The sequence below is a fragment of the Miscanthus floridulus genome, chromosome 6 (assembly GCF_019320115.1).
Source record: "Miscanthus floridulus cultivar M001 chromosome 6, ASM1932011v1, whole genome shotgun sequence".
Classification (NCBI taxonomy): Eukaryota; Viridiplantae; Streptophyta; class Magnoliopsida; order Poales; family Poaceae; genus Miscanthus; species Miscanthus floridulus.
In genome coordinates this window covers 127,543,719-127,615,807 of record NC_089585.1, presented here as the reverse complement: position 1 = coordinate 127,615,807, position 72,089 = coordinate 127,543,719, and the positions used below count along the sequence as shown (strand labels likewise).

Here is a 72,089-nt window from a genome sequence, read left to right as displayed (position 1 = left end):
CCTGATGGTGTGGCCCATGTCCATCGCTGTGGGTACCTAGGGGTATATCCCACATAGTAGCTGAGGACATTAGAGAGGGTGTCATAATCTCATTGCAGTATGCAGATGATACCATCCTCTTTTCTATGATTTAAGAAGGTGTGGGGGTATGACCCCCGATACCCACAGGGCTATACATGGGCCAAGCCGCTGGGGGAGGCCCAACCCACAAGACTGCGTATGAGTCACGCCACTAGTGGAGGCCCAGCTTACAAGACGACGCCACGTGAAGCACGGCATAGGTCAGCGTGCCTCGAAGGACTGCGTGAAGATCCTCTGTGATCTTGAAAACTTACTCAGATATGCTAGATCCCGTAATATTTGTAACTTCCTATCTTGTAAATCGATCAGGATAGAAATAACCAATCTATAACCCTACCCCCGGGCCATATAAGGCGGGTAGGGACACCCTCGTTTTCATCTGATCATACGCAATACAACCCACCGAAAGATACATGACGTAGGGTATTACCCCAAGTCGGCGGCCTGAACATGCCTAATCATTGTCTCTTGCATTCTATGTCACCGTCTGGTTCCCTCTCGCGCACCTCCACTGATTCATCTACTACCGTGGGCATACCCCTCAGTAGACTTCTGGCCATATCTAGTCGACAATGGCACGCCAGGTAGGAGGTGTGTGTGCTGAATTCATGGCAAGCCAGATGGTCACCTTTTTAAGCTCCATGGCCCTTCCCGAGCTGGGCCAGATCTTCACAGTCAGATCCATGACCTGGGTCATCGGCCCCGACGACAATGGGGAGATCATGGAGGTGGTGTAGGATCACCCTACTCCGATCACGCCTACACCTACAACGACATCTCTAATCCTAGTGCCCTACCGCTAGGTTAGGAGATCTATCAGCAATGATGACCTGATTGCATCCATCGATTGGGTCACGAACCATTTAACGGAATGTCAGTTCCTCATGGATTCGGTCTTAGATAAATCTAGAGCGAGTGATGATTTTCCTGCACTCCAAGATCACCAAGCCACTGCAACCGAGCGACCTACTTGGCCACACTGTTCGAGGCGGCCAGATTCTGATATGGTGATCACAGCCACCCTAGAGGAGCATACGATGCGGCGTCGATCACTTCCCGCTACTAGTCTACCTTTGGCCAACTACGAGGCCCCAATGGAGGACCCACCAAAGCCCTATCCCTTCGGGTTGGAGGGTGCGTGATCTGCGTACTAGAATGCCATCCACAACCTCTTCGTCGACCATGTCACCGACCTCTACATGATCGACCTGACTGACTCCGGTCAGCCCACGCTCATGGTCAACATGGTGGCTATTCGCCAGCTCTCGGATGATTCCCTTCTTCCGACCGAATCTCTCCACAATGTTCTGAACGAGAGCCCCGATGATTATTCTAAGGGCATGACCAAGACCGTATCAAACTACCCTACTTTCCCTCTGGGGTTTGGGGGCATGATTTTCCATGTCAGCCACGACAACATCACCAAAGATAGCGAAACCGCTGAAGAGCGCGAAGCTCGTCTAGTGAAGAACGCCGATCGCCAACGTCGCCGAGATGCAGAAGCAGCCCAAGGGGCCGATGAGGATGGTTGTGGCCAGCCCCACCATCAACACAATCTAGAAGAGGCATTTAACATGGTGGGCAACCAGCCAGTCTACTAGACTCCAAGCACCAATCTAGTCATCACTTTCAACAAGATCGACAAAATCCCTCACATTCCAGAGGTCAAGAAGGTCCAAGCACACATCATAGCGGCGCAAGTCCAAGTCAATGAGTTTTGGAACAATGCCCCATCTTATTCCACTGCGTCAGCTCAAAGCCGCCGCTCCCGCCACGATGAAGGAGGCAAGCATCATGGTGCCGAGGGTCCCTGACCTTAGGCTAGAGGTCCCTACCTTTATAGAGGATCCAAAGGCAACTATGAAGCTCATTCATGCCATGACGACTGCCCTCCATGACCCTAGGGAGGTCAGGGCGGCAACCGCAACTAGGAGGTCAATCAACCCCTCCCTCGTGACCTTCGTGACCACATCAACGTCGGTGCAGATGTCCGTGACTACATCAAAAATAGTAGGTCCGCACGCTACGAGGTAGAGATGGAGCATCACTGGCAATTCAACGCCAAACATGGGATTTGCTGCCCGTCAAGCACCACTCCCTACCGGCGCATCAGGACTTTGGCCCTTCACAGAAAGGCTCCAAGCCATCTGGCGGCCTATGGGTTTCATGGTTATCGGTGTTAACACCTATGACGAAAAGGCCAACCCCACTCAGTGGCTAACTCTATATGAGATCACCGTGAAAGCCATGGGCAGAGACAAAAGACATCATGGTGAACTATCTTCCTGTCATGCTTAACCAGTCTACAAACAACTGACTCCTCAGCCTATGGGAGAACTCCATCTGATCTTGGGATGACATCAAGAAAGTCTTCACCGATAATTACATGGCTACGCGTGAGTAGCTCAGCACCAAGTATGACTTAGAGAAGCTTCATTAGTCCTCTAGGGAGTCCCTGCGTGACTTCATCAGGCGCTTCTCAGAGACAAGAAATTTCCTTCCCAACATCACTGACACCGAGGCCATCGCCACTTTCACCAAAGGGCTCTAGCACGAGCAGCTCCATGGCAAGTTGTACCGCAAGGGGCCCACAACCATCGGTGAACTGATACAAATAGCAAATGGATACATCGACGTCGAAGAAGCCGAATGGGCTGCCCGCTTCGCTCACCACCAGTGCTACGATGAGGACCATCGTGAAGACATGTGCTACGATGATCACATCCACCGCCATGACGATCAAGACCACCATGATGACCGGGACCACCGCCAAGATGACCACGAGCCCTGGCGTGATGACTGCCTGGATACCTTGAGAGCCAGACAAGGCCGTCGTCGCCAGCCTAATAACTCCATCAACACCATCAATGCCCATGCCAAGCGCACCTACGATGCTGACTTTGGCAAGCTACTGGACGGCCCATGCCCTATCCACAAGGATGCCAAGCACACCATGCGAGAGTGTAGAGGCCTGAAGATAGTGCTCGGTGGCAAATCATCGAAGAAGCCATGGCATGACGATGATGAGACCAAAGATGGTCTAGGCAGAGAACGAGGCAAGAACAAGGGCCCCACATACCAGGACCCCACCAAGACCGTCGCCACCATCTTTGTGGGAGAGCTATCTCTGAAGACAAGCAGGAGAAGAAGCTTGTATCTCAACGTGTCATGTTGGTCGCTACATATGACAACCCTATCACTGAAACCAAGTAACTCGACTGGTCGGAGCACCCGATCACCTTCTCTAGGCCCGATCAGTGGTTGGACATCCCATACTCAGGGTGTTTTCTACTCATCCTAGATCCCATAATCAAGGACGTGCACTTCCATAAGGTCCTCATCGAAGGAGGAGCGCCCTCAACATCCTCTTCGCCAAATCTTTGGAGGAGTTAGTGCTCAAGAAGAAAGACCTCACCCCCATGGACTCTTTGTTTAGGGGAATCATTCCTGGGAAGGCGTCCCTACACTTGGGATAGATTACACTGTCGGTACAGATTAGCACCACCAAGCACTTCCACGCCGATTATGTCAACTTCCTCATCGTCGATTTCAACATGGCATACCATGCCATCCTCGACCGACTAGCTCTTTGCCAAGATCATGGCCATGCTGCACTATACGTACCTGGTGCTAAAGATGCCGACAAAGTAGGGGGTCCTCTCCCTGCACGCCAACCTTGACGTCACCTACAACTATGAGAAGGAAAGCTTCACGCTTGCCGAGGTAGCTGACATCTCCATCCGCATGTAGGACTGCTCACGACTTCACAGCAGATCTCTCTAGAGGACCTAGAGATCCCAACCATGGAGGCCACTCGAGCATCAACCAAGTCCAAGGAGGTAAAGGAAGTGGCCCTCATCCCTGGCGACCAGTCTAAGACTGCTCGAATCGGGGCCAGCCTCAAACCTAAATAGGAAGACACGCTCATTAGCTTCCTAAGGGAGCATGTCGATGTGTTCGCGTGGAAACCTACGGACATGCCCAGCGTGCCTCGGGAGCTGATCGAGCAATCCTTAAACATCTCGGCTACCGCCAAGCCGATCAAGCAGAACCTTCGACGATTCACGTAGGACAAAAAGGAGGCCATTAGGGTAGAAATAACCTGGCTCTTAGCTACCGGTTTTATTAAAGAGGTGTATCATCCGGAGTGGTTAGCCAACCCAGTTCTTGTAAGAAAAAAGAATAAAGAATGGAGAATGTACATTGATTACACCGATCTCAACAAACACTACCCTAAAAGACCCCTTTGGCCTACCTTGCATTGATGAAGTCATAGATTCTATAGCCGGTTGTGAGCTCCTGTGCTTTTTAGATTGCTACTCTGATTATCATCAGATCACGCTAAAGGAAGAAGACCAGATCAAGACGTCATTCTTTAGACCCTTCGATGCCTACTGCTACATGACCATATCCTTCGGGCTCAAGAACGTGGGTGCGACTTATCAAAGAGCCATCCAGCTTTGCCTCAAGGACCAAATTAGGAAGAATGTTAAGGCTTACGTTGATGATGTGGTAGTTAAGTCTAAGACTATTGACACCCTCATCGCTGACCTCACCGAAGTTTTTAAAGCCCTGAAGGTATACCGAAGGAAGCTGAATCCCACTAACACCCCATTTGGATGTAGATATTGGGCCTCTGGATTTGGTATTGGTATTGTGAACCTACCAATTCCACTGTTTGGATGGCTAAGAATTTGGAATTGGAATTCCAACCGAATACCAATTGGTATTGGCTATACCTACGCCTCATCATCTCCAATACCGAGCCTGTGGCCTTCGTATTGTGCGGCATTCAGAAACACCCCGACGCACGGAAACCCCCGACGCCCCCACTACGCCCCCAATGTGCGAACCACAGAGGCCCCCGACTCCTTCCCCGGCGCCCGCCGACGCAATGGGGCCAGACGCAGAGGGCGCCCCCGCTGCGCCGCTACTTCCCTGGTGCCCCGACACACGCAACCCTAATGCTAGCTACCCCGATGTGCAGGTTGCTCCCCAATGCCTCGCTTCTTCCCCGACGTTGGCGCAATCCTTCTTCTCCATGGCTAGCACTGCCTCTTCTAGTCCATGGCCGGCTGGGCCCTTCTTCTCCATGGCTGGCGTGCCCCTTCTTCTCCATGGCTGGCGTGCCTCTTCTTCTCCTTGCCGTGGCCCACCAAGATCTGCCCCCCATGGTCGGGTTGAGCTCCCCCATGGTCGCGGCTATCGAGATCTGACTGTCTGGCTGGGATCGAGCTCCCCCATGGCCATGGCTGCTGAGCCCAAGATCTGCCCACCATGGCCGTGGTCGAGCTCGCTCTACCGTGGCCTGCTGTGGTGGCCGCTGCCAACCTCTGTCCACCATGGCTAGTATCAAGCTACCCAGTGTTTCAATTACATGCTTTTGCATCCAAATAGGAAATAGATTTGAGCTACATGCTAGGATTCCAAAACCCAATTCAATGGTCATCCAAACAATAATATTTGAATTGTGGCCATTTCAATACCATGGTTGCTTTGGTATTGAACCCAATTCAATTCTAGCCCCTCCAATATCTACATCCAAATGGACCCTAAGTGTATTTTCGACATTCCATCCGGTATCCTACTAGGCAACATCGTCAGTCGCCGTGGCATCAAAGCCAACCTAGAGAAGATAGCAATGGTGACCAACATGAAGCCACCGACCCACGTCAAGGACGTCTAGAAGATAACAGGGTGCATGGCGGCTTTAAGTCGTTTCATATCCCATCTAGGCAAAAAGGGAGTCCCCTTCTTCAAGCTACTCAAGGCTCAAGAGAAATTTGTCTGGTCGGAGGATGCTGACAAGGCATTCACCGAGCTCAAGCCATTCCTCACCACACCTTTGATCATGACCGCCCCCTAAAAGGATGAAACCCTGCTAATCTACATCGCAGCGACCAACCGAGTAGTCAGCACCACCATTGTTGTTGAACGAGAAGAGGCTAGACACACATACAAAGTCCAACGCCTAGTCTACTTCATTAGCGAGGTCCTAAATGAGTCTAAGACTCGCTACCCCTAGGTCTAGAAGCTGTTGTACGCCATCCTAATCACATCCTAAAAGCTCCGTCACTACTTTGATGCCTACCACATAGCGGTAGTCACTGAGTACCCACTCAGTGACATCCTCCACAACAAGGAATCTAGTAGCTACATCATTAAATGGGCGGTCAAGCTTGGCACCTATACTATCGACTTCAGGCCTCGCCACACGATCAAGTCATAGGCGCTCGCCGACTTCATCGCCGAGTGGACGGATATGCAGACTCATGTCTAGGTCAACCACCCCGAGCAACGGACCATGTACTTCGATGGGTCTGTCAACCTTGACGGTGCTGGGGTAGGCATATATTTCATCTCACCATTGGGCGATAAGCTTCGCTACGTCCTCCACCTACACTTTTGAGCATCCAATAATACCGCTGAATACGAGGCAGCACTTCATGGTCTCCGTATAGCTATTGAGCTTAGCATTAAATGCCTCTAGGTGTACGATGACTCCGCACTCATGATCAATCAACTCAACAAAGATTGGAATTGCACCAATGAGAAGATGGACGCTTCCTGCGCCGCGATAAGAAAGTTAGAAGACAAATTCTATGGCGTCAAATACCACCATGTAGTCTGGGCCAATAATCAAGCAGCCGATGAGCTGTCAAAGATAGAATCAACCCGGGCTAAAGTTCCAACTGGAGTGTTCATCCAGGACCTTGTGGCCCCTTCCATCAAGTAGGAACAAGAAAGCGTTGAACAAAAACCACCTATCGAGCAGATAGTCACAGCGGTCCCTAGGCCGAGCAGTGATTGGAGGGAATCTTTCATCAAATACCTCACCACTACAGACGTCTCGGCTGACAACACAAAGAGAGAATGCCTTACCCACCATAGTAAGCATTACGTCCTAGTTAAAGGAAAGTTGTACCACAAAAACACCAAAGAGGAGCTACTCCAAAAGTGCGTCTCCATGGAAGAAGGTGAGAAGATACTCAAGGAGATCCATGCTGGCACCAGTGGCAACCATGCAACCTCTAGAACACTAGTTGGAAAGGCTTTCCAAGCTAGTTTCTATTGGCCCTCAGCCATAGCTGATGCTGAAGCACTCGTTTGTCGATGTGAGAACTACCAGTTTTTTACTAAACAAATCCACATCCTAGCTTAGGCCTTGCAAACGATTCCTGCATCATGGCCCTTTGTATGCTAGGGACTGGATATGATCGGGCCCTTCAAGCCTACACTAGGAGGTTTCCACTAGGTCAATGTCTGCATCAACAAATTCTCCAAGTGGATCGAATACAAACCCCTAGTCCAGGCTACAGTGAAGAAGGCAGCTGAGCTGCTTGATGACATCATTCACCGGTTTGGCCTACCAAATAGCATCATCACCAACCTGGGATCCACGTTCATTGGTATGACTTTTGGGACTTCTACGATGAAAGACGCATCTCAGTCAAGTATGTCTTCGTGGCACACCCAAGGGCCAATGGCCAAGTCAAGCACACCAGCGGTATGATCTTGGACACGTTGAAGAAGCGGCTCTACGAGAAGGAACAGAAACACCCAGGCAAATGGCTCAAGGAACTACTAGTTGTGGTTTAGGGACTAAGGACCTATCCTAGTCATAACACTAGCGTCTTCCCATACTTCATGGTTTTTGGCTCTGAGGCCGTATTGCCTGCTGCCGTCGCCTTCCAAGCACCCAGGGTGGAGAATTACAACGAGGAGAACTCTAACGAAGCTCAGCTCGTTGAAGTAAATAGCTTAGAAGAGGAATGTCTGGTCACTTATGTTCGGACGACAAAATACCTCGATGGCTTATGAAGATACTACAACCATAATGTCAATGATCGATTCTTTGTGGTCAGAGACTTAGTACTCCGTAGGAAACAGATGACAAACAAGATGCACAAGCTCTCCTCACCTTGGGAGGGCCCCTTCATCGTCAAGGCAGTCACCCGACTAGGGTCCTACACACTATGCAACATGGATGAAAGAGATATCCCAAACTCTTGGCACATCGATCTGCTTATACATTTTTACCCTTGAAGCGTTCATTTCAAAGATATGTACCTTTCATATTTGAGTATTCAATAAAGTTTTTTACCCTGATGTTTCTCCATATTGCTTTCTCCATGCTTTTCCCCTAAGCAATTCTAATTCTGTGTACAACAACTTAAAGATGACACGCCAACTACGCCTAAGGCAAATACCCAAACAAACACGTTGACACTCGGATGCCTCTAGAGACAACCCTGTCTCCGACTTCTCTCTGCATGTGCATGAGCATCCGCCCTCTGCATCAAGGGTGGTCGGCAGCGGTTCCTTAGCAACGCCCTATTCTTCCCCCACACACATGGCTCCTACGCTCTGCGTTACAGTTAACAGGCTAGCTAGGACTAGGGACTCAACTATACACCACTAATCGGATGGTTTATATAAAATATAAACACAAACATACCATAACAACAAGCATTTAACAAAAGTTGCTAAGCACTTTTATACAATGATTCAACATGAGTTTTCTCTAATCTACGAAGCACTGCTCCCCCTTTCACTAAACAGGTTGACTTCACTGGCTAATTTCTTCCCTGGTTCTTTGGCTTTGTCCTCCAGTTTGGTGATCTTGGCTGCATTCATCCCCCGAGCATAGCTGGTCACCACCCGCTCGAGATCTATCGAGGGGTAGTGTGACTGTAGCATGGCTAGCGCGTGGATGACGTCTCCATGGGTAGCGCTGCATGTGAACTCCTTGAAGTCCATCCACGTCGTCTGGCAACGGTTGATGATTGACTGATGTGGCAAGTCACCAGGCAGCCGTGATGATCCCTTGGGTGGCGCAAAGCCGACGCAGTCAAGCATGGGTTTGATTCTCACAATTACTATCTCTAGCTTGTCATCCTAAGCCTTTACCTACACACCTAGCACCTAGAATTATGCGTGCACCTAGTACTAGTATTCTGTAATACACCAACATCGATAGACTAAACACGCTCCTATTAACGACAAGAACCAAGATAAAGAAAGGTGCACTTACGTTCAAGATCTGTGATGGCATTCTCATTCTTTTCCTCTGTTGCCTCCTTCCCTACAATGTGCCACCCGACGTTCTCGTGGGAAAGGCCGAGCTCCTTCTCCAGTGTTGTACGTCACAGTTAGATATCTTAAAACGTTGAACACCAACAATGCAGACCCAAAGTCATACCTTTCTACTGGTCACCACAATGGTCGAGCCGTTCACTCAGTGAAAGGTTCTCTGCCTCCAGTAGTTGCTTGTCCTTCTCCAGTGCCAGCACCTTCACCTCCAAGTCCTCCTTACAATGGCGCTCTTGGGTGAAGCGCACCTAGAGGTCGGTTACGGACGCCTAGAGCTCTTTGTTCTTGTAACACCCTCGATGTTACACCCTAAACAAATTACTAAACCATGTCATGAGCATCATATTTATGTAATAATGCACGTGATAGAAGGTGTTGATAAATTTCTTGTAGCCTAAAATGACCAATAAAAATGTTAAATGGAAATTTATTCAATAACTCATGTTATGTCAAGTAGGGTGGAAAACCAATTTTTATTGAGCAAAAATACTATAGAAAAATAAAGTTATGATACTTAAATAAAGTTTGAAGTACAAACTTTATAGATGACAATACAACTTTTGCTATAGAAAAATAATATGACTAGCTAGTATTTCTAAAGGCTTAGAAATGGAACTTGAAATCAAATTCAGCTCAAGACTTGGAAGAATTTTAAGTTTGAAAACGATGTGACAATGCCATGTTGGTGAATTAATTTTAGAAAATTTAGCTAAAGGTCAGTGCTATGTTTTTGTTGCTTATGGCAGTTTGATGTACCCTCTTTAGCATATGAAGGCGGTTTAGCTCAAACTTCATTAGTTTAGTTTGTATCAACATTTTAGAATTCATGCACGACATAGCCTCGGGATGTTTGGCGCCATGCGCGTGATCACCGCGCGGCCACCCCACGCCGTGCACATGGCCACGTCCTATGTGGCCACCCCGTGCTGCCACGTTGGGTCAGTCGAGCCCGTCTAGGCTTGGCCGAGGTCGGCTGCAGCGAGCTGCTGGCCCCGCACCCTGCTACCCTGCCTCGTGCTACCGCCATCGGTGCCACCTATGGCCATGCTGTGCTGCCATCGCCTTGCCGTTGCATCCACACCTCCCCTGCGGCTCTACACCGCTGTCCGCCCTGCTTGTCACCCTACCACTACTGCGCGCGCTTGGCGTATGCGTGGTATCGGCACATGCCCGTACCCGATGTCGTCTCACCCATATAGGCGCGACAGCCGCTAGTGTCATGTCGGTCGCGGACGCGTGCACGCCTTGTCCATAGTGCATGCGCGTATGTGTCCTGATCACGCCGCTCATGTCCCACCATGCCGAGCATGAGCCAAGCGCTGACTGCCTCTCTCTCTGCCACCATGATCGACTGACCCCGCTCGCCCAATTCGGCATGGTTAGATCACCTCAACTTAATTTGACTCGTCCCTGGCTTCTCCATTAAGCCACCTGACCCTTGACCGCACCCAGCCTTGAAGCGAGCACGGCCAAGCTCTAATTTGGAGTTTTTCCTGTCGCTGTACCGATAAGGCTGAGCTCGGCCATTGCCGTGGGCAGTCCTCCATGTGTCCACCTGACCCAATCCAAGTGCACCGCTAGCTTCACTTCCACCTCTACGTCGCCCTGCGCTCCTTAGCCATACCTCTACCGCCTCCCCATCATCGTTGACGCGACCATGCCACTGCGGTGCGCCACCACATGGCTCGGCCGCACATGGACAGCCCTCCTCCATCGTCCTCTGCTCTAACTACCACCTCAGCCTGGTCCGTGGTAGCCTCTTGATGCTCGCACGCTAACCAATTAGGTCTATAGCTGCCCTAGCTCGGTGGAACAGTGGCACTAAGGTCACGGATGGCCACATGCAGCTATAACCTTCCCTAGCAAGTCATGACACCCCGCACCATCGCTTAGCATAGCCGCTCGGGTTGGAGATGGTGACTGACATGTTAGGAGGGTCAGCGTAGGTCCCAGGTGGCCGACGCGGCCACGCTGTGTCACCGCCCGCTGCATCGTTGTGCGCTGAGTCACTGGGGGTGCGCGCGAGGGAATTCCAGAAAAGCCAAAGGGTTAAGTGAGAAGGTTTGAGAGAGGGGGGGGGGAATAGCGTTAGGACTTAGTTATAATCGGAAGAAGTGCGAGGTCTATTTTGCAAAAGTGCCAGCACGCGGGATTCCTTGCCGCAGGCCATCTCGCACGTGGGCCGACATCGTGTGGGCCGCGCGGGAGATTCACTTTTCCTTTTTTCTAAGGAATTAGAAATAGTTTTCTAATTTAATTTCTGAGCTGATCTTTCGTAATTAATATAAAATCATGTAGGTGTCTAAAAATTATGAAACAAATTTTGTTAGGATCCTAAAATTGTGATCTATGTGTTGGTGTACTTAGTTCATACTTATATGTGTTGATGTTAGGAGTTATTAAATCGTTTGAGAATGCTTAAAATTATTAAGTTAATTATTGTAGGATTTTTTGTGGTAAATTGGTGATAGTTTTGGTCCTCAAATTTTTATGGTAGCTTCATTATATTATTATGTGCTCACTGTAATTTTTGTAGCCTTAGAATATATTAAGCATTAGGGTAGTTAAATGCTCTTTATTTCAATATATATTAAATCACTAGTAGAAATAAAGATATATCCTTAATTTGCCAAGCAAAGGGTTTGTTAGTTAAACCCAACACTTTGCTTGATGAAGATGATAGTTAGCTTAGTATCTTAGTCATTAGAGCTAGCTTAGTAGCTTGATGTGCGTATTCTTATTTTAAGAGTTGATGTTGCCTAAATGCTAAATGGTTGCATCATCATCGCATGCATGTAGCGAACGAGTTGGTGGAGATAGTGACCACAGACGATCGTGAGTTGGAGGAGATTGTTGAGGAATACAAGGAGGAGGTCCTCATGAGGGAGGAGGTCCCAGAGCCACCACCAATTGATTCAGCTGACACCACACCTGCCCAAGGTAAGCCCTGGTGTATAACTCTTATTTTTTATAATCACTATATGTATATATGTGATGTGCATTTACGTTACCGAAATTTTATGGAAACCACATGCATAGATATATTTGTCCTATGAGTCTTACTAGTGTAGGTTCGAGTAGCTGCTATATTTAGGTTTTTGGTAGCGCGAGTAACCTGCCGTTCTCCTTCAGCACCAGGGCCATTTCTTCCAACTGTCGTCGACGCTGTTCAGACACTTTGATTACATTCTGCAAAAGTACAAGGGTCAAGCACCGCGTCTAATGAAGGAACGAAACACAAGATTTTCTGTGGCCTACCTTGATCCGACCAATCATCGCCGACAGGTCGGCCTTCAGCCTCTTTGTCTTCACGCTCGCCTCCCCCTCCTCCAGCATTTCAAACTCGTCTTCACGTTGGATAACTGTAAGGATGAGCTAGGGGACTGAGCGAGCTCCCGCTCAATTTCTTCGATCTCTTCAGTAGCTGTCCGAGGAGGTGATCTCCTCAGTTGCCACAACATTCTTACGGGGTGTTCAAGCCCCACCTCTGTTGTTGACCACGTTACGGATGTCACTGGCTCAGCAACCGCGGGTGGGTTCTGCGTCGCGTCGCTCAACGCGCCCCTATGGTCTCCACTCCCGCTCGGGTGGCATTTCTAGACACCATTGTTGTAGTCCACGCTTCCTTAGTGCCTGGGTTGCCTTCATCATGTGCCCCACCACTAGGAAAGGTCGGCCTAGTGGTTGGCGGCTCCTTGACGATAGGAGCAGTTGGCACTGAAGCCGCTGGCCCCTCCTCGACGAGAATGCTTGGGTCACTCCCTGTTCCCTCTAGCGGTGCGGTAGGAACTTCTTGTTCCGACGCCTGTTGCCTACCATCGATGGCCGATGGTTGCAGATCTTTAGTTGCCTCTGCGCTACCACAAAGAAACAACTCATCAAAATCAAGACTATGTACTGATGAAATACCGCAAATGATGAAGGACCTTACAATTGGGACTCCCGTCGTGCGGTCCTAAACCGGCATGCCCTTCCCGAGCCCCTAACCCGTGGTAGAGCCACCTAGCACGTTTGCCGTCTTCGAGCTTCCCATCTCTACTGCCGCCGGTGTCGCCACTCAGATAGGCTCAGGGATCATGGCTGGAATCCCCCGCGTCGTCTCGGGGACTCACCTGTCAGCCCCGATCACCACCGTCGTGGTCCTCCGAGCTCTCTTAGGGACTGCTGCTGCTACCTCCTAGGCTCACCGCCTCTCCCGTGTCACTGCCCTAGCTGGGGCCGTCGGTGGAGGCCTCGCCGCGCTCGGAGGTGCCGGAGCCGCCGGCTCATCTTCAGAAGAAGTGTTTGACAGAACCATCTGTCGCCTCTGGGGCTGATTCGAGGCCCTGATGTTCACCGGGCCCTCCTCACCTCGAGAGGGCCTAGCTGCTTTTCTCCGCTTCGCGGATGGCTCCTCTTAGCCGGTCGCTTCTCGCAAAGCTTTTCACGGACATACTCCATCCGTGTGTCATTACCTCTAGCTTCTTGGCTCTCTGAGCCCTCCTCGTCCGCATCAGTGCTCGGCTAATGCTGGGGACTGCTCAGCTGGGCGTCCATAGCCCTTGGCCACTCCTCTGACGGGATTGCTGAAAAGTAAACCGCCTGGTCCTATCCATAAATCTTCAACAACACAAATGAATACATTGCAAAGTGAGGACAATCAAGCAAACCACCGCAGAAAAGGCTCTCACCGCTAGACTATGGTGCGACAGACTATGGCCACCAACCAATAGATCACAATACATCAACCAAAGATGCCCTTAATACAAAAAACATAGAGGTATATGCGCATTGATGAGGTACCTATGCTTAAGAGAATGTTGGGTTGGCTCCTACCTAGAGCCACCTCGGTCAAACAACACCCCTAAGTGTTCAATTTTGGATGCTTGAGGCCAAGATAATTTGTTTGCTATGACTCAAACTAAACAAGTCCAAAATATGTTTCACCTTACACTCTTTTTGCTTGTAACTTTCTACTCATTTAGTCGGTTGCAAATCATCCCTTGGTTGATTGTGGTTTCATCTTGAAACAAGCTACCTCTTGTTAGCCTACTATACTATGTGATTAAGACCACATTTACATACATAGTATTCTAGAGTCTAGAAAACATTAGTAATTTTAAAATCTATGGGGTATTTGGTTGCAATATGTCTTGTAGTATATTTTGAACTGTAGAAACTCTATTCAAACATCTACATTTTGCTAACCATAGTTAATTGCTCTAGCAGTTTATTGGGCCATTCATAGTGGAAGGATTTTTATTTTTTGTTATAAGGTTGACATATAAAAAAAGGTATTTAAGTGGTGGAGGAAACAACCCCATACAATGCATATGTATAATTCTTTTTTTAGGGGCAACACGGGCTGTTTGGTTAAAATCTTAGAATAAAAAATATCGAGCCTATAATAAGTCTGCTGCATGCAATGTGTTTAGTAGAAATCATGATTTCTTGCGAGCTTTGGCCGTAGAAAAATATTTATTAGTTCTGTCCAGGAAGATGCGTAAGGAGATTTATGTACAATTAATACACTTACCTACTCCCTCTATTATCAGCCGCTGTGGCTGCTGCTGCCGTCCTACTGAAACACAAAGCGCTATAGCAAATAGGATATGTCAGCCACAACGTTGTTGCGTTGCTTTTGCTACGTATCTAAAAATACATAGCAAAAACTATATATCTAGATACATAACAACTATATACATAGAAAACTAAATTATCTTATAATTTCAAACGAAAATAGTATTTTCCTAGGCACCAATCCTAATCAAACAAATGAGTCTCAATCGGCAACTTGCAAGCGATGTTATTTCACAGGCTGTTACATCCAAACATGTTTATGTACGCAAGGTGCAAAACTACATTAAAAACAGTATACACGTGGTTTCATGTTTTTTTTTTAATTTTGTGTATCATTCTTTTGCCACACCATAAAACACACACATGATATTTTACTAATAATAAATATTTTAAAAACGTCTCTAAGAGTCTATTTTAAACTTAATCTTTAAATCATCAAGCCATTTGACTAAAATTCGGTCTTTATATTTTTCCATCCTCTAACAGTTTTTCTACTTTGTATGTACTCTACAGAGTCAATCCCGCTCTTAATCTTTTGCTAGCCAGAAAATCCAGAATAGAGAATGATTATAATATTTGAAGATCTAATTGAAAAACAGTTAAATAACATTTTCACTAAAATTTCTATTCTTAAAACAAGGAAAGATACAAAGAGCTTTTGGAGTTACCGTAAAAGCAACTCTAGGTACCCCTTAATATCTTTTCTTATTCATAAAAATAGAGATGTTGGTAAAAAAAATCTCCCATCCATCTATTCCAAATTGCTCACCCTAAAGATGAAGAACGAGATTTATTCTCTAAAGTGCAAATAAAATATAGAAAAGTTCTTGAATGCTGTAAAGATATAGAGAATGATTTTTGTTTAAATAACTTTTTAAATAACAATTTAGACACTGAGTTTGAAAGTCTCTTCTAGACGGGTGGAAGTGGAATGAAACTTGAGAAACTATAATATCGAGAGAGATCTGAACAGACTCGCTAATGCGCGTGTGAACTGTTGTTTCGCACGCCCATGTACCAAACAAAATACGTACTCCTTCCCCACCGCTGGATTTTCAAATCGAATCGCTCAATCTCTCCTTCCGCACCGCCTCCACCTCCGTCCCCGCTCCCCACCTCACGCCGCTCCGGCCTCCCCTCCAAAACCCTAGAGATCAGCTGTACTGCCGGAGCTTCCAGAATCCCAGGGGGTGAGAACAAGGCGGCGAGATGATTCTCCGGACTCCACCACAGCGGAAGCGCCGCGCGGGCTCTAGCGCCGGCGACGACGCCGATCTCGCTCTTCTCAAATCCGTGGGCGGCGCGAGCGCGACCGGCCGTAGTCCGGTCTCCGATCGCCGCCTGGTTCTCTACGACCGCCCCGCCGCCCTCGTGCCTGCCGACGCCCCCGGGGAGCCGTTCGACGACATGGTATGCACGTACCACTGCCGCCAGATGGTGAGATCGCTTCGACCCTTCCTCGTACTCCTGTGGTTTTTTAGCTCGTTTAAGCATTTCGTTACAGGGATTGGGAGCTGCCTAGTACTTTTGAAACATGTCATTGATGTCGGTTTTGGTCACGCGCGTCAGAATCGAAGCTATTTAAACCATTTTCAGTTTACGCATGATTAGTTGTTTGGATCAAGGAGATCCTCAAATGAAGACAATTGCTTTGATATTGTAAAACTAACTGTGTGTGCCGTTGTGATATGCATATTGACGTTTTTTTTTGGCATGTGTGCATTTCTGAATTCCGAAAAGGTGAAATCAGAGTTCATGGTGGCACTGGACACTGCAGAGAAGCAAGTTCAGGAGTATCAAACAAAACTTGTTGCATTGGAGGAGCAATTATCTAAGAGTGGTATGTTTGGTCTACCATGATTTCTTATGCATACTGTGTGAATAGGGTTGATTCAGTTAAGTTTTAATTAGCTATATGAATTACGACTGTCATTTCAAGATATGTCAAACACGACCACCCTCAAAGTTATATCTACAACATGTTCTTTACGTCTACTAGGAGGTAGGAAACTAGGAAAAATAAGTAGTATTGATGTTGCCTTTTGTTCTAAGCAACCTGAATTCAGATGTTAGTATTATTTTGCTAGAAGTGGAATTGACAAACTACAATTTATTGCTGTAGAGGATGAAAGGATGCAATTCCTGGATAAACTTAACTATGTGGAGCAAGAATTAGCAGCAACCAAAGGGCGGGAGAGTGCATTACAGGAACGGCTACTAAAGGAGTTGAGTGAATATCAGGAGCGGTATCGTGGTCAAGTAATGAAAATAAATGAACTTGAGGTTATCTTCTTACCCTTTGTCATATTCTTTTTTTGGGAGAAATCCCCTTTTGACACATGATCTGCATCTTTTCATGTGTTGTATCCCTATGTTTCTTGCAAGGAACTTCAGTGCAGGAGTGCCTTGACTGCCTCGTGTCTACCATATTTACTATTGCATGATATGTAACACTGAAATTGCTCTGGGCTGATACAACGAGTATCATGCTTCATGTTTGCTAGGGTGTTGTTTCTTGTCAGTGCATTTTGTCCCTTTCTTGGGGTGGAGGGAGCATAAAACATGTGTTTTTATTATGATATATGCCATGGTGGTAATCCTATGTTAGATCTATGAATTAGTGTTTATGGCCATTTTTAAACTACAATGTGGCATATATTTGTTTTATCAGTAGACATGAATAGTGCCATGCTTCATGGTAATGTAGGCACAACTCAATAAAGAGATTGGTTCTAGGATCAGTGCAGAATCATCAGTATCATCCGCGAAGGAATTGATCAAAGACTTGGAAGGGAATTTGCATCGATTATCTGAAAGTTCAGAAAGGGAGAAGAAAACCCTTAAGAAGGAACTTTCATATGTGAAAGAAGACCTATCCTTATCTGCTTCCAAAAATAATGCTGAGGTTTGTATGGTTAAACTGTTGCAATATCTATTTTGTGGTTGCCTGTTGACTTAACTATTTTAAACCTTTGGGATTTGGGATAGCTTGAGAAAACAAAACTCAGAGCAGAAAACTATGAGAGTGAGGCGAAGTTGTTGAACGAGCAGTTGACCAACTTGAAAAAGCAACTTGACGAGGTCAGTAGTCAGTATCGATCTGATTTACATGATTATATTGTCTATACTGTTTCCAGTTCTTGTCCTTCTGAAAATGGAGCCCCTAACAAAAATATCCACACTTGTATCTATTGGTTCTTCATTTGGTTCCACAGTCACACACTGACACTAATTTATATTTTATATGGTCTTGATCAGTGTCTCCATGAGAAGAATGAAATGGAGCTCAAGCTATTGAACTCTAGTGCTTTGCTTAATCAACATGTCTCAACGGATGACCAGAAGTTGATCAAGCTCTTGCAAGAGGAGCTCCGGAATTATGTAAGCATTTCACAAATTTGATGTCTCCTTGATGGTTGATGGTCGCCATGTAGATGCTTGATGTAAATTTATTTCATGTAGTTTGTCTTGTGACATTCTTCTTTTATATATACGGCTAGGAAATCCAGTTATTTCTGGCCAGAATAAAAGTTCTCAGTTTAACATTGTTATCCAACATGTATACCTTCTCGATGATATAGTTTAGTTCAAGGGACTCTCTAAGCTGCGGGGCATTCCAGTTATGTTACCTATATCTTGGAAGTTCTAATATTGATACAATGTGGTTGATTGGATAGTTTCTTCTTGAAGCAAACTCTGCTACTTTTGAGTGTAGGTACACATACAAATTACAAATACAATACTCCCACATAGCTATCTTGTTTTTTCTCCTATCTATAATTTCCTGTTTTTCCATTCAACACAACATGTAAAATTGTAAATGCAGTACTGTCACAAGGGAAAACAGATGTGGCTAGTTAGATCACCCAATGTCAAAGTCAACAGCAGATGTTCTCAAAGTTTTGGTACAGAAATCAGAAATAAGAAAAAAACTGAGCAAGTGCATAACTACATTTATCAAGGCACCCTTTTACTATGCGGTGCATTTAGTTACACGATGCTGTATCGGTTTTGCATGATGAAGTGCGACTCTCTTTTATTTTGTTATAGATCCCTGCATCCCTTAATTTGAGACATGTCTGTTCTTTCAGTAACAACCTGCTATGCAGTTTCCTAAAACCAATAATACTGTTCAAGGACCTGCTAGGCATTTTCTGAAATTACACTGTTAATCCATATGATTATATCTTTTTATGTAGGAAAAAGAAGTGCATGAAGCTAAAAGGTTGAAGTCTTCCCACACGAATATTGAGTTGCTGAAAGAAAAGCTATTGGAGGAGCAGGGGCGCAGGGAAAGAGCAGAGCTTGAATTATCAAAACTGCAGGAAATTGATGCCAAAGCACATAAGCTGGAGCTTGAATTAGCATCTTGTACAGCACTGCTCAGCAACATACCTGATGTGTCTTCTTATGCTGACATACCTCAAAAGATCGCAGATCTGCAAAAGTGTGCATACTCAATTTTTCTTTGATATTTCATTGCAATTTACACAATCCAGCATATTATGTTCTTATGATGCAATCATGCAAAACTGCCAGTACATATTGCAACTTATAAAACATGATATATAGGTTTGTTTTGCATGAAAGGTCATTATTTTAGTTTGTTGCTCATCTTTTCTTCATATGAAATTTATGTGGTCATCTGAATGATTGACAGGCAAGCATTGACAAATTTGAGCAAAGTTGGTGAGGTAACATCAAGGTTGAAAGAATTAGAGGTTGCACTAGAATTTGCTGATCTCAGCAAGCAACGTGCAGAAGGTGAAGCCACTCTTGCTAAAGAGAGGGCTGAAAGTGCTACTAGAGAGGTCAAGCGGCTTGAGCTTATGGTACCGTCTACCTGCTACACTAGTAATTTTCTATTTTCTATTTTTTACACTAGTAATTTTCTATTTTCTATTTTTTATCCCTATGTACACTACCTGTGTAGATTCATATACAGTTTTAAAATCCATATATTCATGTGCTGTATATGCTTAGACTTCTGTTCATTCTTGCCTGATTCTTGCGGTCAGCTTGCTGCAATCAGTGAAGAAAGAGATAAGCTGAGAAAGGAACATTCTACGGAGTCGGATCAGTCTGGGATGGAAAAAACAATAAGAGAGCTGGAGAGCATTATACACGAGCTGAAAGAACTGATTAGTCACAAGGACACTGAACTCAATACAATGAATGAAAGATTAAGCCTTGAAACAAGGAAAGTGAAGTCTTTGGAGAGAGAGGGAGATCAGCTACGCTCTCAGGTGGCCTTACTAGAGTCCAAGGTAAGGACACCCGAGATCACCTGTTAAATTGTTTCCTTGATAATCCTACTCTGTTATTTGGAAGAGTTGTAGAAAAAAAGGTCAGCCTCATATGCCCCAATATAATTCTTGAAATATGTTTTTGTTGGATATACTGCTGAAATCTCTTAGATGTCACAAAGTTAGATTAATTGGTGCTAGGCAGGTTAACAAAAATGTTCGTGTCCGCAATATTTTCTTTAAATGGGAGACATTAGGTTGTCTCTCTACAGTACTACGTTATGACAAAGTCTTTCTGCTTGCTTCCTTGCTCATGCACACACTCGTTCCACTATGCCAGTCTTCCTTTTTTTTTCTGAAGAAACCTATGTCAGTCTTCATGACCAATTAAAAATAAGGAAGTCAACATGATTGTCGTCTTGTCGCACAACCGCGTTACAACAGAATCTTCTGCTGGTTGCCTGACTCAAGCACATATTTGTTACGCCATGCCAATTGTAATGTGGTTATACATATAGCAGTACAACAACAACAACAACAAAGCTTTTAAGTCCCAAACAAGTTGGGGTAGGCTAGAGTTGAAACCCAGTAGAAGTAATCAAGGTTCAGGCACGTGAATAACTGTTTTCCAAGCACTCCTATCTAAGGCTAAGTCTTTGGGTATATTCCATCCTTTCAAGTCTCTTTTTATTGCCTCTACCTAAGTCAACTTCGGTCTTCCTCTGCCTCTCTTCACGTTACTATCCTGGCTTAGGATTCCACTACGCATCGGTGCCTCTGGAGGTCTTCGTTGGACATGTCCAAACCATCTCAACCGGTGTTGGATAAGCTTTTTCTTCAATTGGTGCTACCCCTAATCTATCACGTATATCATCGTTCTGAACTCAATCCCTTCTCGTATGACCGTAAATCCAACGCAACATACGCATTTCCGCGACACTTATCTGTTGAACATGTCGTCTTTTCGTAGACCAATATTCTGCACCATACAACATAGCAGGTCTAATCGTCGTCCTATAAAATTTACCTTTTAGCTTCTGTGGTACCCTTTTGTCACATAGGACACCAGATGCTTGGCGCCACTTCATCCACCCTGCTTTGATTCTATGGCTAACATCTTTATCAATATCCCCGTCTCTCTGTAGCATTGATCCTAAATATCGAAATGTATCCTTCCTAGGCACTACCTGACCTTCCAAACTAATACCTTCCTCCTCCCGAGTAGTAGTGCCGAAGTCACATCTCATATACTCAGTTTTAGTTCTACTGAGTCTAAAACCTTTGGACTCCAAAGTCCCCCGCCATAACTTCAGTTTCTGATTCACTTCTGTCCGGCTTTCATCAACTAGCACTACATCATCCGCGAAAAGCATACACCAAGGGGACATTGTATGTCCCTTGTGACCTCATCCATCACTAAGGCAAACAGATAAGGGCTCAAAGCTGACCTTTGATGTAGTCCTATCCTAATCGGGAAGTCATCCGTGTCTCCATCACTTGTTCGAACACTAGTCACAACATTGTTATACATGTCCTTAATGAGCCCGACGTACTTCGTTGGGACTTTATGTTTGTCCAAAGCCCACCACATAGCATTCCTTGGTATTTTATCATAAGCCTTCTCCAAGTCAATAAAAATCATGTGTAGGTCCTTCTTCTTCTCCATATACCGCTCCATAACTTGTCTTATTAAGAAAATGGCTTCCATGGTTGATCTTCCGGGCATGAAACCAAATTGGTTCATAGAGACCCACGTTATTGCTCTCAAGCGATGCTCGATAACTCTCTCCCATAACTTCATAGTATGGCTCATCAACTTAATTCCCCGGTAATTAGTACAACTTTGAATATCCCCTTTATTCTTGTAGATCGGTACCAATATACTTCTCCACTCGTCAGGCATCTTGTTCGATCGAAAAATATGGTTGAACAACTTGGTTAGCCATACTATATCTATGTCCCTGAGGTATCTATACACCTCGATTGGGATACCATCTGGTCCCATCGTCTTACCTCATTTCATCCTTTTCAACGTCTCTCTGACCTCGAATTCTTGGATTCTCCGCACAAAGCGCCTATCGGTGTCATCCAGCTGAAAGATTGTGTCCGTATTCTCACCATTGAACAATTTGTCAAAATACTCTTGCCATCGATGTCGGATTTCATCATCCTTCACCAAGAGATGCTTCTTTTCATCCTTAATGCACTTAACTTGGTTGAAGTTCCTTGTCTTTCTCTCACGAACCCTAGCCATCCTATAAATGTCCTTCTCTCATTTCTTCGTACTCAAATGTTGGTAAAGGTCCTCGTACGCTATATCCTTTGCCACACTTACAGCTCGCTTTGCAGTCTTCTTTGCCACCTTGTACTTCTCTATGTTGTCCACACTTCTGTCATGATACAAGCGTCTATAGCATTCTTTCTTCTCCTTAATAGCTCTTTGGACTTCCTCGTTCCACCACCAAGTATCTTTAGCCTCGCCTCCACTTTCTTTGGTTACTCAACACACCTCTGAGGCCACCTTTCGAATGTTGGTTGCCATCTTCTCCCACATGTTGTTTATGTCCTCTTCTTTCTTCCAAGAGCCCTCTTTGATAACCCTTTTTCTGAATACCTCTGACGTCTCCCCTTTCAGTTTCCACCACTTTGTTCTTTCAATCTTTAGCTTGTTTATCCCTACGGGCACACATCTGAAAACGAAAGTCTGCCACCAAAAGCTTATGTTGAGAAACAACACACTCCCCTGGTATCACCTTGCAACCCAAGCATGCTCGTTTGTCCTTTCTTCTTGCGAGGACAAAGTCAATCTGTTTAGAATGTTGTCCGCTATTGAAGGTCACTAGATGAGATTCTCTCTTTCTAAAGAAAGTGTTGGCTATCATCAGGTCAAAAGCTACCGCGAAGTCCAGAACTTCCTCCCCCTCCTGATTCCTACTACCATACCCAAAACCTCCATGAACCGCCTCGAAACCTGCGCTTGTAGTACCTACATGCCCATTAAGATCTCCTATAAAAAACTTCTCACTACTAGGTACAGCTCTAATCAGGCCATCTAAGTCTTCCTAGAACTGTCTCTTAGCACTCTCGTTGAGGCCTACTTGGGGGGTATACGCACTAATTACGTTCAAGACCATATCACCAACGACAAGCTTGACTAAGATAATCCTATCTCCTTGCCTTCTCACTCCCACCACACCATTCTTGAGGCTCTTATCAATCAAAACTCCTACTCCATTTCTTTTTTCGACTGTCCCTGTGTACCAAAGCTTGAAACTTGTATTGTCCACCTCCTTCGCCTTTTGACCCTTCCATTTAGTCTCTTGAACGCATAATATATTTACACGCCTCCTAGTCGCGGTATCAACTAATTCTCTTAACTTACATGTAAGCGACCCTACATTCCAACTACCTAAACGGATCCTAGTTGGTTCGACTAGCTTCCTTACCCTTCGCACCCGTCGACTATTCTTGACTTTCGCTCTTTGCACATTTAGGGCAGGTTCTTATTTGCCAATCTCTTATTGGTGTAGATTTACCAGTTTCAGTGGAGTATCCATGCTTTATTCCTGCTGGTACAATGACTCAGTGAGCATGTCCCATCCTCTTGTCATATCGTTAGCATCCCTGAACCACTAGGTATAGGAACTTCTGCTATAATTCCCAGGCCTATGAGCTGAAGCATAAAAAACTAAGGGTGGTTGTGCTGTTCTGCTTCCAATGAAACTTTGGTGGATGGTTTTATGCTGAAGATGTCTGTTTTGTTGATGTCTGATGGTTATCCTTTGTCTACTGGCGTTGTCTTGTGAAACTTAGCACATGTATAAATCCTGCGTCTTTAAAATACAGTTAGTTGAGTGCGCAGCTATTGATATGTACTCTGTGAGTTCTACTAATTTAACTTGCAACATTTCTCCTGTGTGCCATGCTTCTGCTAGCTTCAAAGTTCTTGTCATATTTGACAGTTAGGTCATGGAGATTACTCTGCCTCTAGCACAAAAGTACTGCGCATGGTAAATACTCTTGGAGTCGACAATGAAGCCAAGCAGACAATAGAAGCACTGCAAGCTGAACTAAAGAAAACAAAAGAGAGGCTGCAGGCAGTTGAGGAACTGAAAGGACAAGCTGGTATGCAGTCACATCTCACATTATTTGTACTGTTCATGATCCTATGGATTTCTATTTTAATTTATTGTCGTATGATAAAACTTGTTTACTGCTTCTGCTTACTCTAGTCTACAATGTATTTGCTAAGTGGTTTGTGTTTGGAGTAGTTGCTTAGTATAACAAAAGTTACAAGATAATCTGTATTTAAATGGAGTAAACTGTCTTTGGATAGCTTGTACCTTTTATGTTCAATTCCTTGTTATTTTTCTTTGAGTGCACTTATAAATGGAACATACTTATAAATGGAACATTGACATGCAGATGCTGGAACTGTGGTAGACACTAATATTGCTGAAAAGTTGGCACAGCTTAAGAATCAAATTGCGACACTTGAAAAACGTGAAGAAAGGTGTGCAGCCTATTATTTCTCCTCTAGAATCTGTTATACATTTTGTTTGTTATACCATTGTACTTTGTTCAAAACAGATACAAGGCGGTGTTTGCGGAGAGGATCTCGGTCTTCCGGAAAGCCTGCTGCTCCCTTTTCGGTTACAAGGTAATGATAATGTAACACACACCATATGAGGGCAGCTTTTTGCTAAACAACCCCCAACCCCTTCTCTCTCCATTTAACTGTTTTAGCCACCTGTAGAAATTCTGTATGCATTTTTCTTGGATGCAATCAATTGAAATACGACTAGCAGGATCTTGAAACGTAGCTGTAGATCCTGTTGTTCAATGTTGAGTTTAACAGAGTTATGTGTTGAGCAATTTAATGCCCAACAGCAGGACTCAAGCTAAAAAGCAATATGCACCTTGTTACTGGAGGTCAATAGAGTCCATCTTTATATTTTATTGTAATGATAATCTTCAGCTTGTCTTTTGGAGGCAAAATTTCGAGGTTCGCATATGTGATGTCCATTTCAGTAAACATCATGTATTCATGTACATTTTTTCCTCTGTTACTATATTTTGTTGAATTTTTCTTCTTGCATGCTTCTAACTCTATCCAGCTATTCAACATAAATGATAACTTTGCATAACCTTTCTTGTTTCATGGTTTTAGATAGTGATGAATGATCAGCAGCAGTCAAATGGGATCCCTGTAACACGCTTTATTCTGCAGTCGGTTTATGCCCAAAGCGATGATGAAAAGCTTGAGTTTGACTATGAATCAGGAAGCACTAATATCGTGGTAAGACTATCACACTGTTGAAATGGTATTTCATATATTTTATTGGAACATCATTTGATGTTACTGATATATACAGGTCAACGACTACATGTCCCAACACGAAATTGCTCAGCAGGTATTAAGCTGGTTAATTTCATTTTACTAGCAAGTAGCAAGCACTCATGCATCCTAGCTGTTTGAAGTCCCCAGTCTCCACCTTAAAACTATGCATTTGTTTTCTTTGGAACTTGATTCCTGAGCTCGTATGTGTTTAAATTGCAAACCGATATATGACATGTTCAAGGTTCTGAAGCTCTGATACTTGAATCAGGCTGAACATACTAATCTACGTGATTAGATAAAATCACATTTGCTATTGAGGGTTGCACTTGTGTTGATTGTCTAGTTGGTCTGTTGACCATAGGAAGTCAACTGTTTGTAACAGTGGAGTTCCCCATTAGTAGTTTTTCCATTAATAAATTCTTTTGTTATGGATCTGACCTAACCTCTGTACACTTATGGTTGGCATTGTTAGAACAGTTAACTCCAAGACGGTTTTAAATTTGTATCGAATTGTAAGTGGAATTTACTGCCTCAGAAGATCTAACCATACTTTTCAGGTCGACATCTTCATAAGGAGGATGAACTCCATACCAGCCTTCACTGCCAACCTGACAATGGAGTCTTTCAACAAAAGAAGTATATGCTGAAGACATGAAACTAGTGTCAGGGCACATTTCTGGATGTTTCTATGTTTACAATGGTCCTCCATTGATGAAAAGAGTATATATGAGTACTCACATGGATGGGTGAAAACTGCTTCTACTAATTGAAGTTGAGGCTGGAGCTTTGGTTCTGATCACAAACGGATCCTTTTTCTTGTCGTAACAAGGCGTACATGAGTATCACGGGCATGGCGACATAATGTTGAAGCTTGCGGCTTGTCTGAAGTGTAGCTACCAGCTAACTAGGAATACTTTACTTGATTCGCGCCAATCATGACTAATGTTATTCCTCTGAGAGAATGAGAGTTTTGCTTCAGATGGGCTTCACGGATGGCTGAAATCCCGCCATACGTTACCATATTTGTACATGTTATTACAACTTACAGTTACATGTACGTCAACCACTTGCAGCTGAATCAAGTGCAACTGCTTCAGTGAAACTTCATGCCGGAAATCAGTAAACTGCCTTCAGCTGGCTTTACTTGTATAGGCACCCAACGACAAAAGTTGGGAGACCCCTCAGAACTGAACGATCTATCTCCAGTTCCCCACCACAACTGAAAAGAGGCACGCGTTCCCTCCCATTTCCCCGTCCTTTTCCGGCCAGGCCAGCTCATGATTGGTCCATCAGGCCTGAGATCGACGGTTCTCGTGCTCCCGAGCTGCGGCTCGGCTACGACTACGAGCCTCACACGGTCGGCGTGAGAGTTGGGGACGCCTCACACGAAACGGCTCCCCGAACCGAACCCTCCCGCGGTGCAGGCGGCCCGGGCAGATAGCAGGCGTGTTGCTCGCGCCTCGGCACATAAATCGTCTCCGACCTCCAGGTGCCCGGACCATACACGGCCAACCTGGTGCGTCGCGCTCCTAGTCGTACGGGCTCTTGGGCAGAGAGAAGTTGCATAGCCAGTAGCTCCTGCTCCAGCAGCTGCGCGCGAGCAATGATGGTATGTGTATGTGCATTCAGACGATGTCAGCTCGTCATGCATGTCGATGAGTCTCTGAGATTTCTTCCTGCTATCTGCAATGAACGAAGTGACACTGTTTCCGTGCCTTTGGTGTAGGCACTGACGGAGCGGCAGCCGCAGCTGGAGAAGAAGCCGCCACGGGGGAGGGCGCCGCTGTCGGGGAAGGCCGTCGCGGCGCTGTGCGTGACGAGCTTCGTTGTGGGGCTGCTGCTCAGCGGCAATGTGTCGCTGATGTCGGCCTCGGCGTCGGTGTCCTCGAGCAGGGACAGTGCCGAGAACGAGAAGAGCAGTCGCGTTTCCGGCTGCGACAACAAGCGTGTAAGTCTGCTAATTAGAACCCGCTTTTTTCTGCTGGTACCTAGTGATATATACTAGTAGAATTTTGTCACTGGCTCACTGAGCCTTGCACCGTTACTGCGCGTACTCGTTGGCAACTTGGCATGCATCCTTGCATCTGATCGAACTCTGAATATCTGGCCAGAAACTCGGAGAGAACCACCCCAAGGATCTCCTGAACGAGGTGTCGAGGACTCATCAAGCGATCCAGTAAGCATCCCGCCTCGAATGTCGAATCGAACACTGCAGCTGCTGACTAACTTGTCAGCAGACAGCACATGCGTGCATTGCATGCGTTTTGTCTTCGAAATCACATTCTTCCACGGTGTACGCTACGGCGAGGTCATGGACTCACGCGTCGTACGTGGTGCGCTGCTGAACTTCTTCAAGGTCCCTGGACAAGGCGGTGTCCACCCTGGAGATGGAGATGGCCGTCGAGCGCGCGAGGAGAGGCGGCGGCGGCGGCGGTGCCGTGGCATCCGGCAGCAGGACTCCCCAGAAGGCCTTCGTCGTGGTGGGCATCAACACGGCCTTCACCAGCAAGAAGCGGCGCGACTCGCTCCGCGACACCTGGGTCCCCAGAGGTACACACCCACACATGGACCGTGCCAACAAGCCATGCATTCATGTGCGCGCATAACACAACACGGGACGGCGGCGGGTGCAGGGGATAAGCTGAGGAAGCTGGAGCAGGAGAAGGGGATCGTGATCCGGTTCGTGATCGGGCACAGCGGCACGCCGGGCGGCGGCGCGCTGGACCGCGCCCTGGACGCGGAGGAGGCCGAGACCAGGGACTTCCTGCGGCTGGACCACTCGGAGGGCTACCACGAGCTGTCGTCCAAGACCAGGACCTACTTCACCACCGCCGTCGCCACCTGGGACGCCGACTTCTACGTCAAGGTCGACGACGACATCCACCTCAACCTCGGTACGTGCGTGCTGCCATTCATTGCAATTTGCAGCGAGTCGTGTCAAGTCGTTACGTACAGGGTAGTAGTGGTGCTGGTGCTCCTCCGTAAGTCTCAAATCTCAAGGATTTCATTTCTAACTGCAGGGATGCTGTCGAGCAGGCTGGCGAAACACAGAACGCGGCCGAGGGTGTACGTCGGCTGCATGAAGTCCGGGCCTGTCCTGTCACAGAAGTGAGCAAAAATCTCCCGACCTATTATATAAGAACACAGGAGCAAGAACATTTTTGGTTCTGTCGAGTGAGACCTGTATATGTTTGTATATGTGTTGCAGAGGAGTGAAGTACCACGAGCCAGAGTACTGGAAGTTTGGTGACGAGGGCAACAAGTATTTCCGCCACGCCACCGGCCAAATCTACGCCATCTCCAAGGATCTCGCCGCCTACATCTCCATCAACCAGTTATTTCCTGACGGCCATATATACATCTTGCACTGTGTCATGTGTGGCCGCGTTCCTCTGTGACTGACGACGTACGTGTGTCGTTTCCAGGCCGATCCTGCACAGGTTCGCGAACGAGGACGTCTCGCTGGGCGCGTGGCTGATCGGGCTCGAGGTCGAGCACGTCGACGACCGGAGCATGTGCTGCGCGACGCCTCCAGGTACAGCACCACCTCGCTCCTCTCCTGAATAATTCACCTGCACCTAGTGCTCGGCTCAGCTGTAACGGCGAGCCTGCTGCGCCTCTGTGCTGTGCAGACTGCGAGTGGAAGAAGCGAGCCGGGAACGTGTGCGTGGCGTCCTTCGACTGGTCGTGCAGCGGCGTCTGCAAGTCGGTGGACAGGATGCGGCACATCCACAAGGCGTGCGGCGAAGGCGAAGGGGCCGTCTGGAACGCCGCCACATGAGATCGGCCATCTCACCGGAACCGTTGTTGTATGTGGAGCTTCACTTGGCGTCTGATTTCTGGAAATGCGAAGGCGAGAAAGAAGAGCTTGAGCCACTGTTTGGCATGAACATTCCGCATGGCGAATATGGTCGTTTCACTTGAGACGTCATGCTGTGATCCACGTAAAAGCGCGTGGATGAATGCGATTGTACAAACAGAGGGGAAATGGTACTTGATTGATCAACTGCAGTAAAGCTGCTTACTAATCATGATTTTATTTTGGCCCTTTCTGATCCAACAATATTGCACTGTGGCCCATGGATATGCTAAAACTGTACTAGTACTCCTTTGTCCCCCCCCCCCCCCCCCCCCCCCCCCCCCCCCCCCCCCACACCCCCCACCACCTCAAAAAAAAAAGGCCCCATTCGGCTTGCTGAATCTTGGCTGAAACTGGTTGAAAAACACTGTTCTTGCTGAATTGTTGTGAGAAAAAAACAATGTTCCAGCTGAAAAAACAAGCCGAATATGGGGTAAGCCGAACGGGGCCAAAGTCTCATTTTTCGAGGAGTTAGTCAACTTTAAAACTAACTAGACTCATAAAAAATTGTATTAACATTGTATCTCCTTATAGGTTTGCTATGAAATTGCATGACTAATCTAGTATTACTTATTTCGTATCATCAAAAAAAAAACTTGGACTGTGGGGGTAGCATGCGCCAACCCCCCCACCCAACAACATTTCGCATTAAGGTAGAGAACTCTTCGTCCAGTCCGAGAAAACCTCCGAACCTCGTACCCCGCCCGCACACTATCAACAACATTATTATTTCTTATATATACATTTGAGATTAGTTGACTACTCAAAAACAGTCCTTTTGCATAGAGGGAGTATAAATACCCATGCTCATAAAAATAAAATGCTCACTTACACGTGCATACTCATCCTAACCCATGATTTTTTTGAGAGAGAATGGTAGATTAACAAAGTCACAATAAATACGTCATTGTTAATGTACATGTTACAAAAAAAAAAAGAGTAAATAATAAAACAGGATATTCTGTTTCATAATTCTGAAATAGAGTTCTTTTTTTAGTATTACTCCTCATTAGGATGTATATATTAATCATCCGATTTTAATTAGGTTCTAATCTATGCTCCATTTTTTATAATTGGTCGAAGTCCAACCCTTAGCTTTGCTACTTGACTCGGAACACCGGTTCGGAGTTCACCAGAATACGACGACATGCTGAGTTACCTATCACTAAAAAAATTAACAAAAAAATTGTGAGCATGTATGCTCAAGCAGACTATTGATTTGACCATTGTAACTAACAACCGATCAAAGATGGGAGCTGCCTGTAACATAATTTGCCTGGTTGTTAATCAAATTTTTAGTTATTTTTTTATAATCCTAATACACCATATAAAAAAACAAGCATAGAATTATGTGCGATAGAATAATGTAATGAATTGATTTATTTCCTTAAAACGATATAATAAATTGGATTTTCATCATTAGGCTTGTAAACTTATATCAAGAAAAATGTTTATCTTGCTGTTTAAAAGTGACCTAGCCAGTAGCGGTGTCAAGCAAACTAAGCAGTTGGTTAAACTCCTCGTTTACGAAAATATCTCATGGAATTTATGTCCAAGAGCATCTCCAAGAGTCTTTCTAAACTTTTCCAAGCTTCTCGCGGTATGACTGGTCAGAGCAGTGAGCTCCGGGACTCTCTCGTCCGACCTGAGTTCGAAGCCCGGCACCTTCTTATTTCAAAGGCATAGGGGTTCTTCTCCTATGATTTGGTTTTTTCACCCTCCAAATCATCATTTGGAGAGTCATTTGTATAAAAATCGTTTTCTATATCTTTTCACTCTCCAACAGTTTTCTATGTCTTGTTTGTACTCTCGAGAGTCATTCTCGCTTTCTATCTTTCACTGGTGAGAAATTTGGAATATGAGATGACTATATTTAGATAATCAATTAAAGAAGCTTCTGGAGGGTATCTTTTTCACCAAAATCTCTATTCATAACAATTAGGCATGATATAGAGAGTCTTTTGGAAATACTCTAACCTTTGACAAAACAAGTGTTGGGGGCAAGCCCCACTTATGGGCACCCTGTGGGGTTCATTTTGCCGATCTAGACGCGTAGGGCAATTGCGAAAGGGGTCTCGCGGAGGCGAAACAAGGGACGCTAAAGTCTGGCAGTGCCGGCCCGCCGCCGCGCCCATCTTTTTGCTTGAGCGAAATGTTAGGAACGACGAGGCAGGGGGAGAAGGGGATCGTGTCTTCACTGACCATCTCGGTGAGGCGAAATGAAGGGGCGCCAGCCGCGGTCCGTTAGCACCTTTTCGCTATTGCGAGGAGGGGGGCGCTGGGCCGACCTGGCGAGGCCGGGGCGCATAGCCGGGAATAAACTATTCGCTTAGGCGAATAGGTGGTGATGTTTCATCAGTTCTTTGTTTCAGGTTTCGTCTCTGGCGAGCCAGTCACCTTCATGTGGCCGATAGCTCCTGCCCGCCTAGAACCCGCTTGGTCGGTTAGGAGGGCGACAGGAGGCGAAGTTGGTCGATGCCCCTCAGATCGGCGGTACCTGGGGAAGGCAGGGACTCTGGATGGCGAACCAGCCCACGACAGTAGGGAATATTCCCCGAATACGGGGTAGTTGTATGGGCATTCTCGTCCAGTGAAAATCTTCCAAGGGTGTATAAATAGCCCCTCCCTAGAGGGTGTAAAGAGAGAGGAACAAGTGCAATAAAATCTCGATTCTTGTATTCACACGAGTCTTGATTCCGCCACCTTTCGTATTTGATTTCGCTTGAGTGGCAACCAGTGTTCGAAGGCCTAGGCCTAGAACAACATTGGCGCCCACCGTGGTTGTTGCTCGAGCTTATCATGGCACCAAAGAAGTAGAAGACGGATAAAGCAGGAACATCCGCGGCTGCAACCATGGCGGCGGCAGCGGAAGCAGCTGCGCAAGATGATGCAGCAGCAGCCACGGAACCACCTACACCGTAGTTATAGACGGACAATACCATAGCGCACGGAAGGCAAGAGCAAACGCCGAAAGGCGATGTTGAAGAAATCTAAATTGACCAAAACGGCGATGAGGTCAAAGAAGACGAAGACAGCGAGATCGCCGAGCAAGGTAGAAACCTGAAGATGCTGAATCAGTACCAGCAAGACATCCTCAGACTCCAGAATGAGAAGGAGCAGCTGCTCAGGCAAGCTATTGCCCGTAACAGAGCCGGACAGACACAGAGGGCAATCAGGGAAGCCAAAATCCAAAGGAATAGATTGGCAAGAGAAATTCAAGGGCTGTAAGGAGCAGGCGTCGGAGGTGCTATCCGCGCTGGAGGAAACATCGTAATACCAGGCGGCGACCTTCACGACGAAGGCGAAGGCACGTACAACCCAACTTCACCGCTGTCAAAAAGAGCTTCAACTGTATCCATGGCCAGCTGGCTACAAGCCTCGCATCCCGGTATTCGATGGAAAAACAAACCTAAGAAAGTTTCTGGCGAGCTATGAAACAGCGATAGTCTCAGCAGGAGGAGACTCCTAGGTTCTCGCAAAGTCGCTCATCATGGTAGTCGAGGACATTGCCCATGATTGGTATACTTCGCTCAAACCTCTGTCTATCAAGTCTTGGGTCAGATCAGAGTAGAACTTCTATCCACTTTCCAAGGGTATCACCCGGGGATGAAAACAACAAGAGATTTGCTGAATTGCATTCAAAGAGACGATGAATCTTTGTCTGAGTTTCTAGAGAGATTCATTCAGACCAAAGCACAGGTGCCAAACGCACCAGAAGAAATAGTTATAGCAATAGCCATGGAAGGATTGGCTATTGGCCAATGTGCAGCTCATTTCGCCAGAAATTACCCAACATCCATAAGAGAGCTATTTGAGGTAATGAGGCAGTACGTGAGATCTGACGATGACTTGAAAAGGCAAAAGGAGACGCGAAATTCATGGAGGCAAGCAAGCAGAGCATCTCGCCCACCTCCAACTCCAACACAGCGAAACATCAAGCCTTTCCACGCAATTAACAACTTGCAAGAGCAACCGGAGCATTCCTCAGTAGATAAAAGTTTCCAAGGCCCACCGCCAAATCAGCAGTACAAAAGTTTTGATCAGAGTCAGCGCAGCGGCCGAGGAGGTCGAGGTCCCTACGGAGGCCGCGACGGCAGAGGAAGGGGTAGGGGTCAAAGGACACCCTATTGCGCGGTATGTGGCGAAAACGTAGGTCATTTCACCAAGGACTACAAATACAACAAAATGGTGAAAGAACTAAAAGAGAAAGACAAAGATGCGAAAAGCAGCGAAATATCCAGTCACGTGTTCCACAATACTAATCACAAAATGGTAAGCAGTCAGGGTCACGGCAGTACCCACTTGTCCATAGGCAGCTATGTCCCTCAGTACCCTAGCTTCCCGCATGGATACAACCAACACCAATACACCTGGCAACAACCGGCATTTTCGGTGTATCAACACATCGCTCGGCATCTGAGACATTCAGCAGCCGTGTCCTCGCTGGTCCAGCCAGACCAGCAGTTGTCAAGCCAACCTTAGCCGGTGAAGCAAGAAAGCACCTAGGAGCATCAAGTTGTAAACATCTTACCATCCCAAGGTCACATCTTCACGATTACAGGTGGCTCAAATCAAGAGCACAAAAACAAAAGGGCAAGATGGGACTTTGAGAGAAGAGTACACACCGTCTCACCGAGAATATCGCTCAATAGGCCAGCTTGGTCCATGGTCCCAATTACCTTTGACGAAAATGACTTCCAAGTGCAGGATTTTCCACACACCGACGCTTTCGTAGCAACAACGAATATAGCTGGGTTCACTGTACACAACATCCTAATAGACAACGGAAGCTCAGCTGATATCTTGTTCATCAAGCCTTTCGAGTAGATGAGCCTCGACAAGCGAACGCTCGAGCCAGTCGGGAACTCATTGTTTGGTTTTGGTGGGAAAAAGATAGACGCTTTGGGGAAGAAGTCAATACTGGTATCTTTTGTAGAAGGCGAAAAGGTCTGCACAGAGACGATAACTTTCGACATAGTCAACATGAATTACCCGTATACTATAATTTTCGGCAGAGGAGTTCTAAACAAGTTCAAAATTGTAGTAAAGCAAAGCTACCTGTGCATGAAGATGTCGTCCCCTTTTGGGGTGATTGCAGTACATGGAGACCAGGCCACATCTAGGCGAATAGAGGGCAAGCCAATCCCAGGTTACAACCTCATAAATGAAGTGACCAAGAAGCCACCTACCGAAGACGCAAACAACGAAAAGGTAGCTAAAGCAAGGGCGCAACCTATAGAAGACACAATAAAACCCCCCTATCGAAGCTAGTACTAGAAAAGTGTGTGCACATTGGGTCAGACCTCACCAAAGATGACAAAGATGGTTTAATTACTTTTCTCCATGAAAACCAGGATGTGCTCGCCTAGTCGGCGAAAGATTTGCAAGGTGTCAGTCGTGATCTCACCCAGCATAACCTAAATGTAGCAAAAGGGGCAAAACCAAGGAAGCAGAAGCTAAGGAAGATGTCCGCAGAGAGAGTAGAAGCAGCAAAAGCCAAAGTGCAGAGACTGCTTGACACCAAAGTCATCAGACTAGTACTAAGGCTGGATAACGAGCTGGCTCGGCTCGTTCTGGCTCATTAAGATAACAAGCTAGCTCGGCTCGGCTCGTTATCCTAACGAGCCAGAAAGCCAGCTCAACTCATCTCGTTAAAAGCTCAAGCTGGCTCGTTAAGCTCGTGAGCCAGGTGAAAGGTCCTAATGGCTAGAGGGGGGGGTGAATAGCCTAATAAAAATTCTTCAACAACACTTAACAAAAGGTTAGACAATTATGAGGCGAAGCAAGTGTTGCGCTAGCCTACTTAAAATGCAAGCCACCTACCACAATTCTAGTTTAGATAGTGTCGACTCACACAAGAGGTATGACACTACCCTATGTTAGTGTGCTCTCAAAGACTAACTAAAGAGCCACACCAACCAAGCAAGCAAGCTCTCACAACTAGCTACACTAAAGAGCCTGTCAACTAGTTTGCGGTAAAGTAAAGAGAGTGATTAAGATAGTTATACCGCCGTGTAGATGAAGAACCAATCAATCACAAAGATGAATAACAATGAAGACTAATCACCTCGGAATCAATGATGAACACAATGATTTTTACCGAGGTTCACTTGCTTGCCGGCAAGCAAGTCCTCGTTGTGGCGATTCACTCACTTGGAGGTTCACGCGCTAATTGGCTTCACACGCCAAACCCTCAATAGGGTGCCGCATAACCAACACAAGATGAGGATCACACAAGCCACGAGCAATTCACTAGAGTACCTTTTGGCACTCCGCCGAGGAAAGGTCAAGAACCCCTCACAATCACCATGATCATAGCCGGAGACAATCACCATGATCGGAGCCGGAGACAATCACCACCTCCGCTCGACGATCCTCGCTGCTCTAAGCCGTCTAGGTTGTGGCAACCACCAAGAGTAACAAGCGAAATCCACAGCGAAACACGAACACCAAGTGCCTCTAGATGCAATCACTCAAGCAATGCACTTGGATCACTCCCAATCTCACTATGATGATGAATCAATGATGTAGATGAGTGGGAGGACTTTGGCTTAGCTCACAATGTTGCTATGTTAATGAAAATGGCCAAAGATGTGAGCTACAACCGGCCATGGGGCTTAAATAGAAGCCCCCATGAAATAGAGCCGTTGTACCCCTTCACTGGGCACACTGCGCTCTGACCGGACGCTCCGGTCTTACAGACCGGACCCTGGACTCAGCATCTAGTCCACAGATGGATGCCACGCGTCACCAGCTTCAAACATTGTTTGTCAGATTTCAACGGCTACGAAGTTGACCGGACACTCCGGTAAAACTGACCAGACGCTGGAGCCTCAGCGTCCGGTCGAGTACAGTAAGGGTCGAAACCTGGTTTTCCTCGACCGGACGCGTCCGATCCACCTCGACCGGACACAGCCCAGCGTCTGGTGGTAAACCCTAGCCTCTGTACCACCAGTCAAAGTGACCGGACGCAAGCGTCAGCGTCCGGTGCTTTTGGATCCAGCGTCCGGTCACTTGACCGACGCTGGCATCACCTCTGTTTTCACTTCTAACTTCTCCACCCTTGCTCCAATGTGCTAACCACCAAGTGTATCACCTTGTGCACATGTGTTAGCATATTTTCACAAATATTATCAAGGGTGTTAGCACTCCACTAGATCCTAAATGCATATGCAATGAGTTAGAGCATCTAGTGGCACTTTGATAACCGTATTCCGATACGAGTTTCACCCCTCTTAATAGTATGGCTATCAAACCTAAATGTGATCACACTCTCTAAGTGTCTTGATCACCAAAACAAAATAGCTCTTATGGTTGATACCTTTGCCTTGAGCTTTATGTTTTTCTCTTTCTTCTTTTCAAGTTTAAGCCCTTGATCATCGCCATGCCATCACCATTGTCATGCTATGATCTCCATTAGCTTCTCCACTTGAAGTGTGCTACCTATCTCATGATCACTTGATAAACTAGGTTAGCACTTAGGGTTTCATCAATTCACCAAAACCAAACTAGAGCTTTCAATCTCCCCCTTTTTGGTAATTGATGACAACCCTTATACAAAGATATGAATTTAAATTCAATTGAATCCATGTTGCTTGCCCAAGCATATTTACCATGTGTAAAAAGATATGGACAAGTTTCATGAACCCTAAATGGTAGCAATTGCTCCCCCTACATATGTGCCAAGAATTTGGATGTAGCTTGCACATATGCTTAAATAGGAAATGTAGGAGTCAATGTCTACCATATGATGCTAAGGTATAAAAGATGGACCTTTGAAGCGTGATACCAATCGAAGTGCACCAATATACCATCCTTAGCACCATGGTTAGTTCTATATCACTTGGAAACATACTTTGAAAAGATATCACTTGTAAAGACTTACTTGAAAAGAAAGTTATCTAGTGATTTCATTTCACCATTCAATCTTACAACTAACATTCATCACACAAGCATGGATGTATAACTTTAATACTTATGCCATACAAGCAAACATTTGAAATGCACATTCAAATGCACCATACAAGTTCATGAGCTTGCTCCCCCTACTTGTGTGCTCAAAATTTTAGTTGATCCCTTTCCTTTGTTATATCTCTCCCCTTATGTCTTTGTTTCTCTCCCTTATTTCCCTTATCTTTGTTTCTCTCCCCCTTTGTCATCAATGACCACAAAGGTTCTAAATGTAGATAGAATGACTTGTAGGGTCAAGATTATCAATGTCAATCAATGGGGTGAGGGTTATTTTCCCAAATTTGGTTCAATTCTAGATTATTTCCCAAAGATATTTAACTCGGTTTGATCCAAGGACAAGCTTCTTCACACCTCCAAATAAGGGTTATCTTGTACCATGTTGAGTTAAACACTTATAGTTCATTTTCTAGATTAAACACTAGGTTTACAAGCCCATAAATATGTCATATACCATCACTACATCAAGTCAAGCATAGAAGCAATAGTGATACCATATAGACATCAAAATCATTTGATTTTCATGAATGAGCCTAATAAAATAGAACCACTTGCAAGGTCCTAATAAGATTGAAAATATGACTAGATGCACTAAACATGTCCTTAGCAAGGATGTATGTCATGCCAATCAACTTTTACCTTAGATTGCTCGAAGGAGAGGCATGTCATATGAGTGGGGTGCATCAACACATATTTGAGAAATCCAATATGTTCAACTCATTCCTTATCTTGCAAAACCTTTTCTCATCCAATGGCTTAGTGAATATATCGGCAAGTTAATCTTCAGTGCCTACATTCTCAATGCAAATGTCCCCTTTTTATTGGTGATCTGTTATGAAATGGTGGCGGACATCAATGTGCTTTGTTCTTGCATGTTGAACCGGATTGTTTGTCAACTTGATTGCACTCTCATTGTCACATAGCAATGGCACTTTCTTGAACTTGATTCCAAAGTCACTCAAAGTGGCCTTCATCCAAAGTACTTGTGCACAACAACTACCGGCGGATATGTATTTGGCTTCGGCGGATGATAATGCAATATTATTTTGCTTCTTTGATGACCATGAAACAAGTGATCTTCCCAACAATTGACATGTGCCCGAGATGCTCTTCCTTTCAACCTTGCATCCCGCATAATCCGAGTCGGAGTAACCAACTAGCTCAAACTTTGCTCCTTTGGGATACCACAAACCAACATTTGGTGTATGCTTCAAGTACCTCAATATCATCTTTGTAGCCTTCAAATGAGTTTCTCTTGGTGAGGCTTGAAATCTTGCACACATGCATACACTAAACATAACATCCGGCCTTGATGCGGTCACATAAAGTAGGCTTCCAATCATAGACCGATACAACTTTTGATCTACCATATTTCCACTTGCATCACTATCCAAGTTGCTATTGGTTCCCATTGGTGTGCTAATGACTTTGCTATCGATCATGCCAAACTTCTTGATCATGTCCTTGATGTACTTGCCTTGACTCACAAATGTACCATTCTTTAATTGCTTGATTTGAAGACCAAGGAAGTAACTCAATTCTCCAATCATGGACATTTCAAACTCATTAGCCATCATCCTTCCAAACTCATCACAAAATTCTTGATTGGTTGATCCAAATATGATATCATCAACATAGATTTGCAATACAAATAGATCTTTTCCAATCTTCTTGATGAAAAGAGTGGTGTCAACCTTGCCCATTATGAACCCTTTAGAGAGGAGGAAGTCCCTCAATCTCTCATACCATGCTCTAGGTGCTTGCTTCAAGCCATACAATGCCTTCTTCAACTTGTATACATGGTTGGGTTTCTTGTCATCTTCAAAACCGGGAGGTTGCTCAACATATACTTCTTCATTGATATATCCGTTGAGAAATGCACTCTTGACATCCATTTGATAGAGCTTGATGTTGTGAGCACAAGCATAGGCTAGCAAGATTCTTATTGCTTCCAATCTAGCAACGGGGGCATATGTTTCTCCAAAATCAAGACCTTCAACTTGTGTATAGCCTTGTGCTACTAATCTTGCTTTGTTCCTTACTGCTATCCTATCTTGATCTTGCTTGTTTCTAAAGACCCATTTGGTTCCAATCACATTGTGTCCCTTTGGTCTTTCTACCATTTCCCATACTTGATTTCTTATGAAGTTGTTTAGCTCTTCATGCATAGCATTGACCCAATCAACATCCTTTAAAGCTTCATCTATCTTCTTTGGTTCAATGGATGACACAAATGAGAAGTGTTCACAAAATGATGCCAATCTTGATCTTGTTTGTACACCTCTTGAAATATCACCAATGATTGTATCCAAAGGATGATCTCTTGCAATACTTGTTGGTTGGAGGATTGGAACTTGATTGCTTGCACTTGCTTGATTATTGGGTTGAGATGATGTACTAGCCAATTGATCTTGATTAATGTCATGAGTGTTACTTGCACTAGCTTGATTTGTATCATCTTGCACATTTGAGTTGGAGAGCACTTGCACTTGATCATCTTCATCATCATTCACTTGCCTTGGCCTCAATTCACCAACATCCATGTTCTTCATAGCATTTGAAAGTTGAATGCCTCTAACATCTTCGAAGTTTTCATCCTCTTCTTGTGAACCCTTGGTTTCATCAAATTCAACATCATGAACTTCCTCAAGAGTACCACTATCCAAATTCCAAACTCTATATGCTTTGCTTGTAGTGGAGTAACCAAGTAGGAACCCTTCATCACATTTCTTGTCAAACTTGCCCAATCTTGTGCCTTTCTTCAAGATATAGCATTTGCAACCAAAGACCCGAAAATATGCAATGTTGGGCTTTCTACCATTCAAGAGCTCATATGGTGTCTTCTCTTTCAATCGGTGACAATAGAGGCGGTTGCTACAATAGCAAGCCGTGTTGATAGCTTCGGCCCAAAAGGATTGACTCACATTGTACTCACTAAGCATAGACCTTGCCATATCAATAAGTGTTCTATTCTTCCTCTCAACAAGGCTATTTGATTGTGGAGTGTACTTGGCCAAGAATTGATGTCTAATTTCAAATTCATCACATAACTCATCAATTCTAGTATTCTTGAACTCACTACTATTGTCACTTCTAACTCTCTTGATGGTTGTTTCAAACTCATTGTGAATGCCTTTAACAAATGATTTGAATGTTGCAAATACATCACTTTTGTCCAGTAGAAAGAATACCCATGTGTATCTAGTGTAGTCATCCACTATCACAAAGCCATACTTGTTACCACCAATACTAGTGTATTGTGTTGGTCCAAACAAATCCATGTGTAATAACTCAAATGCTTTACTAGTGCTCATCATGATTTTCTTAGGATGGGTGTTTCCAACTTGTTTGCCGGCTTGACAAGAGCTACAAAGCTTATCCTTTTCAAACACAACATCTTTCAAGCCTTTAACTAAGTCATGCTTAATCAATCTATTCAATTGTTTCATTCCAACATGACCAAGCCTTCTATGCCATAACCAACCCATGCTAGACTTAGTGAACAAGCATGTAGATAATTTAGCTTTACTAGCATTGAAATCAACCAAGTAGAGATTCTCATATCTAAAGCCTTTGAATATCAAGTTAGAGCCATCTACACTTATGATTTCTACATCATCTACTCCAAATATGTATTTGAATCCAAGATCACACAATTGAGCTACGGATAGCAAATTGAAGTTCAAGCTCTCTACTAGCAACACATTGGATATGCTCATACCATTGGATATTGCAATCTTACCAAGCCCTTTGACTTTGCCTTTGCCATTATCACCAAATGTGATACTATCATAACCATCATTGCCATTGGTGTTGATTGAGTTGAACATTCTTGCATCACCGGTCATGTGTTGAGTACACCCACTATCAAGAACCCAATGCCTTCCTCCGGCTTTGTAATTGACCTATAAAAGAAGATCAATTCTTTTTAGGTACCCAAACTTGCTTGGGTCCTTGAAGGTTAGTCACTAGGCTCTTTGGTACCCAAATGGCTTTCTTCTTTGAGCCCATCCATGGTTTACCAATGAACTTAGCCTTTACACCATTTGTACGCTTAGTAAGCATATAGCATGAATCAAGCTTAGTAAAGGATACATTAGCATTTTTGTTCTTATTTTTGCATTTTTGCTCTTTGTGACCCACTTGTTTGCAACTAGTGCAAAACCGACCATTGTTCTTCACAAAACTTGTCTTGTGAGGAGCAAAGGCCACTTTGCCTTTCTTGGGGGTATAGCCCAATCCCTCTTTGTAGAGAGATGCTCTTTGGCTACCCAAGCATATAAGCAAGCGGTCCTCACCACCATAAGCCTTAGCTAGGTTGTGAGTGAGCTTAGTGACCTCCTTCTTGAGGTTCTCATTCTCAACCACTAGTGAGGCATCACAAGTGAGACCATCACTACTAAATGAGGTAGAAGTGGAAGTGCTACAAGAAGGGTTAGTAGGAGCGACAATAATAGGCATAGATAGTGGTTCATCAATTATGTCACAAGTTAAATCTACATTGCACGTTTCAACATGCTTTTTATTTTGCTCATCAAGCAAAGAGGAATGAGCCTTTTCAAGCTTTTTTGTGAGCTTTGCCAAGCTTCTCATTGGCTTCATCTAGCCTCCCATGAGATGCATTGAGCTCATCAAAGGCTTGCTTAAGGGCTTTTAGTTCCTTACACAAGCTTTTGCATTCCCTTCTCTTGATATCAAAGTGTTCTCTAGCATCTTCTAGCATATCAAATAATTCATCCTTAGTGGGTTCATCATCATCACTATCACTATCATTTTCATTTTTATGTTCATTATCATCATCATGTTCTTCATCACTTTCATCATCGCAAGATTGTACCTTGGTGGCCTTAGCCATGAAGCATGATGAAGATTCGAAGAGAGAAGGCTTCTCATTGATGGCAATGCTTGCAAGAACCTTCTTCTTGGTGGTCTTGTGATCATCACTATCATCATCATCATCACTTGAGGAAGCATCACTATCCCAAGTGACTACATATGAACCACCCTTCTTCTTCTTGAAGGCCATCTTGTCCTTCTTCTCTCTCTTTTCCTTCTTGTCCTTCTTCTTGTTCTTCTTATTGTCATCATCATTTTCACTATTGTATGGGCATTGAGCAACAAGATGATCTTTGCTTCCACACTTGAAGCACCTTCTTGACTCTTCTTTGTTCTTGAATGAAGATTTCTTTCTTCTTGCACGATAGCCCTTCTTCACCATGAACTTGCCAAATCTCTTGACAAATAGAGCCATCTTCTCATCATCATCATCATCCCATGATTCATCTTCTTCACTTGATGTTTCTTGCTTAGCTTTGCCCTTGGATGATGTGGCCTTGAATGCCACGCTCTTCTTCTTGTCATCTTTCTTCTCTTCTTTCTTCTCTCTCTTTTCTTCCTTCTCATCATCATCTCTATAGGCATCATCGGTCATGATATCTCCCAAGACTTGATTTGGTGTCATTGTATCCAAACCGAACCTCACTAGAATAGTGACCAATGTACCAAATCTTGAGGGTAAGCATCTTAAGAACTTATTTGAGAACTCCTTGTCCTCTATCTTCTCACCAAGTGCCTTGAGATCATTTACAATCACTTCCATCCGATGGAACATGTCCGGCACACTTTCATCTTCCTTCATCTTGAAACTAGCAAATTTATCCTTGAGAATGTATGCCTTTGCACCTTTGATTGCCTTGGTGCCCTCAAATGATTCTTCCAATTTCTTCCATGCCTCATGAGCTCTCTCAATGTTCTTGATTTGCTCAAATGTTCTCTCATCCAAAGCATCATGGATGGCACTAAGAGCAATGTCATTGTTTTGGAGTAGCAACTCTTCGGTGGTGGTGGGAGTCTCTTCATCTTCAATCTCAATTTTTGTTTCTACCACCTTCCAAATCTTCCTATTGATTGACTTGATATATGTTGTCATCTTAGCCTTCCAATAGGGGTAATTTGTGCCATCAAATTGGGGTGGCTTCTTGGTGTTGTTGATTTGAGCCATTTTTACACCGAAGGTTGTTAAGCCTCAAATCACGGTGACCTCGGCTCTGATACCACTTGAAAGGTCCTAATGGCTAGAGGGGGGTGAATAGCCTAATAAAAATTCTTCAACAACACTTAACAAAAGGTTAGACAATTATGAGGCGAAGCAAGTGTTGCGCTAGCCTACTTAAAATGCAAGCCACCTACCACAATTCTAGTTTAGATAGTGTCGACTCACACAAGAGGTATGACACTACCCTATGTTAGTGTGCTCTCAAAGACTAACTAAAGAGCCACACCAACCAAGCAAGCAAGCTCTCACAACTAGCTACACTAAAGAGCTTGTCAACTAGTTTGCGGTAAAGTAAAGAGAGTGATTAAGATAGTTATACCGCCGTGTAGATGAAGAACCAATCAATCACAAAGATGAATAACAATGAAGACTAATCACCTCAGAATCAATGATGAACACAATGATTTTTACCGAGGTTCACTTGCTTACCGGCAAGCTAGTCCTCGTTGTGGCGATTTACTCACTTAGAGGTTCACACGCTAATTGGCTTCACACGCCAAACCCTCAATAGGGTGCCGCACAACCAACACAAGATGAGGATCACACAAGCCATGAGCAATTCACTAGAGTACCTTTTGGCACTCCGCCGGGGAAAGGTCAAGAACCCCTCACAATCACCACGATCGGAGCCGGAGACAATCACCACCTCCGCTCGACGATCCTCGCTGCTCCAAGCCGTCTAGGTGGCGGCAACCACCAAGAGTAACAAGCAAAATCCATTGCGAAACACGAATACCAAGTGCCTCTAGATGCAATCACTCAAGCAATGCACTTGGATCACTCCCAATCTCACTATGATGATGAATCAATGATGTAGATGAGTGGGAGGACTTTGGCTTAGCTCACAAGGTTGCTATGTCAATAAAAATGGCCAAAGATGTGAGCTACAACTGGCCATGGGGTTTAAATAGAAGCCCCCATGAAATAGAGCCGTTGTACCCCTTCACTGGGCACACTGCGCTCTGACCAGACGCTCTGGTCTTACTGATCGGACCCTAGACTCAGCGTCCGGTCCACAGATAGATGCCATGCGTCCCAGCTTCAAACGTTGTTTGTCAGATTCCAACAGCTATGAAGTTGACCGGACACTCCGGTAAAACTGACCGGACGCTGGAGCCTCAACGTCCGGTCGAGTACAGTAAGGGTTGAAACCTGGTTTTCCTCGACCGGACGCGTCCGGTCCACCTCGACCGGACATAGCCCAGCGTTCGATGGTAAACCCTAGCCTCTGTACCGCCAGTCAATGCGATCGGACGCAGGCGTCAGCATCCGGTGCTTTTGGATCCAGCGTCCGGTCACTTGACTGACGCTGGCATCACCTCTGTTTTCACTTCTAACTTCTCCACCCTTGCTCCAATGTGCTAACCACCAAGTGTATCACCTTGTGCACATGTGTTAGCATATTTTCACAAATATTATCAAGGGTGTTAGCACTCCACTAGATCCTAAATGCATATGCAATGAGTTAGAGCATCTAGTGGCACTTTGATAACCATATTCCGATACAAGTTTCACCCCTCTTAATAGTACGGCTATCAAACCTAAATGTGATCACACTCTCTAAGTGTCTTGGTCACCAAAACAAAATAGCTCTTATGGTTTATACCTTTGCCTTGAGCTTTATGTTTTTCTCTTTCTTCTTTTCAAGTTTAAGCCCTTGATCATCGCCATGCCATCACCATTGTCATGCTATGATCTCCATTAGCTTCTCCACTTGAAGTTTGCTACCTATCTCATGATCACTTGATAAACTAGGTTAGCACTTAGGGTTTTATCAATTCACCAAAACCAAACTAGAGCTTTCACCAGGTATAAAAAATACACAAAATATAATATTTGCATTTATCTAAAGTTTGAGAATAATAATAATATAAAAGAAATGCATCTAGACCAGTTACCAGTTAATTTATAGGGTCTAGACCAGTTACCCGTCAATTGTAAAGTGAAAGACATGAAGTAATACAAAAACTAATATAAGTTTTGATAATTTTTTTCCTAGAAGCTTGGCTCGTTTAGCTCGCGAGTGGCTCACGAGCTGGCTCGAGTTGGCTCGTTATAGCTAACGAGCTAAAATCTTGGCTTGGCTCGGCTCGTTATCATAACAAGTCGAGCCGAGCCGAGTCGAGCCAGCCACGAGCCGAGCGAGCTAACGAGCTTTGAGTTTTTTGTCAAGCCTTAACTAGTATAGTACCCTGAGTGGTTAGCTAATGTTGTAATGGTTAAAACAAAAAAAATGGCAAATGGTGAATGTGTCTAGACTTCACTGACTTGAACAAGTGTTGCTGAAAATATCCATATCCACTCCCAAGAATCGACAAGGTAGTTGACATCGCCGCCAGATGCGAGGTTATGAGTTTGCTAGATTATTTCTCGGGATACCATCAAATTTGGTTAAACCCAGACAACGAAGAAAAGATAAGTTTCATCACTCCTGGAGGGACTTACTATTGTAGGCGAATGCCTGAGGGGCTACGAAACGTAGGACCTACCTTTTTGAGAATGACTGACGGGGTGTTTGACAAGCAAAAAGGCAAGAACCTGATAGCATATGTCGACGACATCGTGGTTAAAAGCGATAAGAAGGAGACCCATATTCAAGATCTCCAAGAAACATTCAAAAACCTGAGAAAGAGCAGCCTCAAGTTGAACTCTGACAAGTGCATCTTTGGCATCAAAAAAGGAAAGTTGCTTGGTTGCCTAGTGTCAGCAAGAGGCATAGAGGCAAATCTCAAAAAGATAGCGGCGATAGTAAACATGAATCCACCCGCAAGCAGGAAATAGGTTCAGATGCTCACCGGCAGGCTAGCAGCACTCAATAGGTTTATCTCAAGATCAGCCGAAAGGGGTTTGCCATTCTTTAGAACACTACAAAGTTCAGACCATTTCACATGGGGCCCTGAACAGCAGCAAGCTTTTGATGACCTAAAGGCATATTTGACTAAGTTAACAACATTATCCAAACCTTCATCGTAAGTGACCCTATTGTTGTATATAGCGGCATCACCATCAACTGTCGGCGCGGTGTTGGTCGAAGAGAAAGAACACAAAAACAAGATGAAGCAGTTCCTAGTATATTTCGTGTCAGAGGCTTTATCAGGAGCGAAACTCAACTACTCAAACTAGAGAAAATCGCATACACAGTAGTCATGGCATCGAGAAAGTTAAAACATTATTTCCAAGCTCATCGCATCAAGTTCTTTCAGCGCAACCATTGGAAGCATTTTTTCGCAACAGCGAGGCCATCAGAAGAATAGGGAAGTGGGCCACTGAGTTGAATGAGTTCGTAGTAGATTTTGAACACAGATCTACCATCAAATCACAAGCACTCGCAGATTTCATCGCAGACTGGACCCCAGTAGGATACGACACTACATTACAATTCAAAGAGTCAATCTGGATTGTGCATTGCGATGGAGCATAGGGCATGAATGGTGCAAGAATAGCAGCAATTTTAACACCACCGAAGGGCCTGAAACTTCGCTATGCAGCAAGGCTAGAATTTCTTACGACCAACAATATAGCCGAATATGAAGCAATGCTCCTCGGGCTATGAAAACTCAGAGCTCTAGGAGTCAAGAGATGTATAGTCAAATCAGACTCTCAAGTGATAGTGGGGCAAGTCAAGAAAGAGTTCACTACAAAGGAACCTGAGTTGATCAAATACTTGGCTGTAGTAAGGAGAATGGAGAAACATTTCATAGGTTTCTCCTTTCGCCACGTCCCAAGAAACAAAAACGCCAAAGCCGATGAGCTAGCGAAAGCAGCTGCGCAGAAAGTACCAATGCCAGTAGACGTATTTTATCAAGAGTTGACAGTCAAAGCCATACGAGAAGAGGAGGAGCATCCTCGCACGGTGCATGCTATCACTGAAAGGTCATAATGGCTAGAGGGGGGTGAATAGCCTATTAAGAAATTCTACAACAACACTTAGCAAACCAGTTAAACAAATATGAGGCAAAGCGAGTGTTGCACTAGCCTACTAAAATTGCAAGCCACCTATCACAATTCTAGTTTATATAGTCTCTATCCACACAATGGCTATGTCACTATACTAAGTTAGTGTGCTCTCAAAGGCTAACTAAAGAGCCACACTAACCAAACTAACAAGCTCTCACGACTAGCTACACTAAAGAGCTTGACAACTAGTTTGCGGTAATGTAAAGAGAGATAGAGTAAGATGGTTATACCGCCAAGTCGAGGAATGAACCAATCAATCACAAGAATGAATATCAATCACCTCGGAATTAAATGATGACGCAATGATTTTTTACCGAGGTTCACTTGCTTGCCGGCAAGCTAGTCCTCGTTGTGGCGATTCACTCACTTGAAGGTTCACGCGCTAATTGGCATCACACGCCAAACCCTCAATAGGGTGTTGCACAACCAACATAAGATGAGGATCACACAAGCCACGAGCAATTCACTAGAGTACCTTTTGGCTCTCACCCGGGGAAAGGTCAAGAACCCCTCACAATCACCATGATCAGAGCCGGAGACAATCACCAACCTCTGCTCGACGATCCTCCTTGCTCCAAGCCGTCTAGGTGGTGGCAACCACCAAGAGTAAAAAGTGAATCCCACAGCGAAACACAAACACCAAGTGCCTCTAGATGCAAACACACAAGCAATGCACTTGGATTCACTCCCAATCTCACAAAAATGATGAATCAATGATGAAGATGAGTGGGAGGGCTTTGGCTAAGCTCACAAGGTTGCTATATCAATGTAAAATGGCCAAGAGAGTGAGCTTGAACCAGCCATGGGGCTTAAATAGAAGCCTCCATGAAATAGAGCCATTGGCTCTTCAGTCAGCTGAAAATCGAGGTGACCGAACGCACCGGTCGGTTTGACCGGACGCAGGACCCCAGCGTCTGGTCACGCGATGCACGCCATGAGTCCCCTGCCTCAAATGCTAATCTCCCAATCTCAATGGTCATCAGTACATTTAAGTTGTGACCGGACACACTTCTCAAAGTGACCGGACATAGGACCCCAGCGTCCGGTCGTTTCTAGTAAGGTTCCACTCGCGACCGGACGCGTCCGATCACGTCCAATCAGACGCAGGACCCCAGCGTCCGGTCACTTCCTGTAAGCTTCTAGAGGTGGAAATTCATGACCGGACGTGTCCGGTCGGTCATGATCGGACGCAACACCAGCATTCGGTCCTTTCTCTTCTTCTCGGTGATGCCACGTCAGCGAGACCAGATGCACCCCGCCAGCGTCCGGTCATGAAGTGACCTAGTGTCCGGTCAAAGACCGACGCCAGCGTCTTCACTGCTTGCACTGACCGGATGCTCCAGTCCAGTTGAGACCAACGTCCAGTGCACCCTCTGAAACTCTATCTTTTTTGTATAGGGCGCTGGTGGCACCGTCGGACTATTCGCACTCTACGGGCAGACACTTCATCGGTGAAGTTTCTAACCCTTGCTCAAATGTGCCAACCACTAAGTGTATCACCTTGTGCACATGTGTTAGCATATTTTCACAAATGTTTTTAAGGGTGTCAGCACTCCACTAGATCCTAAATGCATATGCAATGAGTTAGATCATCTAGTGGCACTTTGATAACCGCATTTTGATACGAGTTTCACCCCTCTTAATAGTACGACTATCGATCCTAAATGTGATCACACTCACTAAGTGTCTCGATCACCAAAACAAAATGGCTCCTACCATTTATACCTTTGACTTGAGCCTTCTGTTTTTCTTTCTTCTTTTCCAAGTCCAAGCACTTGATCATCACCATGGCAACACCATCGTCATGTCATGATCTTCATTTGCTTCACCACTTGGAGTAGTGCTACCTATCTCATAATCACTTTGATAAATTAGGTTAACACTTAGGGTTTCATCAATTCACCAAAACCAAACTAGAGCTTTTAATCTCCCCCTTTTTGGTAATTGATGACAACCCTTACACAAAGATATGAATTGAAATTTAATTGAATCCATGTTGCTTGCCCAAGTATATTTACCATGTGTAAAAGGATATGGGCAAGTTTCATGAATCCCAAATGGTAGCAATTGCTCCCCCTACATATGTGCTAAGAGTTTGGATTGTAGCTTGCACATATGCTTAGATAGGAAATGTAGGAGACAATGTCTACCAAATGATGCTAAGGTATAAAAGATGGACCTTTGAAGCATGATACCAATCGGAGTGCACCAATATACCATCCTTAGCACCATTAGTAACTAGATATACACAAAAACTAGAATATCCCATGAGATCAACATTAGAAGCACTGTTCGCCTACACGGCCGTGTAGCCCGTGTACACGCCGTGTACACGCTACACGGTGGTGCGCCGTTTCCGTCCGTTTCCGTTTAATCGTCCGTTTACCCCGTTTAATTGACCGTTTAGCCCGTTTAGTGGACCGTTTAGCCCGAATAATAGCTAAACGGTAGGTGACCGACTGTTTACCGTTTAGCGTTTAGGAAAACACTGATTAGAAGTAATGGTCTAGTTTTCATAATGTGAGCATGAGTCTAGTTACTTAAACCTATGCATGCTAGTTTTTCATTTCATCATCCAAACCTAAAACTAGCATACACCACACAAGCGTGGATATTGAAATTTAAAACTTGTATCATGCAAGCAAACATATGAAATGCACATTCAAATGCACCATACAAGTTCATGAGCTTGCTCCCCCTACTTGTGTGCTCAAAATTTTAATTGATCCCTTCCTTTATCATATTTCTCCCCCTATATCAAATTCTCTTCTCCCCCTATCACTTATATCTTTATTTCTTTTCCCTTTGTTGTCTTAGTACACTATTTCTATTTCTCTCCATAGCACTAATATCTTTGTTTATGTTTTTCTCCCTCTTTGTCATCAATGACCATAAAGGTTCAAAATGTAGATAGGTTGAGATTATCAATGTCAATCAATGGGGTGAGGATCATTTTCCCAAATTTGGTCCAATCTAGATCATTTGCCAAAGATATTTAACTCAGTTTGATACAAGGACAAGCTTCTTCATACCTCCAAATAAGGGTTATCTTGTACCATGTTGAGTTAAATACCTAGAACTCATTTTCTAGATTAAACACTAGGTTTACAAGCCCACAAATATGTCATATGCTACCACTAGACCAAATCAAGCATAGAAGCAATAGTGGTACCATACAATCATCAAATTCATTTGATTTTCATGAATGAGCCTATTAAATGTAAAATATGTCTAGATGCACTAAATATGTCCTTAGCAAAGATGTATGCCATGCCAATTAACTTTTACCTTGGATTGCTCGAAGGAGAGAAATGTCATATGAGTGGGGGTGCATCAACACATATTTGAGAAATCCAATATGTTCAACTCATTCCTTAGCTTGCAAAACCTTTTCTCATCCAATAGCTTGGTGAATATATCGACAAGTTGATCTTCGGTGCCTACACTCTCAATGCAAATGTCCCCCTTTTGTTGGTGATCTATTATGAAATGGTGGCGGACATCAATGTGCTTTGTTCTTGCATGTTGAACCGGATTGTTGGTTAACTTGATTGCACTCTCATTGTCACATAGCAATGGCACTTTCTTGAACTTGATTCCAAAGTCACTCAAAGTGGCCATCATCCAAAGTATTTGTGCACAACAACTACCGATAGATATGTATTCGGCTTCGGCGGTTGATAATGCAATACTATTTTGCTTCTTTGATGACCATGAAACAAGTGATCTTCCCAACAATTGACATATGCCCGAGGTGCTCTTCCTTTCAACCCTGCATCTCGCATAATCAAAGTCGGAGTAACCAACTAGCTCAAACTTTGCTCCTTTGGGATACCACAAACCAACATTTTGTGTATGCTTCAAGTACCTCAATATTCTCTTTGTAGCCTTCAAATGACTTTCTCTTGGTAAGGCTTGAAATCTTGCACACATGCATACACTAAACATGACATCCGACATTGATGCGGTCACATAGAGTAGGCTTCCAATCATAGACCGATATAATTTTTGATCCACCATATTGCCACTTGTATCACTATCCAAGTTGTCATTTGTTCCCATTGGTATACTAATGGCTTTGCTATCACTCATGCCAAACTTCTTGATCATGTCTTTGATATACTTGCCTTGACTCACAAATGTACCATTCTTCAATTGCTTGATTTGAAGACCAAGGAAGTAACTTAACTCTCCAATCACAGACATCTCAAACTCATTAGCCATCATATTTCCAAATTCTTCACAAAAATCTTGATTGGTTGATCCAAATATGATGTCATCAACATAGATTTGCAACACAAATAAATCTTTTCAAATCTTCTTTATGAAAAGGGTGGTGTCAACCTTGCCCATCATGAACCCTTTAGAGAGTAGGAAGTCCCTCAATCTCCCATACCATGCTCTAGGTGCTTGCTTCAAGCCATACAATGCCTTCTTCAACTTGTACACATGATCGGGCTTATCATCTTCAAAACTAGGAGGTTGCTCAACATATACTTCTTCATTGATGTAACCATTGAGAAATACACTCTTAACATCTATTTGATAGAGCTTGATGTTGTGGGCACAAGCATAGGCTAACAAGATTCTAATTGCTTCCAATCTAGCAACTGGGCATATGTTTCTCCAAAATCAAGACCTTCAACTTGTGTATAGCCTTGTGCTACCAATCTTGCTTTGTTCCTTACTACTATCCCATCTTGATCTTGCTTGTTTCTAAAGACCCATCTGGTTCCAATCACACTGTGTCCCTTTGGTCTCTCTACTAATTCTCATACTTGATTTCTTGTGAAGTTATTCAATTTTTCATGCATAGCATTCACCCAATCAATATCCTTCAATGCTTCATCTATCTTCTTTGGTTCAATGGATGACACAAATGAGAAATGCTCACAAAATGAAGCCAATCTTAATCTTGTTTGTACACCTCTAGAAATATCACCAATGATAATGTCCAATGGATGATCCCTTGCAATATTTGTGGGTTGGAGGATTGGAACTTGATTGCTTACACTTGTTGATCATTGGGTTGAGATGATGTACTAGCCAATTGATCTTGTTTATTATCATGAGAGCCACTTGTACTAGCTTGATTTGTATCATCTTGCATATTTGAGTTAGAGAGCACTTGCACTTGATCATCCTCATCATCATTCACTTGCCTAGGCCTCAATTCACCAATATCCACGTTCTTCATGGCATTTAAAAGTTGAATGCCTCTAACATCTTTCAAGTTCTCATTCTCTTCTTGTGAACCCTTGGTTTTATCAAATTCAACATCATGAACTTCCTCAAGAGTACCACTTTCCAAATTCCAAACTCTATATGCTTTGCTAGTGGTTGAGTATCCAAGTAGGAATCCTTCATCACATTTCTTGTCAAACTTGCCCAATCTAGTGCCTTTCTTCAAGATATAACATTTGCAACCAAAGACCCAAAAATATGCAATATTGGGCTTTCTACCATTCAAGAGCTCATATGGTGTCTTCTCTTTCAATGGGTGACAATAGAGGCGGTTGCTACAATAGCAAGCCGTGTTGATAGCTTCGGCCCAAAAAGATTGACTAACATTGTACTCACTAAGCATAGACCTTACCATATCAATGAGTGTTCTATTCTCCCTCTCAACAATGTCATTTGATTGTAGAGTGTACTTGGCCGAGAATTGATGTCTAATTCCAAATTCATCACACATCTCATCAATTCTAGTGTTCTTAAACTCATTACCATTGTCACTTCTAACTCTCTTGATGGTTGTTTCAAACTCATTGTGAATGCCTTTGACAAATAATTTGAATGTTGCAAACACATCACTTTTGTCTACTAGAAAGAATACCCAAGTGTATCTAGTATAATCATCCACTATCACAAAGCCATATTTATTTCCACCGATGCTAGTGTATTGTGTTGGCCCAAATAGATCCATGTGCAATAATTCAAATGCTTTACTAGTGCTCATCATGCTTTTCTTAGGATGGGTGTTTCCAACTTGTTTGCCGGCTTGATAAGAGCTACAAAGCTTATCCTTCTCAAACACAACATCTTTCAAGCCTCTAACCAAGTCATGCTTAACCAATCTATTCAATTGTTTCATTCCAACACGACCAAGCCCTCTATGCCATAACCAACCCATGCTAGACTTAGTGAACAAACATGTAGATAGTTGAGCTTCACTAGCATTGAAATCAACCAAGTATAGATTCTCATATCTAAAGCCTTTGAAGATCAAATTAGAGCCATCTACACCTATAATCTCTACATCATCTACCCAAAATATGCATTTGAATCCAAGATCAACCAATTGAGCTATGGATAGCAAATTGAAGTTCAAGCTCTCTACTAGCAATACATTGGATATGCTCGTGTCATTGGATATTGCAATCTTACCAAGCCCTTTGACCTTGCCTTTGCTATTGTCACCAAATGTGATACTATCATAACCATCATTGCCATTAGTGTTGATTGAGTTGAACATTCTTGCATCACCGATCATGTGTTGAGTGCACCCACTATCAAGAACCCAATGCCTTCCTCCGGCCTTGTAATTGACCTACAAAAGAAGATCAATTCCTTTTAGGTACCCAAACTTGCTTGGGTCCTTGAAGGTTAGTGACCAAGCTCTTTAGCACCCAAATGGCTTTCTTCTTTGAGCACATCCATGGTTTACCAATGAACTTAGTCTTTACACCATTTGCACCCTTGGTAAGCATATATAAAGAATCAAGCTTAATGAAGGATACATCAACATTCTTGCTCTTGTTTTTGCACTCATGCTCTTTATGACCAACTTGCTTACAATTAGTGCAAAACCGACCATTGTTCTTCACAAAACTAGTCTTGTGAGGAGCAAATATCGCCTTGCCTTTCTTGGGGATATAGCCCAATCCCTCTTTGTAGAGAGAAGCTCTTTGGCTACCCAAGCACATAAGCAAGCGGTCCTCACCACCATAGGCCTTAGCTAAGGTGTGAGTGAGCTTATTGACCTCCTTCTTGAGGGTCTCTTTCTCAACCATTAGTGAGGCATCACAAGTGAAATCATCACTACTAGATGAGGTGGAAGAAGAAGTGCTATAAGAAGGGTTAGTGGGAGCAACAATAATAGGCACAGATAATGATTCATCAATTAGATCACAAGTTAAGCCTACATTACAAGTCTCAACATGCTTCTTCTTATTTTGTTCATTAAACAAAGAAGAATGAGCTTTTTCAAGCTTCTTGTGAGCCTTGCCAAGCTTCTCATGGGCTTCCTCTAGCCTCTCATGAGTTGCTTTGAGCTCATCAAGGGCTTGCTTAAGGGCTTTTACTTCCTTATTCAAGCTCTTGTATTCCTTTCTCTTAATATCAAAGTGTTCTTTAGCATCTTCTAGCATGTCAAATAATTCATCTTTAGTGGGTTTATCATCATCACTATCACTATCATTTTTATTATCATGTTCCTCATCACTCCCATCATAACAAGTTTGTACCTTAGTGGCCTTAGCCATGAAGCATGATGGAGTGTTGAAGAGAAAAGGCTTCTCATTGATAGCAATGCTTACAAGTGCCTTCTTCTTGGTGGTCTTGTCATCGTCACTATCATCATCATCACTTGAGGAAGCATCACTATCCCAAGTGACCACGAGCACCTAAGAGGAGAGCCCTTGCACATTTCACGCAATGGCGAAGCCCCTCAGCCATATGAGGGCATCAGGCAACAATGCATTCGCCACACCCAAAAAGAGCGAAGTACGGAATAAGAAGCTAAAAATACATAAGGAGAGAGATTGTAAAGCCAAAGGCGTCAATAGCCTAGGAATAGGAAGCATCAGGATTTCGTAGCACACCAGGGCAATGGTTCTAGCCATAGACTAGAGATAGTTACCCACACAAGCCATCGATGGGGGGATACCACAAGAAAACTCATAACATTCCCCCATCGGGTGAAGCCGCGGCCAAAACAACCACAGTATGACTACTTTTCGAGGTGCAGCTGCACTAAGAACGAACGTGTTAAAAAACACTTCAGCTTCTTAGAATCGCCATCTTCCTCCGTCCCCGACGACCGTCGATGGGGCGGGTTAGTGCCACTCAGGCCAATTTAGCTAATTTGCCGCATTGTTTGCAACTTTCCAGCCCTAAATGGTGAGAGTAAACATCCAACCGATGGTCATCAACAGGGTGGGCCCGTACCACTCTGGGCAACTTAGCTGATTCACCCTTTCGCTTCCAACTTTCCAGCGTTATGCCTAGAGTAGACATTCAGACAGAGAGGAAGGCAATGCAAACTAGTGCAACCAAGAAAGCACATGAGAACATCAGTGAGCGATGTAATCTCGGTGAAGGAAGCTAGGTCCAATGCCACCATTAACAATAAAATGAAAAGTTGGCAAGCAAAGCATTTCGCACATGCATCTTTTGGGAGTGGCGTTTCTTTCTTCGCGTAAACTAGCGCCGAGGGGCAGGCAAACGAGTGCGCTCGAGCACATAGCTTTTTGTTTTCCCCCTCGCCCTAAAAGGTTGGGGGCGGCGTTTTTAATTTTGCCTATGCGATATGCCGAGGGGCTAGCAAAGGAGCCGCTCGAGCCCTAAGGTTGGGGGGATGGCGTTTTTAATTTCGCGTATGCGATATGCCGAGGGGCTAGCAAAGGAGCCGCTCAAGCATCACTCTTATATTTTATCCCTTCGCCCTAAAAAGTTGGTGGGACTTTTTTTTAATTTCACCTATGCGACATGCTGAGGGGCTAGCAAAGGAGCCACTCAAGCATCACTCCTATATTTTATCCCCTCGCCCTAAAAGGTTGGGGGACAGCGCTTTTCATTTCGCCTATGCGATATGCCGAGGGGCTAGCAAAGGAGCTGCTCGAACATCACTCCTATATTTTATCCCTTCACCCTAAGAGGTTGGGGGGACGGTGTTCTTCATTTCGCCTAAAGCAATATGCCGAGGGGACTAGCACGAGTGCTTTTTGGTTTTCACACGCTTAAAACAGCACCGGGGAGCATCACAACCAAAACGCGAAATAGCAGAAATCGTTGTACAAAAGGATATTCACGCATTAAAACAAGATACACTATACAGATCATCAACGTTACATAAGCATCGCATCACGCTCTAGTTCCGCCCTACTCTTCGCTCACATGGGGCCAAAGATAAAAACTATATTTACGATTTTCCAAGTCTAATGTCATCTCCCCGACTAGCTCCTCCTTAGGATCTTTCAGTCCAGGCATTGAGGGCACCCCACGTTCCTGCTTATATTGATCATGGTGGGTCCTCCGCTCTTCTAAAATAGTCAAGTCGAATTCCGAATAGAAGAATTTGTTAAGGAATTCTTACTTTCTAAGAAACCGTCGAAAGCGGGATACCCAGTCATGCTGGATCCTAGAAATCTATCATGATGGCGAGACCAGGAAGTGCCTCCAACATAAAAGCCATTGCAGTTAATCATTAGTGGATACACATCCATAGGTTGCGCAGGCTCCATGTTAGGAACCTGCGCACCGAAACCACAAACGTTTAAACCAGGTCTTACATCAGTTTTCCAAGCAAACTCAATTTCTCTAAAAGTTACAAACAGCAATTTCCTAGTTCTCTACCCCATCTTGAGCCGCGTTGTTGGCAGGAGCGCTAGAGTTGCCGCCGACTAGGACCTCTGTAGTTGCAGCAGCAGGAGCTTCCATGTCGCCGGAGCCACTACCAGCTACGCCCTCCTGAGCATTTCGCTCTGTGATGTACTTCTTCACCTTCTCTCTGATCGCCATGCATTCTTCAGTGGACTACACATTTACAACTCAGCAAGATAAGAGTGCCTTCTCGTAGATCATGGAACAAAAACTAACAAAAGCAAAAAAGTAGTTACCTTGCCTCGGGTCATGGCAGCCCTAAGAAGCGTGAGATCTCGACCGCCGGGACTCCAGAACCCATCAAAAAACTTTTTTATAGCTTCAAGAGCGCGGGCGGGAGCATTCCAGTAAGACTACGGGTCATTAATCTCAAATTTCTCGAGATGATCTCACCCGCACTCCTCTAGCGCTTGACCAAAAGCATGGATCGAGACAAAGGAAGCATAATCCCGCCCGATCGTCATGTATTCGCTCAGGGTGGCCAGCTCGTTTGCCAGCCACTCCATGAACTGAACGACAGGAGCATCGTTGGGCACCTCGGTCTCTTCACCAAAACTCTTAAGAAGATCCTTGTATACATTCGTCGCCCTTTGGGCGCGGGCAACAACCTTGCTACGCTCATCCTGTTTTTTCTTTTGATAATCAGCAAAGTCATCGCGCATCTTCTCCATTTGCTCCTCGACAGCCTTTCGGGCAGACGCATTCTCCTCGGCGAGCTTGTTAGCCGCTTCTAGCTCCTGCTCAAGGGCCAGGATCCATTCATCCTTAGGCGCCAGCTCTTTCTCTAGGCCCTGGCAAAATGCTAGGCCTTGTTGCTGGAGCCCCCGAGCCAAAAGCATAGCCTGCGGAATGAAACAAGGTCAAACCATAATGTTCGAAAGGCAAACAAAAATAAGCGAGATATAAGTCACAATACTCATGCTCGCGACATGGAAATTCATCGCCTCAGCAAGAGAGGCATGGGGAACCTTTAGGAGGTCTCTCTCGACCTCGGGAGCAGAGAAAGAGCTGGTGCAAGATTCCACAAAATCAGCAGCAGCCTTGTCAGGCATCGGGCCAACTGTCTGGTAGTCGACATGAGCGATCACCTGAGAATTCGAAGGCACCCTAAAGCATGAGCAATTTGGTAAGTCTCCTCCTTTGTGAGAGTCATCTCACACGAGGAGCTTGACCTTGAATACACTCGCATCTCACCATAGTCCTCAGGTCAAGATTCCAATCGCAATTCCCCATGACTAAATAGCTGCCTAGGAATCAAGTTGTCGGTCAATCGAATAGACTCCATGTAGAACTAGGACTTTCCCTACTACCGCTGCTACGAGCCAGAAGCATCGGCGGAAGCTGTAGACGCAGATGCCACCTGAGCAGGGGCAACCGCCGCGGCTGAGGATGACTTCGGCTTTTTGTGAGCAAGATTAGCGGAGGGATCCACGGCCTTCCAGGCTTTCTTCTTTGGATTCTTGCCGAAAACATCCCCAACAGACATGGTGTCTGTCATGTCGAAGGCACTGGTCACATCCGCAATCCGTGACTTGCTGCTAATTCCGTCAAAGTCACTGGCAGCCTGCATGGTCGAAAACAACGAGAGATAAATAAACGACAATAATCAATAGACAAAAGCAAAATTTCAAAAGATGCGCATATACGTAAAAAGAAAGGTGAAAAGAAAGAAAAAAGAAAAAGGGGTAGGAAAACGAACTACCATTTCGGTCCACACTTGGCCGAAACAGCGAGTCTGCCCGAGCACCACCTTTTTACTATTGCCCACCTTGCCAACTATTTATCTTTCGAGACTAACATCAGCGGGCTCTGCCAGACCCTGACCTCTCCCGCTAAGCTTCTGTTTACGAGATTCCATGGCAGCAGTACCCGACACACGCCCAGCCATCATTTTCTGAGCACGACCCCTTTTCCCCCCGCCACCGCGACCGCGACTGCAAGTAGCGGCATCATCAGCTGTAAGGCTAGTCGAAGGGCTGCTCTGATCAGCATAACAAAGGCCCATGGAATCGAAAACCTGATTCAGCCTCCTCTTTCCAGGCAAGGCCTGACATCTAAATTTGTGCTCTTGGTCGCCGTAAAAATCAGCAATCTCTTCGGCCTTGTGTTCTATAAAATTCACAAAGCTAAAGTCTGTTGAAAAAGCATTGGAGGGCCCAAGACAAAGACACAGAAACACGTATCCGTCCCTCTTTTCAAAATTAGAAAAGCGAGTTTCACTGCTTGATGGAGGGCAATCGCAAGCCAACCATTCTTCCACTAGGTCTCAGCTAATCTACCAACGTGCGGTCAGGGCGAAGGCATCGGTGGCCTACGCATCATGAGGTCCATCCGCTAGGATTTTGCCAAGGAAAAAACCTTTCATTAGTGTCATCTCAGAGACCAGCACATGAGCTTTAGGTAGATCATTCACCAATGCCTCAGTCACGTCCTCATCAGAACAAATGCGGTGGTAAAACCAATAGTTACTCCAACTCAGCCATTTGTTTCGGTAAGCGAGCACGATCTGCACAGTCCCTTTCGTCTTCTTGGGAACAAAATTATACGACCCATAATGGGCCACCATCTCCTTCTTAGTCTGTTTGTCCATGACAGTCTTTTTGTGAAAGTGTGTCTTGTAATACTGAGCGAATAAGTTCACACTTAGAGCACACCCTGTCATCTTAAGCGCCATGGCGAAAACGCTCATCCACACAAAAGCATTGGGGGTCAAATGATGGATGTAGATTAAAGCGTTGCAAGACCTCGCCAACAAAATCCTCACAAGGGAATCGCAACCCAGCTTCAAAGAAATCATGAAACACAACCGCCTCATAAGGCTCCGGTTGGGGCACCTCCTCATAGCCAGGAGCGTGACACAAACTGCGTAGAGCGGTTGATCCGATAAGTGGTAGGTTCAAGATCCGATTGACCCTTGACTGCGGCGGGTACTAGACCTGCGGTCTTGCCCTATTTGCCCTCCTCCACAATCTCAACGTCAACATCAATTTCTTCGCTAGCCTCAAGGCAAGAAGGGCCCAGATGTTCTGATGCCATATCGATGTCTTGTGTATTTGGCACGCGAGAGGACACCTTTTTGGACCCGCTTCATGAGTGAGTGTGGGACTCTCGAGCTAGAATCGTCAGATGAGCTCCTGCTAGGCGAATTGTCACCAGACGATGACTCACTTGATGTCTATCCAAGCGAAATACATACGAAAAACTGAGAAAAAGAAAAAATAGTAAAGAAGCGAAAAGAGCACAATAATAAAATAGTAAACAACAATGAAATGGAATGCGAAAGTAAAAAGAGCAACTCAGAGCGAAAACAAACCTGCGAAGAAAAAACGGCAAAGACTGGAGTCCCGGCGAGAACAAGCAACAAGCTAGCACACTTGAAGCGAATAGCACAAAGGCAAAAGCTCCTTCTCTCGAGCGGCAAGCAAATGATGGATGAATGCGCACAGCCCTTCGGACCCAGGACGGGTCTTATATAGGCAACGCGGTGCGTGCCCATAAGTCGCGGTGGTTCTTTTTTGAGAAATAGTATCCAAGGCATGGGAACCGAAATAACGGAAAAGGCTGAAAAAAATTAAAAAAATGAATTAACATATCAATAAATACAAAAGTCGATCAGCATAGGCACATCGCACGCCTAAGACCTCCACCCTTCGCCCGGGACGGCGTATGAACCCCACGATGTGTTACCAGTAAAATAGAATGAGGCATCCACGAGAAGACTAGGGACCCCTTCGTGGGATGCCGAGGGGCTAATGTTGGGGGCAAGCCACACTTATGGGCACCCCGTGGGGTTCATTTCGCCGATCCAGACACGTAGGGCAATTACGAAAGGGATCTCGTGGAGGCGAAACAAGGGACTCTAAAGTCTGGCAGTGTCGGCCCGCCATCGCGTCCATCTTTTCGCTTGAGCAAAATGTTAGGAACGACGAGGTAGGAGGAGAAGGGGATTGTGTCTTCACTGACCATCTCGGTGAGGCGAAATGAAGGGGGCGCCAGCCGCGGTCTGTTAGCACCTTTTCGCTATTGTGAGGAGGGGCGCGCTAGGCCGACCTATCGAGTCCAGGGCGCATAGCCTGGAATAAACTATTCGCTTAGGCGAATAGGTGGTGATGTTTCGCCAGTTCTTTGTTTCAGGTTCCGTCTTGGGCGAGCCAGTCACCTTCACGTGGTCGACAGCTCCTGCCTGCCTAGGACCCGCTTAGTCGGTTAGGAGGGCGACAGGAGGCGAAGTTGGTCGGCGCCCCTCAGATCGGCAGTACCTGGGGAAGGCAGGGACTCTGAATGGTGAACCAACCCACGGTAGTAGGGAATATTCCCTGAATACGGGGTAGTTGTAAGGGCATTTTCATCCAGTGAAAAGCTTTCAAGGGTGTATAAATAGCCCCTCCCTAGAGGGTGTAAAGAGAGAGGAACAAGTGCAATAAAATCTCGATTCTTGTATTCGCACGAGTCTTGTTTTTGCCACCTTTTGTGTTTGATTTCTCTTGAGCGGCAACCGGTGTTCGAAGGCCTAGGCCTATAACAACAACAAGCAGTCTTCGGAGACACTTAAGGGTAGAGTGTGCATGTCGATCGACTATGGCAAAGCGACCGACCAGAAGCAAATCCGCTAGGCAAAAGGTCGCTCCCCCTGAGCTCGCCAAGGGTGACTTGGGGGGCCCTCACCGATGCCTCCAGCCCCCCTCCCCTGAGCCACCTCCTCGGTCGTCGTCGCCGCCCTCCGACACGCAGCACCGACGGCTGGCGGTGGGCCTAAAAACGGGACCTCTGTCCGCGTCTCCCTCCCCCCACGCATCATCTGCCTCCCCTTCCTCTTCGTCTCCGGCGTCCTTCCGGCAACGGCGAGGTGGATCGGCCCCGGATCTGCTGGGTGCGACGACGGCCGACCGGGCTCCACGTGGTTTGGTCGTCGTGCCTCCCCCCTTCGTCTACGATGTCCTCCCGATGATGGCATGGTCGATCCAGGCCCCCTGGTCCCGGATCTGCCGGCCCTAGCCCGCTAGGCGTGACGGCAGCCAGCTGCCCGGCTACACGCGGTTGGGTCGACGTCCTCTCCTACGCAGGTGCCGAAGAGCACGGTGTGGGTGCGCGGTGGTCGGATGTTGCGGCCCTGTGCCAGTGCTCGCGTCGTATGGCGTCGTCACGATGCTCCCGAGCGGTGGAGCACCGGCGGGGCGGCTCGCCACCCTTGGTCGGCGGGGGCCCAGCGCGGCGCTCCGTGACCCGACGCGGATACGTGCTGGTGCATGACCCCCCTGGCGTGACCTCCCTGTTGCAGTGCTCCTACCCGGCGGAGCCCCTGCACGGGTACTTCTGGAGCTGCTATGTGGTATGGCGTCTCTCTTCATGTGCGTGTGCAGGGCCCTAGGCGTGCGGTTTGGCCGCGGGCTTGCTGGCGGCGGGGCTGCGTGGCCTTGGGTGTTCATGTACGTGCGCGGTGCGCGCGGTTTGGCCGTGGGCGTGCCGGTGGCGGGGCTGCGTGTCCCGCGGCTGCCCTCCCGTGTGACTCTTGTCGAGGAAGGCAGAGTCTCCACAGCTTGACAGCGAGGTTTCTGGGCGAAAGCTCGCTGGGCCAACGATGAGGATCGCCATCGGGCGTATTTTCCTTCTTGAAGGCATCGCTGAAGAACCTCCTACTCCTCTCCTTGGTCAGTCCGGCCATTGCGGCTCTCCTCGGCACAAGACTCGGGCGAAAGCCCTGCTAAGCTTCTGCTCGGCGGACGATGATTACGTCTACTCGTCATTCACCTCCCTGGAGGCATCGTCGAAGAGTTCTTTGTCGTGTTGTAGTCCTCTCTCTCTTTTGGTGCACTGGTGGTTGTGCCACCGATCGCCCTTGCTGGGGCGTGTTGGTGTCATGTATAAAATGCCTTGTAAAACTACATAACGGTCTGTTTTGGGCCAATATATGAATTAGGTGGGGGAACGCCTCCCCCGTTGACTAAAAAAACTTACTATTGATCTGAACAATATTGTGGGGCATGGATGTGGGTGAACTTAGCTAGCAACTGTCCGTGTTCAAAGCCTCCTCTAAACCCGGTTTAGCTCTGGTCTCTCCATCCATCCGGATCAATAAACAATTGCAGTATCTGATCCTTCCTAAAATAATCATCCGTTTATCTGATCCCTTTTAAATTAGCAGTCGTTGCGCTCGAACGGTCCAACCAGCATCCTTGAGCCACGTGTCCCGCTAAATTTAGGCGCGAGGGAGAGGAGCCCGGATGGCCACAACTCTTAGGCGTTTTGGCTGGGCGCCCGGTGATGCCGCAGGAAACTGGAGACGGGGGTAGCTTTTCACTTTGACGGGCATTTTCGTCCATCAACGGACCAATGACTTTGGTCGGTTTGGGTTTCCACATATGCCCTCCCGTGCTGAAGTGAACACCTCAACTCCTCCGTTGCAGCTTGACTCCCTTCTGAGTTCTGCAGCTTGGTCTGCTCCGGGCATGCATAACTAGCATGAATTTCAGTGCCTTTTCAGCAACAATAATAAAAACCATTAAGTTAATAATAGAATATGTTTTCATAATAAATGTACAGTTATTTTAAACAAAGAAAGTAGTAAAAGATAGTCATTCTCGTTTTTAAAGAGATCATGGATCTCAAGTTTAATCAAATATTTAAAGTACTAATATCTATAATACGCAATAAATACAATTAAATGCACCATAAAAATATGTTTTTATAATAAATTTATTTTAACATAAATGTTAATAATATTTTTATAGACCTAATCAAATATAAGAGTCTATTTTTTTTAGAATGGAGATAGTATTGTTTTATTAATTAATAGGAACATAAGTTTCGGCACCGAATTGCATTTTCACTGCATGTGCCAATGTTCATCACCCCCGGTTCAGCGACGAAGCCAGCGGGGGGGCTACCCGTGCTCCAGCCCCCCCTACGGCCATGATTTACATGGAGCCCGGGCTTAGCCCGGGCTACCGCCATGAGGAGGAAGAAGAAGACAAGGAGGGGCTGGAGGAAGAAGAAGAGGAAGCCAGCCCTGGCTTCGTCGATTCCTGGCTTCGTCGCTGCCCCGGTTAGCGTCACCTATGGAAATATGGCTTCAGGTACTTTCTTCGATCGGACACTCGTTCAAACCATTGCCGGCTTGCGGCTGCAGCGTTGGGAAGTGCTCGTGGTGTCGTGCACAGCACAGGAGACGAAGTGACCAAGAGTTTCACGCTGTTAATGCAGTCCACCCACCCATGGAGTATGGAGTAACAAGCAGCAGGGGCAGTTCGTTCAAATTGGCTTCGTAGCTCCCAAACGACTTGTTTTAGGTTCTCTTTGCTATTTGCCTTCAACGACATGTTTTTAAGACCTGGAGGGAGTAGTTTTTTTATCCGATTGAGTCCAATAAATGTTCCAACCAATACAGATAGTGCTGCCTTAGCTCCAGTTTAGAATCCACGAGCAACATGTTAGCTTTTATTAGTCTCTGCCTAATTTAAATGGACCTAACGTGTACTAAACTAGCCACTATTCCCTTTGTTTATGTTTATTTTTAGAGTCTTTACCACGTTCTGTCATTTTATCAACGTATATACAATTTGACGTGGTACAATGTTCAAAATATGCATGTCCATAATATGAGTAGATGTAACCCGTTCTTCCCCAATTACTAACCACATTCTTCTCCATTTACTAACCGCATGGAGAGCAATGCTGTGAATAATTCGGCTAATCTATTCACCTCCTAAAAGAAATTGGTTTAAATAGTTCAAAGTAAGCTATAAACTAGATTATAAGCTAGGTTGTTTGGATCAGCTAGAGCTTTTTCAGTTGCTAGCAAATTATTTTAGTTGATCTAAGCAGACACAAAGTTAAACAAACTTTGTTTTTTTTCCTTGAACACTAAGTTTAAAATCAGAAATTGCAAAAAAAAAAAAACACTTTGATTGTTAGTTTAGTTACAGTTAGCTAGATAAAAAAGCCGAGATGATTGGATATTTCGACAGTGAATTTTAGCTGCCCATATCATCTACTAGATAACACGATTTGAAAGAAAAATAAGTATGGATCAAGTATTGGACTGTATCTATAATTTGAACAGAAAACAAGTATGGACTGTATCTACGATTTTTTTTGAAAGGAAAACAAGTATGGACTGTACCTCTAACATGGTTACATTAGTTATAAATATTGATTCTTAAGAATAGCAAAGTGAGCCACCTTACCAAAATATTGCATTTGCAGCTCCCCCGCCCCTCCTATATACGTGAATGACACTGAATGGACGAGAGGAACTTATATTGCAGCATTATGGAAATATTTAACAACTACTTCCTCTGTCCTAAAATAAAATAGACTTCTAGAATATATATTGGTGAGATCAACGCTACTATAGTCCATAGAATTATACAGTATATGTGCCTTTATCAAAAGTTGTACTAGTATGTAGTACTTGCATTTTAGAAATATAGAAAGTAGAAAAATCTACCAATGCTAGATGCCATATGACTTAAAAATACATTTATTATTAAACAATAATAAAAGTATATTAGCCAACTAAAGACAACATGTGTTTACATTATACCCCGTACTCCGTACCTGCAACATAGTAGCAGGAGAGTATACTTTTTCAAATAAAGTATGGAAAAAGTCTACTCGACCCCCCAACTATCATACTTGGTCTACTTCACCCCCTCAACTATGAAACCGTCTGTTTTACCCCATGAACTATCTAAAACCGTCTGTTTTATCCCCTGGGGCGGTTTTCAGCGGCGGTTTTGCTACAGTAACAGCAGGTTGCTACAGTGACGATGGGTTTGCTACAGTACCCGTTGTTTTGAGTTTCCTTTTTTTATTTATTTTCGGTGAATTTTTGAAAAATCATAGTAAATCATAGAAAAATCATAAAATGAAAAATCTAATTTTATTGGACTCCACATGAATAGATCTACATAGTGAATATATAATACGGTATACTTTAGTACAAAATTTTTACTGTAGCCTTAGATTAATTGGAAAATCCAATTTTGTCTGTAATTAATTAGAATTTATCTATAACTAAGTTATACATAGTCCAATGAGTACGAAATTTTTACTATAGTTCAAGCGTACAATAATTAGCGTACCATAAAAATTTCACCACGATTGGACCATAGAAGCTGCAGCTATAAATTTCACCGCAATTGAGAAAGTGTGCGTGTGAACGTGTGTTGTGTATCATATCATGGTGCCAACGGATCGAAAAAAAATTAGCTCTGCGGACGATGCGGTAGTTGCGTAATTTGATCAACACAAGGGTACGTTGATGTGACGCACTCGACCTCCCATCGAGCCACGCGTCCAAAATGACGATACTGGCCCCGAGCCTTTATTCCCTCCCATTTCTCGCGCTCTCTTTTCGGAAAGGTCTCGAACCCAACCACCAACCCCACGCCACCCACGATTAACCCTGGTTAGCGCTCTGCCACGACCTGACGAGCCCCCATGCCACCATAACATGCATAGACCCACTCCACTGTACGCCCTGCACGATTACGTGGACCCGAAATTTATTCCATCCCTCTGGTGCACAAAGACCAGGCGTACCTGATCGTGCTTCACCTCGAAGGAATCGACCCCATCACCTTCCCCCTCGTTATCTCGCAGCCGCCGCCGCCGCGAACCCTAACCTGAGTTCCGATCCGGTTAATCCACGACGAGGAAGACGACGGTGAGTTGCAGATCTGAGGGGATCCGACGGCGGCGGAGGGGGAGATGGTGGTGAACGGCCGGCCGCTGAAGAGGGCGAGGGCGCGGGTCGAGGCCACGGACTTCGCTAGGTTCCCGGCGGCCGGAGACTGCGGGGCGGCTGGGACGTTCAGGGAGGCGGTGAGGGGGTTCCTCGCAAAGCATGCGAGGCTGCTCCCGTTGCCGTCCATCTTCTCTCCGGCGGCCGCGGCCGGCCCGCCGCACCTGCTGATCTGGAGGGTGTCCCTAAGGGTCGGGGAGGCGGGGGAGGAAGAGAGCGGCGGCAGGGTGGAGCTCAACGTCGTTGAGGAGGATGTGCTCCGATCCCGATCCGTGTATTGCGACCAGTGCAGAGTCGTGGGTGAGTTGCTTTCCTCTCTTTTTCGTCCTTTTTTCTCTGATATTTCTCTGATTTTAATTCAATGGACCTAAGCCATTAGTTTTTTTTCCCCGATCTGCTCTTTTTTCTTGTCGGTCGATTTATTGAGCGCTAGATTTTGAAATCCAACGACCTCACTATTTCCTTTGAAATTTTATTGATTTTTTGCGGAGGGGATAACACCGCCTTCGGTCAGTTTTTTCATTGAAATTTCAGCTAGCTTTTCGTCTTGTCAGCCAATCGTTAGGCTGTTGCTTTCAGTGCGCAACACCCATTAGAATGATTGATTGAATTGTCACATACTGTTACATACAACATGGCATCTGCAATGGAATCTAGCGTCTGATTTGTTTGTTTGGTTGCAGGTTGGAGTGGGCACCCGGTCTGCGTGAAGCGGTACCATTTCATCATCGAGAACGACAGTATTTCTGGCCGCCAGCGCACCTGCTGCCTCCGTTGCGGAACACCCATGGCCGCTGGAGAATCAAGGTGGGAGGCACATTTCAGAAAAATAATATACAGTCCTTGCATAACAGCGAAGGGGAATGGAACATGCTTATGCGTTGGATGTCTATAATGCCGAATCTTAATACCCTACCAACTTTGTGCCAACGTGCTGTGCCATCGATGCCTATAATGATCTGGATGGATCCAATCTGAATGTAGGGAACTTCATATAGGTTTGTGTTTGGATGGGTCGGGCTTGTTTGCATTTGTAATATAAGATGATAGTGTAGAAGTGTTTCTATTTCTATTCATATAGGCAGGCATAGAAAATTCCTCAGAATGAAGGATTCACCAAGTAACCTTGTGATGCTCCAAATATGCAACATACTCTTACTCTGAATGCACCGTCTTCTCCAGGTGTGCTCTGTGCAATTTCGATATGGATGGTGAGGAGGTCGAAGAGTGTGCATATCTGCATCTGGATGACTCATCTCACTTGCTGCACGCTGTGGTGCATGCAAATGGTTATGGGCACCTTCTCAGGGTAAATGGGCGTGAAGGTGGCTCAAGATTCCTCACTGGCCGTGACATAATGAGCTTGTGGGATCGCTTGTGCAAGGTGTTACATGTGAGGTAAATGGAATTTTCGCTGGCCCAAAGAGCAGAACAGTTGCTTGATTGGGATTGACCTCTTTCCATGATGCTTTCTGCAACCTAATAACTATCATTTCTATTACTGCAGGAAGGTAACTGTCATGGACATATCCAAGAAACATGGAATGGACTATAGGCTTCTGCATGCAGTAACAAGCGGGCACCCTTGGTATGGCCAATGGGCATACAAGTTTGGTGCTGGCAGCTTTGCTCTCACCTCAGACACCTACCAAAATGCAGTAGACAGTGCTTTCCAGCATAAACCTGGCGCTGTACTACTCACACCGCAGCCCAATTAGGACTGCATTGCAGAACACAATTGCTCTTTATTGGGCGCTCTCTAATCGCCAACTAGTGACCCTCCGGGATCTTTTCCGCTTCATTATGCACCTCCTTCATCAAGGTCAAAAGATGTCAAAACCCACAACTGACAAGCACAAGGAGCTTACATCTAATGAGCTATGTGCATGGACTAAAGAAGATTTACATCGAGCAGAAGGTGCAATGCTCAAGGTTCTCCAGGTTGTCCAAACTGGACAGTGGGTATCTTGGCGCGCACTTAGGGGTGCTGCGTCGAAGGCTGTTGATTCGCAGGAGCTGCTTGATTATTCTCTCCGAGAACTGGGTGGGAAACAACTGGATAATGGCCTTTCTGTTGCTGTCCGCTGCAATGCTGAGACTAGTGCAATTGAGTACAGGTGAGCACTGTTTGCTTTCTCTTTGTAAAATTGCTTAACTTGATCTGGAAACTTCCTTGACTAAATTGTTTCATGACAAGCAGGCTGGAATCTTCCTCCATTCGGTCTCCAGCAAATGCAGCTACATTTGGACCTTCTGTTGAACAACTGTTGCATGATCTTAGGTTCCTCTATGATGCTTTGCTGAACCCAGAGTCCATGTTGTCTTCACAACCAGAGGTGGTTGGTGCATCAGCTCACAGCGCAGCAGCAAAGATTATTGATTGCAAGCAGTTCATCAAACATTATGATGAGCGTGCACTGCGGGACTCCTTCAAACCCATACCTGCTCTGTGTGAGGTGCTCCATTGAACTGCTTGATCACCCAAAAGATTACACAACACCTCCAGAGGAACTTGTACTTCTACCAGCAAGTGCTACCCTAGGTGACCTGAAAGTACAGGCTTCAAAGGCTTTCCAAGAAACGTACCTCATGTTCCAAAGCTTCCAGACTGAACAGCTCCCTGACTTCCCAAACTTCAGTGACACAACCCCCTGTGAATCATGTGCTTGGATCAGGCCAGTTGCTTCGAGTAAGGGGACGTTGCACTGGGGATTACAGGAGGATTGTACAGTTCAGGATGGAGAGGGGTTTGGAGAACTGGACGGTGGACTGCATCATGCGGTGCCAAGGATGATGATGGGGAACGGATGCTAGCATGTGACATATGTGGAGTCTGGCAGCATACCAGGTGCTCGGGGATAAGTGATTTTGAGGAAGTCCCTGAAAATTTCATCTGCAGAAAGTGTGCTTCACGCAAAGGAAAAGGACGTGGGGGTGGGGGTAGCAACTGGTGATGGACCAATGGAGGTTAGTGCGGCTGGGAGGTGCAAGGATGAGATTGGATCATCTGTTGGTGGTGCAGGCAAGTTTGGGCGCATGGCAACAGTTGGATGATTGTACATAATGTAGTGAAATGTAAATAGTGAGATGGAGAGTGGTAAACTGCACCTAAAGGCTTTTGTGGACCTTGAGTGGTTAATGGATCTTGTCGCTGACCACTGATGTTTTGATAATCTATTCTCCTTGCAGTTGCACCCATTGCCTGATGTCCATCTCCTGTGATGTTAATCTATTCTCCTTGCAGTTGCACCCATCGCCTGATGTCCATCTCCTGTTCTGCGTTGCACCATTGCATAATTATATCAGATCAAAGCATGAAAAACATGAAGCTGAAAGTGCTGCAATACATAAACATAGCAAACAACCATACATCAAGGCTTTCTAACACGAATTGACATTCTCTGGACAGCATTGCTAGCTTGTGACGATTATATGTTACCCAATTCTAGGTGGAAACGAAACTAGGTCATTTCAACTCAGTTATGGCTGAGTAGATGGCCCCGTTCTAAATAGAAACTAATGGATTTGATGGACAACCCTATATTGGCCAAGAATGACACCTCACTTTAGTGCCAATAACAAGAAGCTTCCATAGATTCATACGGGAAAAAATAAAGACAATGGTTATCTTGCAGAAAAAATATCATACAATGTTTATTATCAATTCAAAATTATACCACGGATAGGGATAAAGGCTGCCTATTCAGTTTGTTCGGACCTGTCGTTTGGATGTAAAAACCGAACCAAGACCCAACTGAACTAATATAAAACACAGAACTTATAAAGTGTATCAAAACAAGTAATTAATAATGTTCATACTTCCATTTCATGTATGCAATGTTAAGACTTACTAATTAGTATACAAGGTTAGACTTAATTACCGAAGCATATCCGACTTCCTTTTCATGGCTGCCTACTAAATACCATAAGAAAATCCCAGCAAATGGTGCCTGCAAATATCAATCAAAAACCTTTTATCGTAAGCAGCATATGGAAATACAAGTGAGACATAAAGCTGAAAAGCGGAGTTGATGAGTGAATGACTAGTGTAAATATGTCAGCAAAATCACCATACTAAGTTATCTATGTTATAAAAACTATTTCCCCCTGTGATCTGTTAATAAGGCTCCATGAACAAATAGGAGATCTTACCAAATATTTATGTAGATTAAAACCGTGTGTACAAGAGTATCTGGAGCATGATTTAAGTAGGCCATTTTATGATCTAGAGGCATTAGAGCTAGTTCAACTTATCTGGTGCATTCCAAACCCAAATCATGCCACAAAGTTGGAGTATCAGTTGACTGTCACGTATACACATTTAAGGCTCCTCTCATAAAAGGTATAGAAACTCAAGACCATCTGTTCTAAAATTGGCAGTGAAGGTAGCTGCTCTAAACATCAATACCAATATATTCATAAACTATAGTGACCCATTAATCTTGGATAGTAAGCAGTACACTGCATCAGACTTTGCAAAAGGTCACGTGAACTCCAGTGCCTCTTATATTATTTTGTTGTTACAAGAAGGAATCTAATAAAATGGACCAATTTGGTAGCAAAATATGCTCTACTGATCATAGTAGGTTAATTAGTCATACATGTTGCAAGCTTCAATGACAGAATGAGAATATGAAGGTTGGCTGGTAATACACATGCTACGAGAAACTGGCGTCATATTAGACAGCAACTTCAATAAATATATTTACTATTTATTTGCAAAGTGTGATTTTTGTTTGAATAGCCTACACATCTTTGACACTGGGGCTTTCAAAGACAAGTTGATTTGGCGGTTTACTCTTTGTTGCTCTGCTTTTAGTTGCAGCTATATATCCTTTGTAACTCTGCTTGAACTGTGACCTGGCATTTTAGGATACAGTTGAAGTTCATCATACAACTGTTCATCATACAGTTGAGTACAAACCCCAGTCAAGACACATAACTAGATAAAATCTTATCTAAGAACATTTTTAGGGATTTGTACCCTAACAGCTTCCTAATGTTTAGTATCATTGTAGCTATACCGCTAATCTATGAAGTTTGAAATTCATAGAACCATTGTATCATCCTTCTAGATAAAATTTAATAAGAGATAGGAATAAGAAATAACCCCAAGGATTTGACAAGCAGAAAGTGGAAAATAAGAAGTCCTTTTGTCCAGCATAACTTGAATATAATTACCAAAACAGAGGAGCTGGCTTCAAATATATCCAAAGCGTATTGAGGACATACTCGTCACCTTTCCAGCACCTGTCACAAGAAAACTGCAAAATATTAGGTTCTGAGGCAGTCTGAACAAAATAAACAAGTTTCATCACAGTTGAAGCTTTAGAAACTCAAATTTCCCAATAAGGAAATAAGTCAAATGTATCCATCAGAAATATCAGCACAAGTGATTCAAAATGAAATGCTAAAGACTGAGCTCTACTATTCAAAATACAGATAACAAAAGAAAATCTTTGAGCTATGATGGTAGCAAGAACCACCAATAGCGTTCGATTCAACCAATCTAAGCATGAAAACACAAAATTTAGTACCAGATTTATAGGTAACCTAAGTTAGAAGATCAGACCAAGCTCAAA

General features: G+C 44.9%; 2 protein-coding genes and 1 pseudogene across 2 annotated transcripts; all 3 read left to right on the top strand.

The window, feature by feature from the left end:
* The first annotated feature begins 15,790 nt into the window (after positions 1–15,790).
* Positions 15,791–29,348, top strand: LOC136461202 (mitotic spindle checkpoint protein MAD1-like). The gene is made up of 26 exons (XM_066460599.1): positions 15,791–16,170; positions 16,474–16,573; positions 16,856–17,016; positions 17,441–17,638; positions 17,722–17,814; positions 17,992–18,114; positions 18,933–19,180; positions 19,394–19,565; positions 19,752–20,000; positions 23,942–24,104; positions 24,405–24,492; positions 24,570–24,639; positions 25,150–25,278; positions 25,355–25,393; positions 25,878–25,956; positions 26,394–26,439; positions 26,590–26,689; positions 26,792–26,929; positions 27,047–27,268; positions 27,432–27,496; positions 27,677–27,870; positions 27,954–28,214; positions 28,341–28,428; positions 28,529–28,654; positions 28,746–28,855; positions 28,953–29,348. Exons 1-26 carry the CDS (start codon positions 15,943–15,945, stop codon positions 29,099–29,101), a joined length of 3,639 nt encoding a protein of 1,212 aa, XP_066316696.1. The 5' UTR covers positions 15,791–15,942; the 3' UTR covers positions 29,102–29,348.
* Positions 29,349–66,326: 36,978 nt separating this feature from the next.
* On the top strand, positions 66,327–69,780 carry LOC136456924 (PHD finger protein At1g33420-like). Its single transcript, XM_066456933.1, is given in 10 exon segments — positions 66,327–66,807; positions 67,191–67,314; positions 67,690–67,905; positions 68,015–68,171; positions 68,173–68,624; positions 68,708–68,930; positions 68,932–69,156; positions 69,158–69,280; positions 69,282–69,449; positions 69,451–69,780. Coding segments are annotated over 10 exon segments (2,133 nt in total). The 5' UTR covers positions 66,327–66,473; the 3' UTR covers positions 69,562–69,780.
* Positions 69,781–70,450: 670 nt separating this feature from the next.
* LOC136461201 (uncharacterized) overlaps positions 70,451–72,089 on the top strand; it is a 2,659-nt pseudogene continuing 1,020 nt past the window's right edge.

What these genes read in the sequence shown, in the direction of transcription:
- LOC136461202 (XM_066460599.1), top strand. Translation starts at nt 15,943, where the DNA reads ATGATTCTCCGGACTCCACCACAGCGGAAGCGCCGCGCGGGCTCTAGC. An exon ending in AAGATCGCAGATCTGCAAAA is followed by an intron (nt 19,181 to 19,393) that starts GTGTGCATACTC and finishes AATGATTGACAG; the next exon opens with GCAAGCATTGACAAATTTGA. An exon ending in GTGCTGCGCGACGCCTCCAG is followed by an intron (nt 28,856 to 28,952) that starts GTACAGCACCAC and finishes TGTGCTGTGCAG; the next exon opens with ACTGCGAGTGGAAGAAGCGA.